General features: G+C 34.3%; 3 protein-coding genes, 2 long non-coding RNA genes and 1 pseudogene across 5 annotated transcripts; 1 reads left to right on the top strand and 5 right to left on the bottom strand.

Annotated features, from left to right (window-relative positions):
* Positions 1 to 4232: 4232 nt before the first annotated feature.
* LOC125420638 (uncharacterized) lies at positions 4233 to 8055 on the bottom strand. The gene is made up of 4 exons (XR_007238865.2): positions 7959 to 8055; positions 6899 to 6966; positions 4644 to 5484; positions 4233 to 4527 (listed from the first exon to the last, which is right to left on the bottom strand). It is a non-coding gene; the product is annotated as an uncharacterized LOC125420638 (long non-coding RNA).
* A 5187-nt stretch (positions 8056 to 13242) lies between these two features.
* Positions 13243 to 26780, bottom strand: LOC107414212 ((R)-mandelonitrile lyase-like). Its single transcript, XM_048467403.2, has 5 exons — positions 26591 to 26780; positions 25532 to 25819; positions 25224 to 25440; positions 13386 to 13607; positions 13243 to 13288 (listed from the first exon to the last, which is right to left on the bottom strand). Exons 1-5 carry the CDS (start codon positions 26778 to 26780, stop codon positions 13243 to 13245), a joined length of 963 nt encoding a protein of 320 aa, XP_048323360.2.
* Positions 26781 to 32787: 6007 nt separating this feature from the next.
* On the bottom strand, positions 32788 to 36145 carry LOC125418345 ((R)-mandelonitrile lyase 2). Its single transcript, XM_048467489.2, has 4 exons — positions 35950 to 36145; positions 34169 to 34831; positions 33177 to 34023; positions 32788 to 33072 (listed from the first exon to the last, which is right to left on the bottom strand). Exons 1-4 carry the CDS (start codon positions 36032 to 36034, stop codon positions 33027 to 33029), a joined length of 1641 nt encoding a protein of 546 aa, XP_048323446.2. The 5' UTR covers positions 36035 to 36145; the 3' UTR covers positions 32788 to 33026.
* A 3784-nt stretch (positions 36146 to 39929) lies between these two features.
* On the bottom strand, positions 39930 to 43452 carry LOC107414223 ((R)-mandelonitrile lyase 3). The gene is made up of 4 exons (XM_025066821.3): positions 43160 to 43452; positions 41357 to 42019; positions 40342 to 41188; positions 39930 to 40231 (listed from the first exon to the last, which is right to left on the bottom strand). The coding sequence occupies exons 1-4, from the start codon at positions 43242 to 43244 to the stop codon at positions 40186 to 40188; spliced, it is 1641 nt and encodes a 546-aa protein (XP_024922589.3). The 5' UTR covers positions 43245 to 43452; the 3' UTR covers positions 39930 to 40185.
* Positions 43453 to 47134: 3682 nt separating this feature from the next.
* On the top strand, positions 47135 to 48936 carry LOC112491627 (uncharacterized). Its single transcript, XR_009634969.1, has 3 exons — positions 47135 to 47549; positions 48215 to 48302; positions 48743 to 48936. It is a non-coding gene; the product is annotated as an uncharacterized LOC112491627 (long non-coding RNA).
* A 13636-nt stretch (positions 48937 to 62572) lies between these two features.
* LOC107414231 (pentatricopeptide repeat-containing protein At4g35850, mitochondrial-like) lies at positions 62573 to 66647 on the bottom strand (annotated as a pseudogene).
* Between the last annotated feature and the right edge of the window lie 5442 nt (positions 66648 to 72089).

Here is a 72089-nt window from a genome sequence, read left to right on the forward strand (position 1 = left end):
GTTCTTTACAAATATTTTCGGCCAAAAGTTTTCTTCAGGTGAGGTCAAAAATATTTTTATGGCCTAGATGGTGGATGAACTTCAAAATATAAAAGTTAGGCATAAAATATAAAAGAATGCTGTGCTAGGCCAAACAAATTTTTGTTTGAGAGAAACCAGATTGGAGTAGAAGAAATATTATGGCTTAGAGTTTTGGAAGATGACGATGTGAAAAAGTTCTAGTACTTCTGTTTAGATTGAAGATCAACAAAAGCTATATAAAAAGACGTCATAATCAAATTTCAGCTCTCTACACACCGATATACGCACATACTTTCTTAATAGAAATGAACATTTGAGCATTCAAGCTTTCATATTTTTTTATCATCAACTTGTGAGTCATTATTCTATTTCTATTTGAATTTTACTTTTAAAGTTCTGTTCCTTTTAAGGCAATAAATGTAAAATTGAGTCTTATTTATAACAAATTTCTTTTTGAATTGTTTGGTAACATATTGATTTTATATTTTTGTTTTTTACTTTTTCTATCTAATTATATGTAATTTGATTACTTCAAACGTTAATTAGGGGTAGTTACAGTTTATTAGACATCTTAAATTAAAATTAAAAAGTAAGAAGAAAAAAATTTTCTCCTTATCTTTATAGTTGGCTTAAATGCTTAACAAACTTTAATCATTACCAATTAATATTTACGGCAAGCAAATTTCACACATTTTTGCAGAAAAAGAAAAGAATAACAAAATTAAAAATCAACCATGTTTGTACAGCACCTTGCATTGTTTTCTCCCTATAGATTTTCAGCTCAGTTTTGTTCCAAATCCTCCATCGCTATAAAATCACTGCAAATTACATCCAATGCATTGCATATCTCTAAATTGGTAAAAAAATATACTAAAAATAATTTTACGGACCAAGGTATAACAAAAACTAAAATTTAAAGATCAAAGTGCCAAAAAAAAAGTTGAAGGATCAAAATGTAAATATAAGTATAGCTTTAGGATTAACAGTGCTAACAACAAATTATTTAATAAATAAATAATTAAACTCACTGAAGTTGGCTGCTATGTTCAGATCCTAACTGTAATATCGTGTTTGTAGGATCAATTGATCAAGTTCCAAGGACTTTCAAAAAAATGTTCCTAGTTAAAACAAAGACGTTGACATTTTTCATTCTTCTATACCTATTCTCCAAAATTCTCAAAGTTTTTCTCCTCTTTTATGTTGGTCAGTTTTAAAAATGAAATATGAATTCAGTTGCCTTATGAGGAAAATATATCTTTCGACGAAGAAAAAACAATATTTCATTGCTAGAAAAAGTTCTAACAATATTTAAGCTTGGGGATCTGAATCTTATTTATTCGAGAACATTATTTTATCTCCATACGAAAATCAAATTTGTTTTTGAGTTAAAAGTTTTGAAATTTATATTTTATTCTATTGTTTACTCCCTACAGATTTTCAGCTCTGATTTGTTTTAAATCCTCTATCTTTGTTTGAGAGATCCCTAGTTTATTTTTTGGTTCCGAATTCCCATCCATAATAATTTTCTTTTACTCCAATTGTATAGAGCCATCCATCAAAATCTCATTTCTTAACCAAGTAATGGACCAGATATGATTACATCCAAGTTCTTTTTGCATCAAAGAAATTTCAAATTCAAAGCAAAGAAATTTTGCTAATGATTTCTTGAAATTTCAACTTTAAGGGGCGTTGTGTATGAAGTTTGATTTTTACTCCAACTTAAATCTTTCCATTTATTTGGCCTAAAAATATTTGCATAGGTCTTTCTTTTTACACAACTTTTTTTGTTATTTTTTTGTTTTTTGGGTCTTTAGTCATTGTCCTATAAACAAATTTTCAAAATGACCCTGCTTCATTAAGTATTCGTTAAACTACAGCTAACTAATATTAAGCTGTTTGTTACTCCAGTTAAACAATAATAAGTTATGTATTACTTATCAACCAAACAATAATATGTTTAAGTAACAAAAATAAAACTTACTTTTGATATATATATATGTATATATATAGGGTGTGTTTATGATATGAACCGTTCGCAAAAGGATCCGCACCAAAGGCGAGGTTTTAAGAAAAAGCATCGTCTTTACTATTTTACAGACATAGCAAAGGCGACGTTTTTCCTAAAAACTTCACATACGGACGATCCGCACCGTAATCTCACCTTATATATATATATATATATATATAGTAAAAACATATAATTTTAAGTCATTTATGTTTAATATAATTTATAGATATGCATATTTAATTATTTTAAATATAATTTTATTTGACAAAGGAGAATTAAACATCCTCAATGCAACCTTAATCATATTTTCCTATAAATTTTTATTTTAATAGATACTTTTAAGGTTTGAATATTTTGTTAATTAAGTATTTTCTATCAAATATAATTATATTTAAAACAATTTAAAAAAATTTATGAATAAATTACTCTACTTGGATAGATTAAATATTTTTATTTCTGCTATAAAAAAAATAATTCAGTTTTAAATGGAAAAAAAAAAGTTTAGTTCTTTTTTCCTTTTCACTTTTACGTTTAGTTCTAGTTACTTAAACATATTCATATTATTTGGTTGTTATACACTTAATATTATTTAGCCAATGTTTAACAAACAACTTAATATTGTTTAGAATAGTTTAACGTTTAATGAATAAAAATATTATCGAAAATTTGTCTAAAAAGAAGTGGGAGATAAAAATTAAAAAAAAAAATGATGGTATAAAAAGAGCGGCCCTACTGTAGAAAACCCATTAAAAGTTTTCATAGCTCAAGGCCATACAAGGCAGAGTTCCAGTGAGTGTTTGTTATAATTTTCAAAATATATATATATATATATATTAAGTGTGTAAAATATATAGACCACAGACAACGAAAATATTTTAGCCAAAAAAACAAAAAGTAGGTGTAACAGCCAATAGCGGCAAAAAAACGTATTTCAGAAGGGCATCATCAAACCATATTTTATAACAAAAAAAATGTAACTAAATTGTTAAGAATTCCCTAGATAGATAATGTTTAGTAGCAATAGGCTTTTTGAAGGGTATCGGCCGCCACCCAATGTTATTCATAGATTGATAATATATACATCGGTAAAAAAGTTAAAGGGTTCCACTTCCACATTGTGAACTGAAGGGTAAACCATGATTCATGAAACTCTCATAGCAACTATTCTAGACATATCTATGGATATTCCATGGGAATATTCTTCAAGGCAATACATTTACGTATTGGACACGTGAGTGATACTAGACAAGATGTCCATAGAGCTTAACCCGTATCATAGATACAGAATAATTAATTTTTTTTTTATTAAACATATAAAATTAATTTTTATATTGATTTTACTTGAAGTATCTCTTCTTAGGTTTCTCAAATTTAAAAAGTATCTACAATACAAAGAGTAAAAATTAAAGCTTAAAAATAATATAGTAGTTACAAACTACAATAATGAAATTTTATGAAATAAAAAAATCTATAAAAAGGTATGTTGATTTTACCGATATTAACATTAATGCTATAATTAACTCTAAAATATTTACCGCATAAATTTCAATAATATAGTGCAGGCTGTTTATTGTATTGAATAAAAACTACAATCAAGCATAAAAAGAAAATTAAAAAAATAAAATTTGTAAAAAATGGAAAAAGGAATTTGTATTTTGAAAGGTGCACAAGTTAAATCGCTAGAGTAAAAATATAAATAACTGAACTATATATATATTTAAAAAATATTTGTCTCTTCAAATAGAATATAAAAAATATTTTAAAGGAGCACCTTGCTGTCAGCCATGATGGATTTACCTTAGCCCAAGGGCAAGAAAAGCTATTATGACAAACATTCATTTACCCAAATTCAAAAAAAATAAAAAAAAATAAAAAAACTATGAGAAATGTTCTTATCGATTAATCTATTCATGACATAATTAACTGGTCGCAAATCTGGTCTTGATTAAATACAGCAAACAAAAAATACTTATTGTAATCCATGATGGATTGTCCGTCAGCCATGACGGACATACCTTTAAACCTTGAGGCCCAAAAATGCAATTATGACAAAAGTTCACTAACCCAAAAGGGCCAAAAATAAATAAATAAAAAATAAAAAGCGCTATGATAAACATTATTTTCAATTAATCTATTTATGACATAACTAACTGGTCACAAGTAGGATCTCAAGTAAATGCAGCAAATAAAAAATGTCCTGAAATTTTATTGTACTACTATAATCAGAGTGATATTTCCATAGAGTAAACAAAAAGTATGAATCCTTTCTTCGGATATGAACCAAAAACAAAAATCAGGTCACTACACGCACAAAACATTACATATAATTGCATACGAGACCATAATGATATTGAGCATATTCCTCTTACACAATGGTCGCTTCGCAAATTTTAGTTCCCTGATTTATTAGTTTCTTTAATTTATATTATATATATGATAAACAATGCTCAGTCTATTTTGCTGCCTCCCTTTCCTGCAAAATCCTAAGCCCAATATACCTGTTCAAAGTTCGCAAAATGACAAGACCAAGTTAAAAATAAAATATTTCATCAAAAAAAAAGTTTAAAAATAAAAAAGAAAAAGGCATGTTGGTGAGTAAGATTAATATACTTACCAACCTTTCATCATGAGGATGGCATGAGGGTTGGTTCCGGGTGATGTATTGAATATGGATTCATCTACCGAAGTGAATTTGTACCACCACTCACAAATCGCCATCAACAACCTTTCCCACCAAGCATCCACCATGGTAATGCCAGAAGGTTGTCACTGTGCTTCGACAAAATGCCTCCATTGATGCATCATCTGACTGATTACTTGGCAAAGAAGGTCCTAAAATCTTGAAACCTTCAGCACCCTCTAAAGCTTCGAACTTGAGCCCTTCCATGGCATCGATCTTCAGCATACCACCTACCTACCTCATTCCTCTTACACAACGAGCAAGGTCCTCTGGTTCTTCAAAGTAGTTGAATCAAACAGTTGGGCTGACTTTGACATCGAAGGACGAAACCAGCAGTAGGGAGCCACTCGAAAGTGGTCCAGAGAACTTCTCAACAATGGTTGCCACACTCAATTCTAAAGGAGTGGTTCCATTTGGATAAAAGCTAAAAGGTTGTGGAAAAGAAAATGAGGTAACGGAAGAGAGTGACTCTATGTAATTGAAATCCCTGGTAATTCGTACAACTTGTCCAGTTGAAGGTTCCAATGCAAATGGGACTACTCTGTTGACGCTATTACAAGAATTATCCGCCGTGAAGTTTCTCACATCAGCGTGTTGGCTGACAACCGAAACTTATGTGAAGAAAGATGAGGAAGTGGACCAACTCCACTGAGAAGAAGAAGCTGAGGGCTCCCAATTGCCCCTGCACTCAATATCACCTCTCCTTCATCTTTTATCAATGCCTCATGAGTCCTCCCCTTCGAATCACTATATACGACTCCACTTGCTGATACACCTACAGTACAGAGCATTAATATTAAAAAAAAAAAAAAACAATATATATATATATATATATATGTTTGAGTCATTTCCTTCTAGAAATCTTCAAGATGATCATCTCATGATCAGAAGGATTTAATGAAGCTTTGATTGCTATATCACTGCGTTTAAACCTCACAAGATACTCTCCCAATATGAGGCTCTAATGAACAGTGAACCAAGAAGCAAAAAGACAAACTATTTAACTCATGGACTCAAAATACAGAAAAGCAAATTACAAAAATAGCCTGTAGAGAATGTGACAGATCTTGATTGATACTACTATCATTATATTTCCACCGTATGTAATATATGTTAGATTTTTGGGCCAAAAAAACCCAAATATGAATTATTTGGGCTTTAAAAGGTTTTTGGGCTTTAGTTTTGTTTCTTTACCTTTTTGGAAAAAACAATATTTTTCAAATAAAATAAAAGAAATATTTTCAAACGTGGGAAGTTGAGAGTTTTAAAGAAAAGAGTTTTGGTGTGTTGAAAGTTAGTGTGGCACATGTTCTTTTCGACGTTTTAGCAGTTTCTTTAGAAAATACAGAGAAAAAAGGATTTTTGAGTTTAACGGGAAAAATCAAAGAGAAAACAATGACAGTGGTAAAGTAAAGGTACACAGATAGTTTGAAGAGAAAAATTCCGGGGGTGCTAAATCTGAAAGCTTTTGGAGCCTTTGTATCTTGGGAGACGTTCGCCATAAAACTCCTGCACTGGTGGGCGTAAAACGTTTTAAGGACACTGTGGTATCACATAGATCTCGATCAACCTTCTAGAAAGCAGATCAATTCAAGAACATACAAGTTCTAAAATGCTTTAATTATTATTCTTTATTTAACTTTATTTTATTTAGTTTGTATTAAATTGTCCACATGTATTTACATATATTCATGGTATTTTTTTCCAACAACATATTTTTCAAATTATTGATTATACACCCCAACATTGAAGTTTCTCTTCAATGGACTCCCTTGACACTCAAAATCTCAATGCAAGTCCAAGACTTAAAGATCTTACAGAGCAAACTGATATTTGCATTTGTAGAATCAACTACCAAAAAAACTACAGTTTAACCACAGTTCAGGTATGATTATGAAGAAATAGATTTAACAATGCCAAAACCATGTGAAAAATGAAAACATTCCATATAACAAAATGCCAAAGGCAACTATGCTTGCTCTTTCCACAAAAACAATATCACATGACAGTAAATCAAAAATATCCACACAATGGAAACCAACTCAAATTTACAAGAAAGTTAACCAATCCTTCTTTGAACAAAAGATAGATACCAGTTATTGATTATTTGAATATGTAATAGCTGTTAAACTAAAAAGTAAAAGAGTCATTTAGAAAATACCAAGGCCTTAGATATCTAAGCATCTTACCCCTTTCAAACATTTTGGATTCAAGATCCATCTGTTTAGTGACGCTTTATAGGGTGCCTCAACTTCATCTATCATTTAAAGTTAGAAGAGAAAAGAAAATTTAAGCCGTCAGTAACCATATGTTGCACCAACTTAGCTTAATACAACCCAAAGCAATACATCTATCAATCACAAACACACAATCACGGTAGTGCTTAGCAACAAAATATATTACTAAAGCAAAACAAGATCAAATTAAGTAGCGAAGTATAATTAATATACAATAAATATATGCAAGATGCTAGGGATCCCAATTTTTAGGCTCCCCAAATCTTTTCCCAAATGAATCATGGTCTGTCGTCTCCGATATGAGGTCGAAACCAGACTTGGCACGTTATTTGAGAAAGATTTGGGAACCAAAATTGCAAGCTATTATTCTATTTTATTGGCTTGTTTACGGTTCACTATTTTTATTTTTATTTTTAACATTAATTGTGCAACCATTCACGTATTGCGACAGTAACAATCGGCGTATGAAAAGTGTTGGTACCCGTAGCAACGTTATTTCTTAAATGTATTTACACAAATTGGAGTCGCAATTCTCTTGTATAAATCATGGAGCATTTAGAGGTAAATTCTCAATGAATAAGAAAAATGACCTACAAAAAAACTCTAAAAGTATATATATATATATATATATATATATATAAATATATAAAAACTTATCTTTGTCAACAACAAGCACCATATTTTCATTATGGCAGTATGGATTAAGAACTTTAGCCTGTAAAACTATAGCTAGAATCCAATAAATCTACAAATATCAAACACATAGACTCTCAAGTGGAAGAATTATCATTAAAAAAAATAATAATAAATTAAAAAAAAAAAAAAACTAATATGGCGTAGCCAAAGCAAACAACTATAGCCAATGCCCCATGAAAAAAACTATGTGTGAGTCATCAATTTTTCCGGTAAAAAACAGGGGAGAATGTGAGATATCTCATCACAATCGATTCTCATGCGAAAGCGAATGCAGAGCCAAAACGAATATAAATTCGAGAAAGAGATAGTATATTACCTGCCGGTGATATTAACATTGTTGGAGATTGACCGAGGGTGATTGCAACTTGGGCTTGGCAGCCTGGGACTTAGGGAGTGAAAGCGTTGGAGGCTTAGAGGAAGGAAAGGAAACTATTCAGGACCTCGTGTGTGTATATATATATATATATATATATATTTTTTTTTTTTTTAAATTAAATCTCTCCGTAATTTCTTGAGGTTTCTTCTACCCGGTGTTGATGTATTATAGACACTTTTTAAAATTTTTTTCTGGAAAGGGAAAGTAAAATTTTAAAGAAAACATATTTGACATCAACTTCGATTGATATACTCCCATTCTCACGTGCTAAGATTTGATCTCCATCATTAACCATTAAGGGATTAAAAATGTCAAATTTATTGCATGATGGAAATTTATATTAACTCATTTCTTATGGTCGATTGAGAATTACAATCCCTTTTTATGTTTTTATCTTAACTTTTTATTTTAATGTTCTGAAAAGAGTGCGCTGAATAATTGTTCCCCTTTGAGTACGAAAAAGCCCATCCCAAAAAATGCTAATAAAATAGCCTTTTGTTTTAAATAAAAATATCCATTTGAAGGCCTTATAAGTTTGTTATTTTTATTTTTCTTTTAAATAGGATTTTGGATTTAGAGTTGGGATGAGAAAATTCCAATTTAGATTATTATATGATGAAATAATGATATTTACCGTTGAATTTCTTTGAGAGACTTATATAATTGCTTTTCTAATAACAGCAATAATAAACTTTATCAAAATCTATATTTATTTACCAAAATAGTTACCGTATAACATCCCACCATGGGAATGTGATAAAAATTAAACACCAAAAAAAGAAAAAAAAGAAAGGGGCATAAAAAAAATCTCTATAACTATTTAGCAGAGCAGATATTCTAGTTGCCAATGATGTTTGAATTTTGATGATACCCAGATGCTAATCGATCAGCCATATATCCCTCCTAATTTATTAAAAAAAAAATCATAAAATAAAAACAAAACTATTTACAAGTAGGGCTGTAAATACATTAAAAGAGCTTGTGATCAGTTCGAATTCGGTTCTATTTTAGTTCATTTAAACTCTATTTGTAAAGAAGACGAACAGAAATTGAACCCAAAAAAAAAAAAATCACAAATCAATTTTAAACAATCAATTAAACTCATGAGTAATTAATGAATAGCTTGGATTTTATCATTTATATGTATTTATATAAAATTATATTATAAATTTAAATATATTGAACAATATTTTTATATTTTAAATTTGTAAACCTTTTAAAGTTAAATTGTTTTTTTCATAAAACTAATAAAACAACTTAAATTTGTTAACTATTAATGTTAAATTTTTTATTTCAAAAAAATAAATATTCAACTTTTAAAACTTTTATAATTAACCAGCCAAGCTTAACTAAACTTGAATTTTTCATAAACGAATTGAATTCAACTTGAACAAGTAATTTTAAAGTTTTATCAATTTGAACCAAACTTAACCACTCTTAAATATTGTAAGCTGAATTTCAAAATGCTAATATTTGGCTCGACGAAGCACATTTACACCCTATATATAAATTATAGTTATGTATGTATGCATGCCTGGGGATCACGTGGCAACTTAGATTTGTATTTATGGGATTAAAATGGCAATAATGTTTCCCATTGTCCTTTTTGTGACATCCATATTGCATTTTGAGCTTGACCTAACATTTGTATTGCAATTTTTAAGAATGAAATTTCACAACTTCTTTTGCTAACCAGCGAAATTTCACATCATTTGTATCGATGTTGCTATCAAATATCTCAAGTCTTTAAACTATTTTGCCATTATTACAGTGTCAAATATGTTGAACAAAAATTGATCTATGTAAGTTGGAGATCATTTAGAAATAAATCTATTGAGCATATTGGAATTATCCCCAAAAAAAAAATATTAGCACGATTAATTCCTGAACTATGTTTACATTTGTACTTCAATTCTTAAACTTTTTCTTTGGCATTTTGGTTTTGATTTCAGTATTTGTTACATTTTTGTCTTTGAAATTATTTTTAATATAATTTTTAGCAATTTGAAAGTATATAGTGCACTTATTGCAGCATAAATACGACAAAATTGCATAATTTCACATCGCTGTAAAATCACTGTATCTTACATCCAATGAATTATATTTCTGAATTTGTAAAAATTATACTAAAAATAGTTTTAAGAATTAAAATATAACAAAAACTAATTTAAAGATCAAAGTGTCAAAAGAAAAAGTTCAAGGATCGAAATGTAAGTATAAGTATAGTTTAAAGACTAACAATGCTAACAACAAATTATTTCTTTTTTAAAAAAAAAAAAAAAGAAGAAAGAACCTCATTGAAGTTGGCGGCTATGTTCAGATCCTAACTGTATTATCGTGTTTGTAGGATCAATTGATCAAGTTCCAAGGACTTTTAAAAAAAAATGTTCATAGCTAAAACAAGCTAAAACAAAGGCACTGACATTTTTCATTCTTCTATATCTATTCTCCAAAATGTTCCTCCTCTTTCATGTTGGCCAGTTTTAAAAATGAAATATGAATTCGGCTTCCTTATGAGGAAAATATATCTTTTGATGAAGAAAAAAAAAAATTCACTTCTAGAAAAAAAATCCAACAATATTTAAGTTTGAGATTCAAATCTTATTTATTCTAGAACATTATTTTACAGTCATATAAAAGTGAAATTTGTTTTTGAGTTGAGAGTTTTGAAATTCATATTTTATTCTATTGTTTACTCCCTTCAAATTTTCATCTCTGTTTTGCTCCAAATCCTCCATATATGTTTGAGAGATCCCTAGTTTATTATTATTTTTTTTTGTTTGAATTCCCTCCATAATAATTTTCTTTTACTCTGATTGTATAAAGCCATCCATCATAATCTCATTTCTTAACCAAATAATGGATCAGATATGATTACATTCAAGTTCTTTTTGCATTAAAGAAATTTCAAATTCAAAGGAAGGGAATTTTGCTAATGATTTTTTGAAAGTTCAACTTTAACGGGCGTTGTGTAGGAAGTTTGATTTTTAGTGCAACTAAATCGTTCCATTTATGTGGCCTAAAACTATTTGCACAGGTCGTTCATTTTACCCGACCTTTTTCTTTCCCCATCTTTTGATCATTGCCTCACAAATAAATTTTCAAAATTATCCTGTTTCATTAAATTTTCATTAAACTACAGCCAAACAATATTAATCTGTTTGTTACTCCGGTTAAGCAATATTAGGTTATTCATTACCTATCAACCGAACAATATAGATATGTTTAACTAACAAGAATAAAACTTACTAGTAGAAACATATAATTTTATGCCATTTAAGTGTGATATAATTTATGGTTATGCATGTTTAATTATTTTAAATATAATTTTATTTGACAAAGGATATTTAAATATCCTCAAAGCAACCTTACTCATATTTTCCTATAAAATTTTATTTTAATAAATACTTTTAAGGTTTGAATATTAAAAGTACTTTTAAGGTTTGAATATTGTTACTCTGGTTAAACAATATTAAGTTATTCATTACCTATCAACCAAACAATATAGATATCTTTAAGTAACAAGAATAAAACTTACTTTTGATATATATATATATATATATAGTAGAAACATATATTTTTATGTCATTTATGTGTGATACAATTTATAGTTATGCATGTCTAATTATTTTAAATATAATTTTATTTGACAAAGGATATTTAAATATCCTCAAAGCAACCTTACTCATATTTTCCTATAAATTTTTATTTTAATAAATACTTTTAAGGTTTGAATAGTTTGTTAATTAATATTGTTTAGAGGAGTTTAACATTTAATGAATGAGAATATTTTTGAAGATTAATCTGAAAAGAATGGGAGATAAAAAATTTAAAAAAAAAATGGTGATATAAAACAAAGGCCCCAAACTTTAGAAAACCCATTAGAAGTTTTCATAGCTTGAGCCCATACCATGCAGAGTTCTTTTAGTTAGTGTATATTATAATTTTCGAAAAGAAAAAAAAGTAAGTGTAAATAATATTTGAACTAAGGGTAAACCATGAAACTCAAGGGTCAACAAGCAGTAAAATAGTTAAAAAGTGTTCCACTACCACAGTGTAAACTCAAGGGTAAACCATGAAACTCTAGCAAGTATTCTAGACTCATCTATGGATATTCCACGGGAATATTCTTCAAGGTAATACATTTATATAAGGCACACCAATACGAGACATTATATTTGACAAGAGTTTAGAGAGTAATTAATTTTTTATATTAAACATATAAAATCTATCTCATTAGTTTTTATATGGATTTTATATTGAAGTATCTTTTCATAGGTGTCTCAAATTTAAAAAATATCTACAATAAAAAATATATAGTGAAAACTAAAACTGAAAAATAATATAATAATTACAAAACTACAGTAATAAAATTTCATATAATAAAATCTATAAAAAGTTACGTTGATTTTACCAATATTAACATTAATGCTATAACTAACTCTAAAATATTTACCGCATAACTTTCAATAAATATAGTGCAGGCTATTGTATTGAATAAACACTACAGTCAAGCATAAAAGGAAAATAAAAAAATCAAAATTGAACAAATGGAAAAAGAGATTTGTATTTGAAAGGTGCACAACTTAAATTGCCAGAGTGAAAATATAAATAACTGAAATATATATAAATTTAAAAAATTATTTGTTTGTTCAAATAAAAAATAAAAAATATTTTGAAGGAGCACGTTCTGCTAGACGTTGATTGTCTGTCAGCCATGACAGGTTTATCTTTAAACCCCAAGGGCCAAAAAAAGTGTTTATAACAAAAGTTCACCAACCCAAAAAGGGGGGCCAAAAAAAAAAACAAAAGCTATGATAAACATTCTTTTCCATTAATTTATTTACGACATAACTACTGGTTTTCAAATAAATGCAGCAAACACAAAATGCTCTAAAAATTTATTGTATTATTGTAATTGGGTAATATTTACATAGAATAAAGAAAATTATGAATCCCCTTCTCAAATATGAAATAAAAACAAAAATCAAGTTATTTACCAAAAAAAAAAAAAAACAAATCAGGATGCTACATGTACAAAACATTACATGTGATTGCATAAGGACCACCATGATGTTGAGCATGCTCGTCCTACAAAATGGTCGTTTAGCAAAGGAATGGAATAGAGGGGCTACCGCTTTTACTATGCCCCCGAGGGGGACCTGATTTACTATTTTCTTTATTTTATGTTATATATATATATATATGATACACGATGCTCAGTCTATTTCGCTGCCCCTCTTTCCTGCAACATCCTAAGCCCAGTGTACCTATCCAAAGTTCACAAAATGACAATACCAAGTTAGAAATAAAATATTTCTTTAAAAAAAGAAAAAGGGATGTTGGTGAGTAAGAATAATATATTACCGGCCAATCATCATGAGGGTGGCCTGAGGGTTGGTTCCAGATGATGTATTGAATATGGATCCATCTACTACTCGAAGCGAATTTGTACCCACCACCCTCAAATCACCATCAACCACCTTTTCCACCACACATCCACCATGGTAATGCCAGATGGTAGTCACCGTGCTACTGCAAAAGGTCTCCATTGATGCATCATCAAAGAGGTTTCTTGGCAAAGAATGCCTTAAAAACATGAAACATTTCGTACCCTTTATGTAACAGCCCAATCCACCCGCATGCGATATTGTCCGTTTTGGGTCCAGTCCACACGATTTTGTCAAAATGCGTCGTAATGATTAGGGGGAATCCTCTTACAACCCCTACCTACCAGTTCCACTGGCACGGGCTTCCAGGCCCAATCACGATATTGTTCGCTTTGGAAGCTAGGTGGTGAGCCCAATCTTACCCCTCATGATTTTACTTTCCCTCATGAGAACGCGTCGTAAGGGAAATGTATCCACACCTTCTTTTAAGGCATGCTTCGTTCCCCTTTCCAACCGATGTGGGATCTCACAATCTTCCCCCCTTGGGGCCCAGCGTCCTCGCTGGCACACCGATCCGGGTACTGGCTCTGATACCATCTGTAACAGCCCAGTCCACCCGCATGCGATATTGTCCGCTTTGAGCCCAGCCCGCACGGTTTTGTCAAAACGCGTCGTAATGGTTAGGGGGAATTCTCTTACAACCCCTACTTACCAGTCCCACTGGCACGGGCTTCCAGGGCCAATCACGATATTGTCCGCTTTGGAAGCTAGATGGTGAGCCCAATCCTACCCCTCACGGTCTTACTTTCCCTCATAAGAACGCGTCATAAGGGAAAGGTGTCAGGACCCGTCCAGAATTCCTTCCCCGGAACCCTAGACAGCCCTGATCCCAGGGAAACCCTACCGAACCTTCCAACGGAAAATCCGGCAGAGCCTCCCCTAAGGGATTTACTTACCACAAAATTCCCTGCACTGAAAACACACTTCTAAAATTATCCCCTTATTCCTCCCACAGTACTACAAATCGATTCCACAAATTGCAGCACTTTTTTCGAGTGATGCTAATCACAGATCCGGTCTTAATTTTCGATGATCGTACCCGACGGGGTTTGAATTTCGTCGGGAAGCTTTCCGGGTTTCGGCTCCGCAATTCTCCCAAACCGTCGCGAATTGGCGGAAACGGAAGTCGGATTTGGGTTCAGGAGGTCGAACACTACGGACTGGAGCTGGCCGAAATTTTCGGGTACTCGCCGGAACAGTATTTTCCGGCGGGCCGCCACGGTCACCGGCAACGGTCACCGGAACAGTATGGCGCGTGTACTGTATATCGGTCGGAATAGTGCCGATTCGCAGTGGCCGGCGGTGGAGGGGGAAAAATCGCCGCCAAACTTCGGACGTCCGATCCGGGCGCGTCCGGCGGCCGTTCGCCGTGAAATTTGGAGGTTTTGCCGGAAATGAGGTGGGCAATCTAGCTGGCTGGCGCGTGTACAGTAACTATGTCAGGACCCGTCCAGAATTCCTCCTCCGGAACCCTAGACAGCCCTGATCCCAGGGAAACCCTACCGAACCCTCCAACGGAAAATCCGACAGAGCCTCCCCTAAGGGATTTACTTACCACAATTTACCTGCACTGAAAACACACTTCAAAAATATCCCCTTATTCCTCCCACAAACTACAAATTGGTTCCACAAATTCCAGCACTTCAAAATACAGTAATCCAGTGCAAAATAAATACAACAAGAATGAAAGAAATAGTACAACCGCAATAAAGAAGAACAGGGTACTTCACGAAGTAAAACAGCGAGGAAGATCAAGTCCGCTCCGAATGAACACCGACAACCTGGAACCTAGAGGAACGGAATTTAAGAGTGTGAGATGCTAATCATCTCAGTGAGCGACCCTACTACTATACCATATAATATCACAGTAATAAGTATAAATAATAATTATTTGGAAATAATATTTTCTCTCAAAACCCTTACAATTCTCTCAGTTGGAAAGGTTCCCCTTTTAAAACAATTTCACAAAACCCTTTATCCATATTCCCCGAAAACCAAGAAATCAATTAAATACCAGAAGCGGTAACAATTATATTTTTAATTCCAATTCAGTTTCCAAACATTTTATTTTTAAAACACAGTTCTGAAAATCATTTGATGCACCCACTATATACCAGTGGCGCCAACAGTACCCAGCGTCCCAAGGTACCGCCAGACAGGAGGTTATAGAAAGAAACCGGCATACGGTCGCGTGGCGTCCCACTGCGCCGCTGCTAACCTGGTGTCCCGGCCAAAGGGGGGTGGCCGCCCTCTCCGATGGCATCCACAGGACACCCTCATAATATCAACCGCGCGCTACTCACACCCACCTGCGCACTAATCACATCACCTGCGCGCTAATCACACCCACCTGCGCGCTAATCACAACCGTGTGCACACTAACCATATCACATATACCATATCACATAATCAGAACACCAGTACGTGCACGGTGCATCTAAAAATTATAAAATCCATAAATTTAAATCATAAAACAATTTTCACATTTTTCATAAGCATAGCGGGCATAATCCATCCGCTTGAACCGGGAAATTCTCCACAATTTCCTTATAATCTATACCATAAATTCCATGATTTTCAAATCCACCAACTCCCAAATCCATCAATTCAAATATCCACATTTTTTTTTTCCAAGCATAAATAATTTCTCGAAATATCATAATCAAATCCCATAATATTTTATGGGCATATTTCATAAAAATTGAAATCACCAACATAACCAAATATTTTCCTTGAAATATTTGAAAATCAAATCGTGCCCAATTTACCATTAAAACCACACCAATTTCAAAATCCTCAAAACCATAAAATAATTCCACACGGCATAAATTTGTAGAATTCGCATTTTCTTAAATCCAATAAATTCATAAATAATTCTACAATAAATCCAATAAATATTTGGCACATAGAAATTAAATTCCAAATATTTAATTCACACATAATATATTCATCAATTAAATTCCCCAAAATTTATTTGAAGGTGGGTCACTCACCTGGAGCACGCAATTAACCCATGATCCACTACGGGATCAATTCTACGACTCACCGGTGCTCCTAGAACAAAATTCACAGACAGTCAAATAAATTAATATTTTATTCGGGTAAATAATACCCGGTACCCGGGGGGTCAAAACACAAACGATAACTAAAATTTACGAATCATATACCGAATCGAAGCTCGAGTGATGCTAATCACAGATCCGGTCTTAATTTCCGATGATCGTACCCGACGGGGTTTGAATTTCGTCGGGAAGCTTTTCGGGTTTCGGCTCCGCAATTCTCCCAAACCGTCGCGAATTGGTGGAAACGGAAGTCGGATTTGGGTTCAGGAGGTCGAACACTGCGGACTGGAGCTGGCCGGAATTTTCGGGGTACTCGCCGGAACAGTAATTTCCGGCGGGCCGCCACGTCACCGGCAACCGTCGCCGGAACAGTAATTTCCGACGGTGGCCGTTTGCTGTGAAATTTTGCAGATTTGTAGATCGTGAGGAGAGCAATCCAACGGGACCGACGGTGAGCAAAACGGAGGTCGGACGGCGGAGAAATCACCGTTTGAAGATTTTCGACCCCTCGCCGGAAAACGCTCCGATCCCGGCGCGTCGGTGGTCCGATGGCCGTGATTTTTGGTGGGTAGGCCGGACTTGAGGAGAGGATGCTGGGTGTATGGCGCGTGTGCTGTATATCGGCCGGAATAGTGCCGATTCGCGGTGGCCGACGGTGGAGGGGAAAAATCGCCGCCAAACTTCGGACGTCCGATCCGGGCGCGTCCGGCGGCCGTTCGCCGTGAAATTTGGAGGTTTTGCCGGAAATGAGGTGGGCAAGCTTTCTGTCCGGCGCGTGTACAGTAACTCGGCCGGAACAGTGGCAAAATCCGGTGGCCGGCGGTGGCTCTCTCTCTCTCTCTTTCTCTCTCCTCTCTCTCTTTCTCTCTCTTCTCTCTCTTTCTCTCTCTTCCCCGAGAGTTTTTCAAAATTAAAACCCTGTGTGACACTGTTCATGCCACGTGGACCAATCAGAAACTGACACGTGGCGTTTCACTGTTCACCGACCCAAAAAAAATATTAAAATAATACGGTATCCGGTAAACTTCAAACGTCCATAACTTTTTAACCGGATGTCCGTTTTGAGCGTGCCGCTAGTCTGTGAACTCGTATCGACGAGCACTTCACAACCATGCATGAGTCAAAGCTCAATTCCCCATAAACAAAAAGTCAACTCCGGCACCCCTTGGACAGTTTGGACCGCAACTTGTTTCGTCCATAACTTTCAAACCGTAGCTCCGTTTTCGACGTGCTACCAGTCTACGAACTCGTGGCATCGTGCACTTCACCACGGTGCCCTAGTCATCTCGAAATTCTCACCGAGTCAAAAAGTCAACTTTTGACCCCCTTCGGTCAATGGTCAACGGTCAACCTCGGTCAACGTGCACGGATTCCGGTGCGATTTGGGACGGGGTGTTACAGCCTTCCCCCCTTACAAAAATTTCGTCCTCGAAATTTCCGCACGTCACTGGAACAAACAAGGGTTCTGATCACGCACCTGCGCTTCGGGCTCCCATGTCGCTTCCTCGACTAAGTAGTTCCTTGCCAACCAATCCACGCCCAACACTACTTCAAGTCCGGATAGATCCAATAGGATCAGGTCTTCTTCCATCACTTGATCTGTGAAATCGTCGGGCGTAGTCCTGGCTCCCTGCTGCGTCATAGCAAACACCCGGCCTTGACTTGTCTGCTGGGGTCTCCTTCCTCTACCTCGACTCGATCCTGCAGACGGCTGGACTGATCCCGAAGAAACTCCTACTGGCTGACTCCCCTGGGAACTCTGTCCTGGAAATATCCCCGTACGCTGTGTCCGTCGACCTGCTTCTAGCACACTGCTGCTACCATAAGGGCAATCCCTCCTTATGTGACCTGGCTGCCCACACCGAAAGCAGAACCCATCCATCTGACATTGCCCAGAATGATTCCCCCTACAAAGTGGACAAATCCGCGGAGAACTAATGCGTGACTGCTGATACAAGCTTGCATCCACACTGATCGAATGGCGAGCTGGCTGGGGCATGCGATAACTATCTCTCCTCTGGAATCTGCCTCGTGGGCTTAACCCATCACTGTCTGAGCCTGAGCTATGGCCTTTCTTAGCTGCCCCCTGTCGAGGTACTCCGCTATACGAACCTTCGAAAGATCTGCACCTTGAGGGTCTGTGTATCTCCTCCTGTCTCTCTAGCTCGAGCGCTGCATCCCTGGCGGACTGATAGGTGGGATGTACTGATCCAGAAAGGGTGTAACCGATGCTCTCTTTCAATCCGTCTATGAACCTCACCTTCTTCGTGTGATCGTCGGGAATCAGGTGCATGCAGAATCCTGATAGTTCTCGGAATCTCCTCTCGTACTCGGTCACTGTCATGTTCCCCTGTCGCAGTTCCTCGAACTCTCTCCTTCTCGCCTCACGGTACGCAGGAGGACAAAACTCTATCAATGGCAGTTGTTCATCCCAGCTACCACGAAACTGCATAATGCAAGACCTTAGCAGGTCTTCTAATGTCTGAATTGTGCACTCTGCTTGTCCATCAGATTGCGGGTGAAAAGCGGTGCTGTAGTTAAGTCTTGCTCCTAGTGCATCAGCCAATTTCCGCCATAGTCGTGAAGTAAAGCGCGGATCTCGATTGGAGACGATGGCTAACGGTACTCCATGAAGACTTACAATGCGTTGCACGAACAACTAAGCTAACTTCTCGGGTGAAAAATGTTCTCGTACCGGTAGGAAGTGTGCCGACTTGGTGAGACGATCAATGATTACCCAAATGCCGTCGTACCTTCTAGGTGTGGAAGGAAGCTTGAATACGAAGTCCATATTGAGTTCTTCCCACTTCCACACGGAAATCGGTAAAGGTTGGAGTAGTCCCGAAGGCTTCTATCTTTCTGCTTTCACTTGTTGACAAATCAAACACTTTAATACGAAGTCTGCCACTTCTCTCTTCATACCAATCCACCAATAATACTTAACAAGCGTCCGGTACATCTTGGTACTTCCCGGATGCATCGCATACATCGAGCTATGCGCCTCCTCTAAAATCTCCTTCTTGAGTCCTGGAATATCCGGAACACAAAGTCGTCCTTTATACACGAGGGCTCCATCCCTCCTTATGGAAAATTCCGGATCAAGACCTTCTTGTACCTTGCCCTTAATTGTCCTCAACTTAGGATCTTCCATTTGGGTCTCTACTATACGATCCACCAACACCGGTCGTACCTGGAAGCTACGAGAACACGATCTACAAGTCTTGGTCATAGTCGAACGCTAACCATAAGGTGCTTCTAAAGCATGCATCCTTAAACCAACAACCAACTCTCGTGACTCGATCAGCACTTTAAAAGGTTAGATTAGAACTTAAGTCTAATTTCCTCAAATACTGGTATCACCAAGTTAAGGTTGAGATTAATTCACTTATCTTCGATTACCCTCCTAGTACTTACAATTATAAAACCCTTGCTCCTCATTGATTAACCAATAGTCTTAACCTCGACAAACATCAATCTTTCTTTTAACTAAATTCATCAAGGTCATGAATAAAATTCTCAACATCCAAATATCATTCTTGAAAACCCTAAGTTTCCCCCATTTCAAATAAATTCCATGAATCCACACCTCAAGCAATAAGAAATTTAAATCTTAATTCTAGCATCACCACCAATACTATGAACAAATCACTAGATCCTTAACCCAATAAAGTATTCCACACTCCTTAAATTCTAACTCCGTCCCAAAAATCATACTCCTTATCATTGTAAATTATCACCAACAATATCAACCACCTTGAATCGATGAAGCACCATCAATACGAACCTTAAATCTCCAAGGAAATAAGATATCAAGATCTTAGCTTCTAGAATGAAAATAACCATGCTTAAACATCCAACCATGCATAAGGAATCATCCTCATCTCATTAACCTCATCAACCACCAAGTAGAACTTTAGTCGCTATCCGGATCTTGCTTGATTCTCTAAACGCTGTCGTACCTTCTCTTTGTGAGTGATAGTTTAAGCACGAAATCCATATTTACATCTCCCTACTTTTACTTATCGGTGACCTAAGTACCTTTATTCGGATCTTGCAACTTCCTTTATCGTGCCAAACCACCATGTCATCCAGTGAGCATTCCATACGTCTTGGTACCCTTGGGGTGTATCGCATACTTTGAATCACGTGCTTCCTTTAAGATCTCCTTTTTGAACTCAACGATACCCTGCTTTGGATTCTTAATTGGCGATACTTAACCTTAAGTCGCTTTTGGAAAAACCATAACAATAAACAAATAATAAAATATATTTTTCAAATATACCTAACTTGCATAGGCAATTGTTAAAACTCCACATTGAAATTCATATCTTAAAATCCATAGCATAAAATAAAATATGCACGCTTGTAATGGAGGTACGTACGACACCTTCTACATGTTACGTAATCCATGATTCCAACTGTCGCCGACACTCTGCTACCAATACAAACCAGGGTGGTTGCCTATATTGGCCGTCCAATTCCCCGGGCTCGTAGGCAACATGATCATGGGGCTAGCTCTACATGGACCACATTGGTTCGCCGCCTCCATATGGTGCAGTATAATATCAACAATGTAACATACAGATACATGTACGAGCACAAACCAAAAATACTTGAATAAAACACCTTTAATTTCAAATACCACTTTGAAAAGCATTTAAATTTTGATAATCGATCGGGAAAATATTTTGACGCCTTGAAATCGATCGATCGACACACATCCTTAGGCAATCATCTTTCTCCTCCATGAACGAAACGGATACCATTCACGATGATAAGCTTGACCTTCAAAAAGAAAAGGCATCCTCGACCATCGACTAGGCCATAGGAATTCCCCGTTAGGCTAGATGATCCTAATTGACACCCTCGAAGATTAGAGTTATTCAAACTCGGGCAACGAATTTACTTCGAGACAAACAGAAAGAACGCTTTCACACGGGTAAAACGAGAGATTAAACACGGATAGGATGCACAACAATGCACAGTCCCTTAGGAATACTAGAACCTAGAGCTCTGATACCAACTGTCAGGACCCGTCCAGAATTCCTCCTCCGGAACCCTAGACAGCCCTGATCCCAGGGAAACCCTACCGAACCCTCCAACGGAAAATCCGACAGAGCCTCCCCTAAGGGATTTACTTACCACAATTTACCTGCACTGAAAACACACTTCAAAAATATCCCCTTATTCCTCCCACAAACTACAAATTGGTTCCACAAATTCCAGCACTTCAAAATACAGTAATCCAGTGCAAAATAAATACAACAAGAATGAAAGAAATAGTACAACCGCAATAAAGAAGAACAGGGTACTTCACGAAGTAAAACAGCGAGGAAGATCAAGTCCGCTCCGAATGAACACCGACAACCTGGAACCTAGAGGAACGGAATTTAAGAGTGTGAGATGCTAATCATCTCAGTGAGCGACCCTACTACTATACCATATAATATCACAGTAATAAGTATAAATAATAATTATTTGGAAATAATATTTTCTCTCAAAACCCTTACAATTCTCTCAGTTGGAAAGGTTCCCCTTTTAAAACAATTTCACAAAACCCTTTATCCATATTCCCCGAAAACCAAGAAATCAATTAAATACCAGAAGCGGTAACAATTATATTTTTAATTCCAATTCAGTTTCCAAACATTTTATTTTTAAAACACAGTTCTGAAAATCATTTGATGCACCCACTATATACCAGTGGCGCCAACAGTACCCAGCGTCCCAAGGTACCGCCAGACAGGAGGTTATAGAAAGAAACCGGCATACGGTCGCGTGGCGTCCACCTGCGCCGCTGCTAACCTGGTGTCCCGGCCAAAGGGGGGTGGCCGCCCTCTCCGATGGCATCCACAGGACACCCTCATAATATCAACCGCGCGCTACTCACACCCACCTGCGCACTAATCACATCACCTGCGCGCTAATCACACCCACCTGCGCGCTAATCACAACCGTGTGCACACTAACCATATCACATATACCATATCACATAATCAGAACACCAGTACGTGCACGGTGCATCTAAAAATTATAAAATCCATAAATTTAAATCATAAAACAATTTTCACATTTTTCATAAGCATAGCGGGCATAATCCATCCGCTTGAACCGGGAAATTCTCCACAATTTCCTTATAATCTATACCATAAATTCCATGATTTTCAAATCCACCAACTCCCAAATCCATCAATTCAAATATCCACATTTTTTTTTTCCAAGCATAAATAATTTCTCGAAATATCATAATCAAATCCCATAATATTTTATGGGCATATTTCATAAAAATTGAAATCACCAACATAACCAAATATTTTCCTTGAAATATTTGAAAATCAAATCGTGCCCAATTTACCATTAAAACCACACCAATTTCAAAATCCTCAAAACCATAAAATAATTCCACACGGCATAAATTTGTAGAATTCGCATTTTCTTAAATCCAATAAATTCATAAATAATTCTACAATAAATCCAATAAATATTTGGCACATAGAAATTAAATTCCAAATATTTAATTCACACATAATATATTCATCAATTAAATTCCCCAAAATTTATTTGAAGGTGGGTCACTCACCTGGAGCACGCAATTAACCCATGATCCACTACGGGATCAATTCTACGACTCACCGGTGCTCCTAGAACAAAATTCACAGACAGTCAAATAAATTAATATTTTATTCGGGTAAATAATACCCGGTACCCGGGGGGTCAAAACACAAACGATAACTAAAATTTACGAATCATATACCGAATCGAAGCTCGAGTGATGCTAATCACAGATCCGGTCTTAATTTCCGATGATCGTACCCGACGGGGTTTGAATTTCGTCGGGAAGCTTTTCGGGTTTCGGCTCCGCAATTCTCCCAAACCGTCGCGAATTGGTGGAAACGGAAGTCGGATTTGGGTTCAGGAGGTCGAACACTGCGGACTGGAGCTGGCCGGAATTTTCGGGGTACTCGCCGGAACAGTAATTTCCGGCGGGCCGCCACGTCACCGGCAACCGTCGCCGGAACAGTAATTTCCGACGGTGGCCGTTTGCTGTGAAATTTTGCAGATTTGTAGATCGTGAGGAGAGCAATCCAACGGGACCGACGGTGAGCAAAACGGAGGTCGGACGGCGGAGAAATCACCGTTTGAAGATTTTCGACCCCTCGCCGGAAAACGCTCCGATCCCGGCGCGTCGGTGGTCCGATGGCCGTGATTTTTGGTGGGTAGGCCGGACTTGAGGAGAGGATGCTGGGTGTATGGCGCGTGTGCTGTATATCGGCCGGAATAGTGCCGATTCGCGGTGGCCGGCGGTGGAGGGGAAAAATCGCCGCCAAACTTCGGACGTCCGATCCGGGCGCGTCCGGCGGCCGTTCGCCGTGAAATTTGGAGGTTTTGCCGGAAATGAGGTGGGCAAGCTTTCTGTCCGGCGCATGTACAGTAACTCGGCCGGAACAGTGGCAAAATCCGGTGGCCGGCGGTGGCTCTCTCTCTCTCTCTTTCTCTCTCCTCTCTCTCTTTCTCTCTCTTCTCTCTCTTTCTCTCTCTTCCCCGAGAGTTTTTCAAAATTAAAACCCTGTGTGACACTGTTCATGCCACGTGGACCAATCAGAAACTGACACGTGGCGTTTCACTGTTCACCGACCCAAAAAAAATATTAAAATAATACGGTATCCGGTAAACTTCAAACGTCCATAACTTTTTAACCGGATGTCCGTTTTGAGCGTGCCGCTAGTCTGTGAACTCGTATCGACGAGCACTTCACAACCATGCATGAGTCAAAGCTCAATTCCCCATAAACAAAAAGTCAACTCCGGCACCCCTTGGACAGTTTGGACCGCAACTTGTTTCGTCCATAACTTTCAAACCGTAGCTCCGTTTTCGACGTGCTACCAGTCTACGAACTCGTGGCATCGTGCACTTCACCACGGTGCCCTAGTCATCTCGAAATTCTCACCGAGTCAAAAAGTCAACTTTTGACCCCCTTCGGTCAATGGTCAACGGTCAACCTCGGTCAACGTGCACGGATTCCGGTGCGATTTGGGACGGGGTGTTACAAACTAGGCCGGAAAACGTGAAAATGGCCGGCGGCCGGTGACTCTCTCTCTCTCTCTCTCTCCTCTCTTTTTCTCTCTCCTCTCTCTCTTTCTCTCTCTTCTCTCTCTTTCTCTCTCTTCCCCGAGTGTTTTAACAAATAAAAACCCTGCATGATACTGTTCATGCCACGTGGACCAATCAGAAGCTGACACGTGGCATTTCACTGTTCACCGACCCAAAAACATTAGAATAATACGGTATCCGGTAAACTTCAAACGTCCATAACTTTTTAACCGGATGTCCGTTTTGAGCGTGCCGCTAGTCTGTGAACTCGTATCGACGAGCACTTCACAACCATGCATGAGTCAAAGCTCAATTCCCCATAAACAAAAAGTCAACTCCGGCACCCCTTGGACAGTTTGGACCGCAACTTGTTTCGTCCATAACTTTCAAACCGTAGCTCCGTTTTCGACGTGCTACCAGTCTACGAACTCGTGGCAACGTGCACTTCGCCACGGTACCCCCTTCGGTCAACGGTCAACGGTCAACCTCGGTCAACGTGCACGGATTCAGGTGCGATTTGGGACGGGGTGTTACAAAAGGTATCCACACCTTTTTTTATGGCATGCTTCGTTCCCCTTTCCAACCGATGTGGGATCTCATACTTTAAATCTCCGAACTTGAGCCCTTCCATGGCATCAGTCTTGAGCATATCACCAACCAACCTCATTCCTCTCACACAACGAGCAAGGTCCTCTGGATCTTCAAAGTAGTTGAATCGAACAGTTGGGCTGACTTTCACATCAATAAACGAAACCAACCGAAGGGAGCTACTCGACAGAGGTCCGGAGAACTTCTCAACAATAGTTGCCACACTCAACTCTAAAGGAGTAGTTCCATTTGGATAAAAGCTAAAAGGTTGAGGAAAATAAAATTGGTAACGGAAGAGCCTGTTCTATGTAAAAGAAATCACTTGTAATTCCTACAACATATCCAACTGAAGGGTCAAATGCAAATGGGACTACAATGTTGATGCTATTACAAGGATTATCTGCCATAAATTTTCCCACATCGAGGTTTTCGCTGACTACCGAAACTTTATGTGACGAAAGATGAGGAAGTGGACCAACTCCATTGAGAAAAAGAAGCGGAGGGCTCCCAATTGCCCCTGCACTCAACATCACCTCTCCTTCATCTCTTATCAAAGCCTCATGAGTCCTTTCCTTCGAATCACTATATACGATTCCACTTGTTGATACACCTGCAGTTCAGAACATAAATATTAAAAAAAATCAATGTATATATATAATCCCTTTCTATTGGACGTCAACACCTAGTGTGTGAAGTCCCACATCGGTTGGAAAATGGAACGAAACATTCCTTATAAGTGGGTATGGATACCTTTCCTTTACGAGACCTTTTAAAACCTTGATGGCTGAGTTGTAAAAGGATTCCCTAGGCCCAAAGAGGACAATATCGCATGCGGATGTTCTGGGCTGTTACAGTTGGTATCAAAGTTAGTACCCGGATTGGTGTGCTAGTAAGGACTTTGGGCCCCAAGGAGAGAGGATTGCGAAGTCTCACATTGGTTGGAAAGGGAAACGAAACACTCCTTATAAGGTGGTGTGGATACCTTTCCCTTGAGAGGCCTTTTAAAACTTTAAGGGCTGGGTTATAAGAGGATTCCCCAGGCCTAAAAAGGACAATATCGCATGCGGGTGGTTTAGGCTGTTACAGTTGATATCAGAGCCAGTACCAGATCGATGTGCCAGCGAGGACGCTGGACCCCAAGGGGGAAGGATTGTAAAGTCCCACATCGGTTGGAAAGGGGAACAAAACATTCCTTATTAGTGCGTGTGGATATTTTTCCTTTGTGAGATTTTTTAAAACCTTGAGGGCTGGGTTGTAAGAGGATTCTCCAGGCCCAAAAAGGATAATATCGCATACGGATAGTCTGAGCTGTTACATAGTAGATAGTAGAACAATATTATATATAGAAACATTAAATAGATCATATGCTGGTGTTGCTCACCTGATGCTTTGGAAAAGAAGATGATTCTTTCCACATAGGACGCAAATGCAACTTTCAAGTTCTTCAGTTCACCTTTGTTAAGAAGTTCCACAGCTTCATGTCTCTTTCCCTCATTATCGAAGATTGAACTGGAAGTTTTGGTTCCCATCAAGTGTTGCAAACTGAATTCATTATCAATGTGAAGTCCCATATCGGTTGGAAAGGAGAACGAAATACTCCATAGAAGTGGGTGTGGATACCTTTTCCTTGCGAGGCCTTTTAAAACCTTGAGGGCTGGGTTGTAAGAGGATTCCTCAGGCCCAAAGAGGACAATATCGCATACGGGTGGTCTGGACTGTCACAGATGGTACAGAGCCGGACCCGGATCGAGGAGGATTGTAAAGTCCCACATCGGTTGGAAAGGAGAACGAAACACTCCATATAAGTGGGTGTGGATACCTTTCCTTTGCGAGACTTTTTAAAACTTTGAGGGTTGGGTTGTAAGAGGATTCTCTAGGCCCAAAGAGGACAATATCGCATGCGGGTGGTCTGGGCTATCACAATCAAGACCAACTCTTGCTTCCAATAAAGCTTCTCTAACAATAGATGGCCAAACCAAAAGATTTGGTTGGAAAACAATAATGTCTTCAACCTACTGATATGCCTCCTCGACCACATCCATGTCCCAGTGAATGCCAAACTCATTATAGAATTGGTAATCAGCTCTGGAGTAGAATCCCCCATTGATCATGCTGCTCCCACCAAGGACTCTTCCTCTAACAATCGCAACACCATCTTCTAAAGTGAACCTGTGATAATGTGTTTTACCATCGTCTTCTTGCACCATTTTACCATCGTCTTCCTGCACCCTATCTATGGTCAAGAGCAGTTGTGGGTGTGGGTATGAAGGAGGAGCACTGCCCCTTTCAAGGACAAGAACCGAGTAGTTCGCTAATAAAGTTGCAGCCAAAGGACAGCCTGTTATGCCACCTCCCACTATTATATAGTCATACTCTTCTTTTAATGGAAGATCAGTGGCATTGTATATAGATTTCATGTAGCTAAAATCTGTAAATTACATAAAGAGAAGGGTGAGCACTGCCCCTTTCAAGGACAAGAACCGAGTAGTTCGCTAATAAAGTTGCAGCCAAAGGACAGCCTGTTATGCCACCTCCCACTATTATATAGTCATACTCTTCTTTTAATGGAAGATCAGTGGCATTGTATATAGATTTCATGTAGCTAAAATCTGTAAATTACATAAAGAGAAGGGTGAAAATGTGAATAGAGTTTATATATATATATATATATATATATGTAATATTATTATTGACGATAAGTTTTTCAAAACCTATCATCTATAGGCATATTTCATTTTTTTAAAAATACAGATGCCCACATCAAAAAAGAGACTTATATTTATATATAACATCAAGAAATCTAGCAATTATGTTATAGTGCAAACTTGAATGATAGCTTTCTGGAAGTTGACGACTTGCATAAAGCTGAAAAGCAGCAATATTAGTTGCTTAAAGTACTATTTTTTTTGAACTTTTTCCCCATCATTGGTGGAATTGAATCCAAGACAAATCACAAATATTTTAGAGTGAATTAACAAAATAAAAATGGAGGGATTCTTTTGGCACTACAAATTTTTGTTTTTTTTTTTTGTTCACTTCCAACAACTTTTAATGTAAATGTCCAAAAATATATCCTTAGTCAATTACAAAATATTTAGTTTTATATTATAATCATTCGTGATAATCTCCATATTTGAAGTTCAAAATCTGGTAGTAAAATATTATAAAAAAATGTTGTTTAAATGTTGAGAATGCTTCAACTAAACAATACTGACATGTAAAGTGCATATTAGCGCAACAACATGGCTATGTTCAACAAAGGAAAACAGAGCATAGTTTTGAAATCAAAAGTTGGAAAAGATAAAAAAAAAAAATATGGCAGAAAAATAGAATTTTAATTAATCATTAATATATTTCACTTAATTGCTTTAAACATAATTATATTTGATTGATCATAATGTTTAATCAACAAAATATTTCAACCTGGAAAAATAGTTATTAAAAAATTAAAATATATGGATTGACTTGAATAGTTCTTTATAATTGTTATTGTTGTTGACGATGTTGTTATTATTATTATTATTATTATTATGTTGGCTCAATCAAAGAGTTTTGTTTTGTTTTTTTTTTTTTTTTTTTTTTTTGCTGATGAGATTCGAACCAAGCTCATAGGCTGGGATGTTGGTGCGTCTGACTATCAGGACTACCACATGGCCTCCTCATGAGTGTCGAGAAGCATATCAACTGAACCTATCACAAATATATTTTTTTTTGAATGAAAGACATTATAATTTGTTTTTTGAAAAAAAATTGGCTGTGTATAGGTTAGATATGTGATTAATTGATACAACAAAATTTTCTCCTCTCTGTCATGAATTATCTCAACCGTTAGACTAGTTGGCATTTAAGACTCGTATACGAAAAGTTAATTATCACTGGAAGCTTTGAAAGTTTTTGGCAAAGGACGAAGTTAAAATTTCAAAGTCAAAATTATAACGCACAATAATTTTACTTGAGTTTCATTACTGACGTTAGCAATGATATAATCACCCGTTTGACGCTATAGACGATATGTTGCAACAAATCCTGTTTTGCCACCAAAAGGTTTAAAGAGAGTTTTTATTTTTTATATTACTATATTTTCCTTCTAATTTTTATATTTCAAATTCATAATCTCCTAATCATAAATATAAATAATTTAATAACTCAGCTAACATGTCATGCATTTTCACTTTGATTTGTTTGACTAAATTAAAATATCATTACGATGACAACAATGTTTTTGCTGAAAGCGATGGCCACAATTTACTAGTAAACCAAATGTATTAACCAATAACCGCCCGTAGTTTTGGAGAAAAACTAAGGTATAAAGGTCATACTACGATGTAAGCCAGTGTGACCGTTGAATCTAAAAATGAAACCGGCTCGATTTTATTTCAAAATTACATTTTCTTTACTTCTTTCCTCAGGAGTCTTCTTCGACCCACCAAAACGCCACGTGGTATATTGGGCAGAAATTTATATTTTATTAGTTCTTTTGCTATTTTATTGGCATTTTAACTTATCCGTATCACTGTTTTAGCCCATGGTTTCTTCAAGGTAACTGATAGTTTCCAAATTTTCTCTAAAAATTTTCTCTCAGGAATCTCAGTTTTTCCCTCCACTATTAAATATCCTCAAAGCAACCTTCATCATATTTTCCTATAAATTTTTATTTTAATAAATATTTTTAACGTTTGAATATTTTGTTAATTATATATTTTCCATCAAATATAATTATATTAACAACGATTTGATGAAGTTTAAAAATTACTCTAATTGGATAGATTAAATATTTTTATTTCTATTATAAAAAAATTGTTCAGCTTTTAATATAAAAAAATGTTTAGTTCAAGTTTTTTTATTTTATTTTTATTTTTGTTCTCTTTTACATTTAGTTTTAGTTACTTAAACATATATTGTTTGACCGTTATATACTGAGTAACTTAAAATTATTTAGCCGAAGTTTAACGCACAACTTAATATTGTTTAGGGGACTATTGTTTAGAGGAGTTTAACACTTCATGAATAAGAATATTTTTGAAAATTTATCTAATAAGGAGTGGGAGATAAAAAATAAAAAAAATAATAGTGGTATAAAAAGAACGGCCCTAAATTTTAAAAAACCCATTAAAAGTTTTCATAGCTCAAGCCCATACGGGGCAGAGTTCTTTTAGTATGTGTATATTATAATTTTCAATATATATATATATATATATATGACTGTATATATGTACCATAGATAACCAGAAATATTTTAGCCAAAAAATCAGAAAGTAGCTGTAACAACCAATAGCGGAGCCAAAAAAATATTTCAGAAGGGCACCATTAAACCATATTTTTATAACAAAAGAATGTGATTAGGTTGTTAAAACTTCCCAAGAGAGATAATGTTTATCAGTAATGGGCTTTTTGAATAGCATCAGCCGCCACTCAGCATGATAATGTATACATCAGTCAAAAAGTTAAAGGGTTCCACTTCCACCATATGAACTCAAGGGTAAATCATGAAACTCGAGCTACTGTTCTAGACTCACCTTTGAATATTTCAGAGGAATATTCTTCAAGGCAATACATTTATATAATGGACACCTATACCAGACATTATATTGGACTATAGCGCTTTACCCTTATCATAGATACTGAAAGTAAAGGGCAAAATACAAGCTAGTATTTTTTATTTTTATGGTTTTTTCAGTTTGGAATCTATAAAAAAAAATTTCATATTTAATATTTTTTATTATTCAAATGGTTAAAACTAAACTATTTCTGTTAAAAAATTAATCACGTGACAAATAAATCAATTTTTTTAATAATTTTTTTTTTTAAATTTATGAAAAAAAAATATTTTAAAAATTGAAAATACAAAACTTACCCTTTCGTCGCAAACCTCACATACTTTTCCAGTTGATCTGGCTCGTTATTTGATTTGATTTTAATAAATCAATGGCCCTGAAATTTGATCACTAGAAGATGACGAGGTGAGATTAGAGAGAGCAGAGTGATTTGATAACAACATGGGAATCCTAATTTTTGTGTAGAGCGATTTGAGGCTCTCTGATTGCAGCAAAGGAATTGGGTAAGATGAACTGGGCAAGAATGGAACCCAAAGAAAACAATCAATTGCTTCATAATTAATCTTTCCGTTCTCAATTTTAATCAATGGTTTTGGGAAATTTCAATTGCTGGTTGCTGTTGTAATGGGTTGCCTTCAAGAAGAGCTGAAAAGGATTAATGAGCAGAAACAACATCTCACTTGGAAAAAAGATAATACACATTTCCCTCACCTCGAAAGCCTACAAAAACCCATTTCTTATTCAAGCTTTTGCTTCTTCTTCGTCCCTACCACCACAATCCCAAACCAATTTCCCCTCCAAACCCATCACCACAGTTTCAGGTGGGTTTGACCTTTGCCTCGCATCCCCTTCTTCTTTATCATAATCATCATCTTCTTTTTCTTGTTAATTTGTTTCCTTCTCTTCTTCTTCTTTATCCTCCTTATCATCTTCTTTTTCTTTCTCCTTCTGTTATCCACAAAGCGGCGGCCGCCATCGCCACTGCCACGTCCGATGACGTTCCTTTTCACCAAAACCCCCATGACCCTTCTTCACAATTGGGTTAAAAGGCTAGGGATTTAGTTTATGTTGTAAAATGCACCTTTTAGAATTTTAGGGTTTTTTAATTAATTATCCTGCTTATTAATTCAAAAAAATTGAAATAAAAATTAAAAATCAATTTAGAAGTCATGTGAGTAGCACATGATCCAACAGATTTGGCAATACAGGGTATTAAATGTTAATTTTTTTTTTTACAGAACCCCAACTAAAACAGGCTAAAACAGGCTAAAAATAAAAGATGCTAAAATGCATTTTGCCCATAATTCTTTTTTCATTAAACATATAAAATCATCTGAATTATTTTTTATGTCGATTTTACTTAAAAGTATTTTTTTATAGGTATTTCAAATTTAAAAAATATCAACAATAAAAATTATATAGTAAAAACTAGGACTTGAAAACAAGGTATATACTAGTTACAAACTATAAAAATGAAATTTTATAAATTAAAAAATCTATAAAGAAGTTATGTTCATTTTACCAATTTTAACATCAATGGTATAATTAACTCTAAAATATTTATCGCATAACTTTCACAAGATATAGTGCAGGCTATTGTATTGAATAAACACAACAATCAAGCATAAAAAGAAAAAAAAAAATCAAAATTGAACAAATGGAAAAAGAAATTTGTATTTTGAAAGGTGCACAACTTAAGTTGCTAGAGTAAAAATATAAATAATTGAAATACATATAAATTTAAAAAATATTTGTTTCAACAAATAAAAAATAAAAAATATTTTAAAGGAGCAAGTGCTGCAAGGCCTTGCTTGTTTGTCGACCATGACCGATTTACCTTAGACTCCGGGACAAGAAAAGCGATTATGACCAACATTCATTTACCCAAAAAAAAAAAAAAAAAAAAAAAAAAGAAGGAAAAAAAAAAAAAGGGCTATGATAAACATTCTTTTTGATTAATCTATTTATGACATAACTAACTGGTCACAAGTTTGGCCTTCAAATAAATGCAGCAAACAAAAAATGCTTTAAAATTTTAATGTATTATTGTAATCGGGTGACATTTCGACAGAATAAACAAAAGTACGAATGAAATAAAACAAAAATCAGGTTGCTAGACTCACAAAACATTACATATAATTGCATACGGACCACAATGATATTGAGCATACTAGTTTTACAAAATGGTCGTTTAGCAAATTTATCTCCCTGATTCACTATTTTATTTATTTTATATTATGTATATGATAAATGATGCCTAATCTATTTCGCTGCCTCTCTTTCTTGCAACATCCTAAGCCCAATGTACCTGTCCAAATTTCATAAAATGACAAAACCAAGTTAAAAATAAAATATTTCATAAAAAATAAAAAAGGAAAAGGCATGCGGGGTGAGTAAGAATAATATACATACCGGCCTATCATCATGAGGGTGGCCTGAGGGTTGGTTCCGGGTGATGCGTTGAATATGGATCCATCTACCACTCGAAGTGAATTTGTACCGACCACTCGCAAATCGCCATCGACAACCTTTCCCACCAAGCATCCACCATGGTAATGCCACATGGTTGTCACTGTGCTTCGACAAAATGCCTCCATTGATGCATCATCGGAGAGGTTTCTTGGCAAAGAAGGTTCTAAAAACTTAAAACCTTCAGCACCCTTTAAATCCTGGAACTTGAGCCTTTCCATGGCATCGGTCTTAAGCATATCACCAACCAACCTCATTCCTTTTACACAACGAGCAAGGTCCTTTGGATCTTTAAAGTAATTGAATCGGACGGTTGGGCCGACTTTAACATCGGCTGACGAAACCAGTCGGAGGGAGCCACTTGAAAGTGGTCCGGAGAACTTCTCTTCAATGGTTGCCACGCTCAATTCCAAAGGACCGGTACCATTTGGGTAAAAGCCAAAAGGTTGAGGAAAAGAAAATGAGGTAACAGAAGAGACTGGCTCTATGTAATTGAAATCTCTAGTAATTCCTACAACCTGTCCAACTGAAGGGCCCAATGCAAATGGGACTACAATGTTGATGTTATTACGAGGATTATCCGCCATAAAATTTCCCACATCGGGATTTTCGCTGACTACCGGAACTTTATGTGATGAAAGATGAGGAGATGGACCAACTCCACTGAGAAGAAGAAGCTGAGGGCTCCCAATTGCCCCTGCACTCAATATCACCTCTCCTTTGTCTCTTATCAATGCCTCATGAGCCCTCCCCTTTGAATCTCTATATACGACTCCACTTGCAGATACATCTGCAGTACAGAACATTAATATAAAAAAAAAAAAAAGAAAGAACAATATATATAGTCCCTTTCTACTGGATGTCAACACTTAGTGAATAGGAGAACAATATTATATATAGAAACGTTAAATAGATCATATGCTGGTGCTGCTCACCTGATGCTTTGGAAGAGAAGATTATTCTTTCCGCATAGGCCTCAATTGCAACTTTCAAGTTCTTCAGTTTACCTTTGTTAAGAAGTTCCACAGCTCCATGTCTCTTTCCCTCATTATCGAAGATTGAACCAGAAGTTTTGGTTCCCACCAAGTGTTGCAGACTGAATCCATTGTCAGGATCAACTCCTGCTTCCAATAAGGCTTCTCTAACAATAGATGGCCAAACCAAAAGATTTGGTTGGAAAACAATAGTGTCTTCCACCCATTGATATGCCTCCTCGACCGCATCCATGTCCCAATGAATGCCAGATTCATTATAGAATTGGTCATCAGCTCTAGAGTAAAATCCCCCATTGATCATGCTGCTCCCACCAAGGACTCTTCCTCTAACAATTGCAACACCATCTTCTGAAGTGAACCTCTGAGCAGGTGTTTTACCATCGTCTTCCTGCAAGAGAACACCTAATACCCCGTCTGTGGTCAAGACTAGCTGTGGGTATGAAGGAGGAGCACTACCCCTTTCAAGAACAAGAACCGAATAGTTCGCTGATAAAGTTGCAGCCAAAGGACAGCCTCCTGTGCCACCTCCAACTATTATATAGTCATACTCTTCTTTTAATGGAAGATCAGTGGCATTGTATACAGATTTCATGTAGCTAAAATCTGCAAATTACATAAGAGAAGGATGAAGATGTGAACAAAGTTTATATATATAAATATATATATAAAATATTATTATGAACGATAATTTTTTCAAAATCTATCATCTATAGCCATATATCATTTTTTTAAAATACATATACCCACATCAAAAAGGGACTTATATTTGTATATAACATCAAGAAATCTAGCAATTATGTTGTAGCGCTAACTTGAATGATAGCTTTCTGGAAGCTGTCGACTTGCACAAAATTGAAAGGCAGCAATATTAGTTGCTTAAAGTAATAAGCCGCTTAAAGTACTAATATTTTTGAACTTTTTTCCCTTGATTGGGGAATTGAACCCGAGACAAATCACAAATATTTTATAGAGTGAATTAACAAAATAAAAATAGAGGGATTCTTTTGGCACTGCAATATATATATATATATATATATATATATATATATTTTTTTTTTTTTCGCTTCCAACAACTTTTAATGTAAATTTCCAAAAATATAACCTTAGTCAGTTACAAAATTTTAGTTTTATATTATAAATCATTAGTGATGCCTCCATATTTGAAGTTCAAAACCTAGTAGTAAAATCTTATTAAAAATTGTTGCCAAATGTTGAGAATGCTTCAACTAAACAATACTGACATGTGAAATGCATATTAGCGCAGCAATGTAGCTATGTTCAACAAAGGAAAACAAAACATAGTTTCGAAGTCAAAAGTTGGAAAAAATAAAAGAATATTAATCAATTCAGACATAATGCAATTCATTAATATATTTCACTTAATTGCTTTAAACATAATTATATTTGATTGATCACAATGTGTAGTCAACAAAATATTTCAACTTGGAAAAATATTTATTAAAAAAATTATAGAAATTAAAATATTTGTTTATCAAATACATACATTTAAAACAAATAAAATAAAATATATGGATTGACTTAAATAATTCTTTATTATTATTTTGGCTCAATCAAAGAGTTCTTTTGCAGTGGCCAAGGTGCTGAAAGTTCAAGGCAGATTGGTCAGTATACAACATTGAGATTATATGACTACCATAATTTAGCATACAGATAAGAAATAGAAATATTGGAGATTAATAATGAAGGCTATGAAAGTGTACCATAATCAGATGAAGTAGCCAACGCAAGAACCTCCAATTGATGATGAAAAAAATATGAAAGCACAACCAAGAACAAAGGACCCATAATAAGTAAATAATTATTAGCGTGTAGCTTTAAGATTTTAGCAACGCTATGCTTAAAAGGTTATAAAAATACAATTGCCTTGTCTTGGCTATAAGCAACACTATGCTTGTCTATATATATATATAGATATAGATATAGATATAGATATAGATATAAGCAACTATGTGAAAAGTATATATATAGATATAGATATAAGCAACTATGTGAAAAGTTCAACACTTGCACGTTGGCTCAATAATGTTTCCGAGCAAACTATTTGCCTTATCTTTAGTTATTATTATAATTATCATTTAGGTTGCCGCCAAAGTAGAAATATTGTCTTAATCTGTCAAGCCCACGTCACTGTCTCTTCCAGACTTATACAAAGGAAAAAATAATAACAACAAGAACTTACCCTATCATTAACACCAAATGAGGGGAAGATATACTTAACAAATATTTATATAAAAATATATTTTTTATCTTTTACAACAATTCCTCTCCTTATACATGTCTTTTGAACCTATTATCTCTTATACACGAGTGTCGAGAAACATATCAACTGAACCTATCACACATTTTTTTTTTTTTAATGAAAGAAAGACATTATAATTTATTTTTTGAAAAAAAATTTGGCTGTGTATATGTTATATATATGCTTAATTGATATAACAAAATTTTCTCTACTCTATTATGAATTATCTACCGTTGGACTAGTTGGCTTTAAAGACTCGTATACGAAAAGTTAATTATCACTGGAAGCTTTGAAAGTTTTGGCAAAGGACGAAGTTAAAATTTCAAAGTCAAATTTACAACGTACAAGATTTTTACTTGAATTTCATTATATTGCAACGAATCCTGTTTTGCCACCAAAAGGTTCAAAGAGAGTTTTTATTTTTATTTTTTATATTACTATATTTTTCTTCTAAGTTTTTATATTTCAAATTCGTAATCCCAATCACAAATATAAATAATTTAATAACTGAGCCAGCATGTCATGCATTTTCACTTTGATTTGTTTGTCTAAATTAAAATATCATTAGCGATGACAACAACGTTTTTGCTGAAAGCGATGGCCACAATTTACTAGTAAACCAAATGTATTAACCAATAACCGCCTGTAGTTTTGGAGAAAAACTAAGGTATAAAGGTCATACTACGATGTAAGCCAGTGTGACCGTTGAATCTCAAAATGAAACCGGCTCGATTTTATTTCAAAATTACATTTTCTTTACGTCTTTACGTATATTGGGCAGAAATTTATATTTTATCAGTTCTTTTGCAATTTTATTGGGATTTTAACTTATCCGTATCACTGTTTTAGCCAGTGGTTTCTTCAAGATTACTGGTGGTTTCCAAATTTTCTCCCAAGAATCTCAGTTTTTCCCTCCACTATTAAATATCCTCAAAGCAACCTTTATCATATTTTCCTGTAAATTTTTATTTTAATAAATACTTTTAACGTTTGAATATTTTGTTAATTAAATATTTTCCATCAAATATAATTATATTTACAACAATTTGATGAAGTTTAAAAATAAATTACTCTACTTGGATAGGTTAAATATTTTTATTGCTACTACAAAAAAATAATTCAGATTTTAATATAAAAAATATGTTTAGTTCTATTTTTTTTTTGTCCCTTTTAAATTTAGTTCTATTACTTAAACATATATTGTTTGGTTGTTATATACTGAGTCACTTAAAATTGTTTAGCCGAAGTTTAACAAACAACTTAATATTATTTAGAGGAGTTTAACATTTAATGATAAAAATATTTTTGAAAATTTATCTAAAAAAATGGTGGTATAAAAAGAACACCCTAAAATTTAAAAAACCCATTAAAAGTTTGGAATAATATCATACTAGATCTCTAAATTATATGTGTTATTTCCCTTAAGTCCCTAAACTTTGTTTTGTGACAATCAAATCTCTCAACTTGATAGAATTGTGCAATATAAGGGTAAAATCAAATTTTCTATCAAAATGGTTAACAGTATATGAAAGTCATGTGTGGTTTGATAAGGCTATTGAAAGTCCTTTAAATTTATGTATTTATTTTTAAATAAATTTTACATTTAAATGAAAAAAAAAAAAAAAAGAAATCCACCAGGGCGCTTTTAGCCAAGAGCTAGCATTGGTTTGCTCTGCTACAAGACTGGAAAACAAAGAGTTTTTTATTTTTTATTTTTTATTTATTTAAAGAACTGGAAAATAAACCCAAAAAAAAAAAAATTATTTTCTTTCAAAAACTACTTGGTTATAATGTCTGCACTCTTATTAGTTTCTCTATATATCCATGCCAGAGATCAAGTAGAAGAAAATTGTTACCTCACTATTATGGGCTCATTAGAAGACTCCCAAATACACGGTCTGCATTCTTTACTCCTTTCCATCAACCCTACAATGGAAACCCAATGTTTTTACCCAATTTTTCTCTCTATTATTCAAACATATCTTCATTTTGTTTTGAGAGTTTCAGTTGAAATGACCTTCAATGTCTCTATCAAATGATCATGTGACTTTCTTACATTTTCTGTTAGACATTTGGATGGAAAATTGATTTTGTCCTTACAATGCACAATTTTACAAAGATTAGGGATTCAATTGTCATAAAATAAAGTTTAGGGATTTAAATGATACATCCCATATAGTTTAGAGATTTGATGTGATATTATCTCTAAAAGTTTTCATAGCTCAAGCCCATACGAGGCAGAGCTCTTTTAGGACATGTGTATATAATATATCGACCATAGATAACCAAAAATATTTCAGCCAAAAAAACAGAAAGTAGCTGTAACAACCAACAGCGGAGCCAAAAAAATATTTCAGAAGGTCACAATTAAACCATTGTTAAAAATTCCCTAGATAGATAATGTTTATTAGTAATGGGCTTTTTGAATAGTATCAGCTGCCACCCAATGTTATTCACAGCATGATAATATACACCAGTAAAAAAGTTAAAGGGTTCCACTTCCATCATATGAACTCAAGGGTAAACCATGAAACTCCAGCAACTATTCAAGACTCACCTTTGGATATTTCATAGGAATATTCTTCAAGGCAATACATTTATATATTGTACACCTACACCAGACATTATATTTGACAATCGAGAGATACTAGACAAAATGTCTATAGAGCTTTACCCTTCTCATAGGTACAGAGAGTAAATAATTTTTTTTTTCATTAAACATATAAAATCGTTTTGATCAATTTTTAAATCGATTTAACTTATTAAAAGTATCTTTTCATATGAATCTCAAATTTAAAAGATATCTATAATAAAAAATATATAATAAAAACTAAAACTTAAAAATAAAGTATATAATAGTTACAAACTATAATAATGAAATTTAATAAAATAAAAAATCTATAAAGAAGTTATGTTCAATTTACCAAAATTAACATTAATGCTATAACTAACTCTAAAATATTTACCGCATAACTTTCAAAAGATATAGTGAAGGCTATTGTATTGAATAAACACTTCAATCAAGCATAAAAAGAAAATTTTTAAAAAAAAATCAAAATTGAACAAACGGAAAAAGAAATTTGCATTTAGAAAGGTGCACAACTTAAATTGGTAGAGTAAAAATTAAATAACTGAAATACATATAAATTTAAAAAATATTTGTTTCAACAAATAAAAAATAAAAAATATTTCAAGGTAGCAAGTACTGCAAGAACTTTCTTGTCCGTTGACCATGACCGACTTACCTTAGACTCCGGGGCAAGAAAAGCGATTATGACCAACCTTCATTTACCCCCCCCCCCCCCCCCCCCCCCCCCAAAAAAAAAAAAAAAGGAAAAAACAAAGGGGGAAAAAAAAAGAAAGGGGGCTATGATAAACATTCTTTTCGATTAATCTATTTATAACATAACTAACTACTCACAAGTTTGATCTCCGAGTAAATGCATCAAACAAAAAATGCTTTAAAATTTTATTGAATTATTGTAATCGGGTGATATTTCGACAGAATAAACAAAAGTATGAATGAAATAAAAACAAAAATCAAGTTGCTAAACGCATACAACATTACATATAATTGCATATGGACCATAATGATATTGAGCATACTCATCCTACAAAATGGTCGTTTAGCAAATTTATTTCCCTGATTTCCTATTTTATTTCTTTTATATTTCGTATATGATAAACGATGCTCAATCTATTTCGCTGCCTCTCTTTCTTGCAACATCCTAAGCCCCATGTACCTGCCCAAATTTCACAAAATGACAAAACCAAGTTAGAAATAAAATATTTCATTAAAAAAAAAAAAAAAGAAAGAAAAAGGCATATTGGTGAGTAAGATTAATATACATACCGGCCTATCATCATGAGGGTGGCTTGAGGGTTGGTTCCGGGTGATGTATTGAATATGGATCCATCTACCACTCGAAGTGAATTTGTACCCACCACTCGTAAATAGCCATCAACAACCTTTCCCACCAAGCATCCACCATGGTAATGCCAGAACGTCGTCACTGTGCTTCGACAAAACGCCTCCATTGATGCATCATCGGAGAGGTTTCTTGGCAAAGAAGGTCCTAAAAACTTGAAACCTTCGGCACCCTCTAAATCTTCGAACTTGAGCCCTTCCATGGCATCGGTCTTGAGCATATCACCGACCAACCTCATTCCTCTTACACAACGAGAAAGGTCCTTCGGATCTCCAAAGTAGTTGAATTGGATGGTTGGGCTAACTTTCACATCAGCCGACGAAACAAGCTGGAGGGAGCCACTCGAAAGTGGTCCGGAGAACTTCTCAACAATGGTTGCCACACTCAACTCTAAAGGAGTGGTTCCGTTTGGATAAAAGCTAAAAGGTTGAGGAAAAGAAAATGAGGTAACGGAAGAGCCCGACTCTATGTAATTGAAGTCATTAGTAATTCCTACAACCTGTACAATTGAAGGGTCCAACGCAAATGGGACTACAATGGTGATGCTATTACGAGGATTATCCGCCATAAAGTTTCCCACATCGGGGTTTTGGCTAACTACCGGAACTTTATGTGATGAAAGATGAGGAAGTGGACCAATTCCACTGAGAAGGAGAAGCTGAGGGCTCCCAATTGCCCCTGCACTCAATATCACCTCTCCTTCATCTCTTATCAACGCCTCATGAGTCCTCCCCTTCGAATCACTATATACGACTCCAGTTGCTGATACACCTATTGTACAGAGCATTTATATATAAGGAAAAAAAAAAAAATATATATATATATATATATATATATATATATATATAATCCCTTTCTACTGGACGTCAACACCTAATGGCTAATAGAATAAAATTATATATAGAAATGTTAAATACATCATATACTTGTGCTGCTCACCTGATGCTTTGGAAGAGAAGATAATTCTCTCGGCATAGGCCTCAACTGCAACTTTCAAGTTCTTCAGTTCGCCTTTGTTAAGAAGCTCCACAGCTCCATGTCTCTTTCCCTCGTTATCGAAGATTGAACCAGAACTTTTGGTTCCCACTAAATGTTGCAAACTGAATCCATTGTCAGGACCAACTCCTGCTTTCAATAAAGCTTCTTTGACAATAGATGGCCAAGTCGAAAGATTTGGTTGGAAAACAATGGTGTCTTCAACCCACTGGTATGCCTCCTCGACCGCATTCATGTCCCAGTGAATGCCAGATTCATTATAGAATTGGTCATCAGCTTTGGAGAAGAATCCCCCATTGATCATGCTGGTCCCACCAAGGACTCTTCCTCTAACATTCGCAACACCATCTTCTGAAGTGAACCTCTGAGCAGGTGTTTTACCATCGTCTTCCTGCAAGAGAACACCTCCTGATCCATCTGCGGTCAAGACCAGCTGTGGGTATGAAGGAGGAGCACTGCCCCTTTCAAGGACAAGAACCGAGTAGTTTGCTGATAAAGTTGCAGCCAAAGGACAGCCTGCTGTACCACCTCCCACTATTATATAGTCATACTCTTCTTTTAATGGAAGATCAGTGGCATTGTATACAGATTTCATGTAGCTAAAATCTGCAAATTACATAAAGAGAAGGGTGAAGATGTGAACAAAGTTTATATATATATATATATATATAATATTATTATTGGTGATAATTTTTTCAAAATCTATCATCTATAGCCATATTTCATTTTTAAAAATTACATATGGCCACATAATGCAGGGACTTATATTTATATATAAGCTCGAAAAAGCTAGCAATTATGTTGCGGTGCTAACTTGAATGATAGTTTTCTGGAGGCTGACGGTTTGCATAAAGTTGAAAAGCAGTAATATTAGATGCTTAAAGTACTAATTGTTTTTTTAAAACCTTTTCCCCATCATTGGGGGAATTGACTCCAAGACAAATCGTAAATATTTTAAAAAGTGAATTAACAATATAAAAATAAAGGGATTCTTTTGTCACTACAATTTTTTTTTTTTTTTTTTGGGCTTGTTACAACTTTTAATGTAAATTTCCAAAAATATACCCTTAATCAATCACATGTAATGATTAGTGATAACCTTCATATTTTAAGTTCAAGATTTGATGTTAAAATATTATCAAAAAAGTATTGTTTAAATGTTGAGAATGCTTCAACTAAACAACATTGACATGTAAAAAGCATATTCTTGCAACAATATAGCTTGTTCAAAAAAGGGAAACAGAATATGGTTTTGAAATCAAAAATTGGTAAAAACAAAAGAATATGGCAGAAAGATAGAGTTTTAATTATTCAATTCGGACATAATGCAATTCATTAATATATTTCACTTAATTGCTTTAAAAACATAATTATATTTGATTGATCAGAATGTTTAATCAACAAAATATTTCAACTACTTGGAAAAATATTTATTAAAAAATTATAGAAATTAAAATATTTGCTTATCAAATACATATTTAAGACAAATTAAATAAAATATATGGATCGACTTAAATAATTCTTTATTATTATTGTTGTTGTTTCATTGTTTTTATTTTTATTTTTATTTATTTATTTTTTTGGCTCGATCAAAGAGTTCTTTTACAGTGGCCTTGGTGCCGAAAGTTCAAGGCAGACAGCGCATTGGCCAGTATGCAATATTGAGGTTATATAACTACCATAATTCAGCATATAGATAAGAAATAGAAATATTGGAGATCAAAAATGGAGGTTGTGAGAGTGTACCAAGATCAGATGAAGTAGCCAGCGCAAGAACCTCCAATTGATGATGAAAAAAATATGAAAGCACAATCAATAACAAAGCACCCATAATAAGTAAATAATTATTCGCGTGTGGCTTTAAGATTTTAGCAACACTATGCTTAAAAGATTATATAAATACAATCGCCGTTTCTCGGCTATAAGCAACACTATGCTTATCTCCATATGTATATATATCTAGAGAGAGAGAGAGAGAGAGAGAGAGAGAGAGATAGATATAAGCAACTGTGTGAAAAGTTCAACACCTGCACATTGGCTCAATAATGTTTCCACGCAAACAATTTGCCTTATCTTGAATTATTTTTATAATTATCCTTTAGGCTGCCGCCAAAGAAGAAATTTTGCATCTGTTAAGCCCACGTCACTCTCTTCTAGACTTATATAAAGGAAAATAATATTGCAGCTTCGCAAGATTATTTGACCAATAAAAATAATAACAACAACGACTTACCCTACCAGTAACACCAAATGAGGGGAAGATATATTTAACAAATATTTATATAAATATATATATTTTTTATCTTTTATAACAATTCATCTTTTTTATCCTTTGTCTATTGTCTCCTATACGTGAGTTCGAGAGGCATATCAACTGAACCTATCACAAATATTGTTTTTTTTTCAAAAGAAAGACATTATAATATATTTTTTGTGAAAAGGTTGGCTGTGTATATGTTATATATATATGATTAATTGATATAACAAAATTTTCTTCACTCTATTATGAATTATGTCAGCCGTTAGACTAGTTGGTATTTAAGATTCGTCTACGAAAAGTTAATTATCACTAGAAGCTTTGAAAGTTTTGGCAGAGGACGAAGTTAAAATTTCAAAGTCAAAAATATAAGGTACAAGAATTTACTTAGATTTCATTAAGGACGTTAGAAATGATATTATCACATTTTGACGCTATAGACGATATATTGCGACAAATCCTGGTTTGCCACCAAAAGGTTCAAAAAGGCGTTTCTATTTTTTTATTTTATTTTATTTTTATCATTATTATAATTTTTTTCTAATTTCCATATTTCAAATTCATAATCTCCCAATTATAAATATGAATAGTTTAATAAAAGTTAACATTTCATGCATTTTTACTTTGATTTATTTGTCTAAATTAAAATATCATTAGCGATGACAACAATGTTTTTGCTAAAAGCGATGGTCACAATTTACTAGTAAAACAAATGTGTTGACCAATAACCACATGTAGTTTTGGAGAAAACTTAGGTATAAAGGTCATACTAAGGTTCAAAAAATCGATATCGATAAAAATATCGAGAGTTTAAAATACGAAAATTTCTATAAAAATATCGAATATCGATAAAAAGTTATAAAAATTAATGAAAATTTGTTTTAAAAAATAGAAAATTTTAGGAGAATTTGGCTCAATGCCCTCATAGGAATAAGCTTAATGATTTTTACCCCTTCATTTGGTATCTTTTTTTTTTTCTACCCTTTCAATTTTTAATAATCCCAAAATATCTTTATATCCAAATTAAATATTTTTACTTTTTTTTTTCTTTTCTTTACCAGACTTTTCTCTTCTCCTTCATCACCCTTCCCCCAAAGGTGGCTCATCTCTTCTCATTCATCAATCTTTCTTCACCTAGTTGCCCTTTTGCCAAACAACCCCGTTTCATCTCTCCAGTCACCAAGTATTCAAGGTCTAAAATGTACCACAAGAGAGGACTTTGGGCTATCAAGGCCAAAAAAGGTGGCATTTTCCCTCGCAAAGATCCGAAGCTTGCCGCAGAGAACCCACCTCAGAAACCTCCCAAGTTCTACCCCGCCGATGACGTCAAGAAGCTGCTTGTCAACAAGCGCAAGCACAAGCCCACCAAGCTCAGGTTCAATTCCGAAAAGTTTTTTTTTTTTTTTTGAATAATGTATTTAATGCATTTTGGCTACATGTTATTTGGCTTTTGTTGTTTTGTTAATTGGGTCTGTGAACTTTTCAGGATGAGTATTACATTGGGGACGGTGTTGATTGTGTTGGTTGGGAGATTTAAAGGGAAGAGAGTTGTATTCCTGAAACAACTTTCATTTGGCTTGCTTCTGGTGAGTAAGACTTTTTTTTTTTTTAGGCTTCCAATAAATTGCCAAATGTTCTTGCTTTTGTTTTTGTTTTTGTTTTTTTGTGTTTATTTTCCCCTGACTGGAAATGAGTATTTGATTGCTATAAATAGGAATTAAATTATGTGTCTTTAGTTTTTATTTTTTATTTTTATTTTTTTTTATATATTTGTTCATTTCGACTATTCTTAACAGTTCGGTTCAAAATTTTCTTTCCTAGATAGTGGAATGTGCATTTTTGAATTGAAATTACCATATGCAAGTCCTCTCTTTAATAGACATTTTGTTGATCTATTACATTTGCTATTATATGTAACAGCCCAGACTACCCACATGATATATTCTCCGCTTTAGGTTCTGCCCGCACGGTTTTGTCAAAACGCGTCTCAAGGAAAAGGTATCCATAGCCCCTTATAAGGCATGCTTCATTCCTCTTTCCAACCTATGTGGGACTTCACAATCCATCCCCCTTGGGACCTAGCGTCCTCGCTAGCACATCGATCCGAGTACTGGCTCTAGTAACATCTGTAACAGCCCAGACCACCCGCTTGAGATATTGTCATCTTTGGGCAAAATGGGAGGATTGTGAAGTTCCACATCGGTTGGAAAGGGGAACGAACCATGCCATATAAGTGGGTGTGGATACCTTTTCCGTACGACGCGTTTTGACAAAACCTTGAGGCTTGGGTTGTAAGAGGATTCCCCAGGCCCAAAGAGGACAATATCGAACGCGGGTGGTCTGGGCTGTCACAGATGGTATCAGAGCCAGACCCGGATCGGTGTGCCAGTGAGGATGCTGGGCCCCAAGGGGGGAGGATTTTGAAGTCCCACATCGGTTGGAAAGGGGAACGAAGCATTCCTTATAAGGTGGTGTGGATACCTTTCCCGTATGATGCGTTTTGACAAAATCTTGAGGACTGGGTTGTAAGAGGATTTTTCAGGCCCAAAGAGGACAATATCGGACGCGGGTGGTTTGGGCTGTCATAGATGGTATCAAAGCCGGACCCAGATCGGTGTGCTAGCGAGGATGCTGGGCCCTAAGAGGGGTGGATTATGAAGTCCCACATCTGTTGGAAAGGGGAACGAAACACTCCATATAAGTGGATATGGATACCTTTCCCTTGCGAGACCTTTTAAAACCTTTAGGGCTGGGTTGTAAGAGGATTCCCCAGGCCCAAAGAGGACAATATCGCATGCGTGTGGTTTGCGTTGTCACAGATTGTGAAGTCCCACATCAGTTGGAAAGGGGAAGGAAGCATGCCTTATAAGGGGCTGTGGATACCTTTCCCTTGAGACGCGTTTTGATAAAACCTTGTGGGCAGGACTCAAAGTGGACAATATCTCATGTGGGTGGTCTGGGCTGTTATATTATATGTCTTGCAAAATTATGGAAATGCTAATTTGCAAGAATGAAGGTTCTTTTTTAACCATTTTGTGGGATCATATTGTTTTTCTCTTTCCAATGAGGATAATGGACAACATTTGCATCTATTTCTTTTTCCTTTTTATGCTTCCACCCTGCGTTTAGGAGATGAAAACTGAAAACCATTTCATATTTTTTCTTCTATGGTAACAGCTATATGTTTTTATCTAGATGTATTTCACAAGATAATTCCATTATGCTTTATGTATTAGTGAAATTTAGCTGCTTTTAGTCATTGATATGTTTGCTCCTTTTAGATTTTTAGTTGATTTGTGGTTTGTTCGAAATTTTGTATCATATTATTCTTGACTAGATTGCATTGATATCTATGTACATATCTGGTTAATATTCACCCAAATATCTCTTGTTGGTTCCTTTTGAAGTTTTAGTTTTGAACTTTCTTTCCAGGCAAAACTGACCCATACGTTATTTTAAGCCGAGGGGACCAAGTCATACGCAGCAAAAAGAACAGCGATACCACAATCATTGGACCTCCTGGTGAACCAATTTGGAATCAGGTAAAGGTCCTTGTAATTCTGCTTCGACGTCTGTGTTTAAATGAAGTTGTAAAAGTTTTTCTAAATGATCATATATGTTTATATATATATATATATATATATGTGCTTGCTGGTAGGATACAAGCAACTATAGAAAATTGTCTGGTTATATGCATCTTCTATCAAGTCATATAAGATATTTGGTGATGCAATGGTGTTTGATACCACTCATTGCTTGACTGCATTTGATATGCCACTTGGGATATGGGTTGGAATGAATAATTATGGTATGCCTTGCTTCTTTGGTTGCTTGCTTCAACGAGAAGAAAATCTGAGGTCTTTTTGATGGGCATTTAAGGTAATAGAACGAAAATAGAATACAATACAAATATATTTTATTAGTCATTTTGTGTAGAAAGGAAGTGGGTTTATTGGTGGTTTTGTGTAGAAATTATGATAATACAAATTTTTGGTAATTATGATAATATAAATTTTTTTGTTAGTCAAACCATCTATTGTATGGTTTGTGGGTGTAATTGCTGAAGTAGCAGGTGTAATTGCTGCTTTGAAGGATAAGACGTAAGGTTGGTCATGCTCATGACTAAATTTTATATTTATTACTCATATAACTTTATGGAACTAGGTTAATTAATCTTTAGACAAGCATGTATCCTATCAAACTGTTCTAATAGTATCATCATCACTTGCTTATTCCCTTTCTACTTCTATTACGAAGAGAAAACTAATATGTCATTTAATTTTATTTTTCTAAAGCCTAGTTGACAAATAATTTGTTTTGCTATTTGTGAAAATATTAATCATCTTTGTAAAAGTCATAAACTTCATATTTAATTTGATTATTGTTACGTTTTACACTTTGATATGTTATTTTGCAGTTGGGCTAGACATTATTATTAATATTTATCATTCTCTTGTTTCATTTTGATATGTTATTTTGCAGTTGGGTTAAACATTATTGATTAATATTTATCATTTTCTTGTTTTTCATTAGATATATTTTAGTGTTGACGAGTTAAGGAAGCTTTTGTCTGACAAGGATGCATACCATCAATTTTTACTTTCGCTCGATCAAGTTAAAATTCAAAATAATGTACATACTTAAGTGCATAAAGTGCATGCATCAACCCCTTTTTAAAACGCTTGTTAGTGAATATTGGGTATTGTGCTAATACAATGACTTTTGTGCTTGATTTATATAGTTTATTAATAAGCATGGTGGTTTATGCCTTCCCAATATATAGTAGTTTTGCTATTGTGATACTTGAGTCTATGTTCTGATTATTTTTCCTAGATATTTTTTGGCAACTTGACAATTATCAGCTTAGAGATGAAATTCGCAAAGAAAGACTGCAGCTAGCGAGTTATTCTTTTCTTGTTATCTACTAGGTTTTGCTATATTAGTCATGTACAATTGGATATGCATGGAGATATCTACTAGATTTTTTTTAATTATATATATATATATATATCAGTTGAGCACAATTGAATTATGCATGGAGAAACAGATCCTGAATTTATGTAAACTCACAGGGAGAACTTGGAAAAGGAACCGCGGATTATGGAGCTCAGAAATCAGGTAATATTTATCTTGCTTTCTTTAGGTGGTGTCGAAATTATTGTATTGATTGTGAAACATTTTCTCCTGTTTGTATGGTACACGGTGTAGAATTATGAGAACAATAGAGTTGGCTGCTATAGAGGAGAAGCTACATGAGCTTGAGAGACAAAAGGAAGAAATGTTGAGGTTCGGTTCCGCTGCTTCCCTTGATACAAACCTAGGACGACCTGCTCCTAAACCCGTATTATATTAGCCCGGATCTTTAATTAAGTTCAAGTTCTAATGGAATGGACCTCAACCCCTAACCAACCTGTGGTTAGAAACCTTGGTATAATGTAGACGCCACAATAGGGGATGGAAAATCTATTGATAAGTCAAGCTAAAACAACCAATTCTCTAATGGTGTTTTAGGTGTTCTCAAAGAACAAAGAGATAATTAATCTCACAAGTATTTTCTTAATCAAATCAAAATTTTATTCTTATTTAAAAATAAGCCTTTAAATATGCTACAAAGCCACGAAATAAAACCCTAAAAATAAAGAAAAATCAGCCACCACACATAAAGAAACCTAGTTGGCTGAAACTATACTTCCTTTCCTAATCTAAGTTTGATTAATTAATTCCTTTATATTAAATTAGGAATTAATTAATTTACAATGGAAAGAATAAAATAAAAACCTTCTTAAAGTTATTTTTCCAGAAAATAAATAAATAAAAGCCAAAAAGTAATGGTAGTTTCCTAAAACAAAAAGTAAAAACAAATTAGGAAACTAAAAATGCTAGCCTTTTTTATCAAGTTGACTTTGATCAATCTTTGACCTCTTTGAGCTTCAAATCAGCTTCTAGATTCTTTTTAGGATTCCAAATAAGCTGAATATGAAATCCCACACGTTGCCCATGCTTGGAAAAATAAGAAAAGGCTAATATAATAAAATACAGTAAAGCCAGCAAGCAATACAGCAAATTCGGCCAAATTGTTGATGCTGTCCGTACAAGCCCTTTTTGATTGCATTTGAGGCTGCTTTAACTTGATTCCATGACCTCTTAGGCATATGTATTAAACCCATAAAGCATTGGAACCATTTCATGCTTCCCGGACTCCAAAAATGTACCAAAACCATCACCCGAGTCCGTATCGGCTTCCACCACTTGGATGCTTAGAATAGGCTTTGTATCTTCAAGTATGGACAAGCTTTGTTGAGATTGATTACTCCCTGTATAAATACTCCTAGGTTGTCCTTAAATCTCTTAATTTGAGCTCTTGTGATTGGCCTAGTCTTCATCCGTGTCGAGTCAGCACCCCAGCAGGTTATCGGTGGAGCGGGCTCGGGCGGAATCACATCATCCCTTCTCCAAAGGCTTCAAGGTATAGAATATGATAATTTATAGTTGGAAATCTGAATTGCACAGTTTCTTTGTGCTCAAGCTCAAGTTTCTTTCTGTTGTTTTGTACATAGTGGCTGTGCTTAAACATGAAAGAATTAATGTAGAGAAGCCAAATTTGATAATAAGGTACTTTATCTTAATTACCTTTAACCTTTATTTTAGTGGTGTTTGTATGCAGATGCAATGAATATGACAGATGAGGAATCTGAAAATCTACACAAGCAGCTTTTTGTGCAGATATACAAGAAGCTTCGCACCACTTAGGCGAACACTCATTCATCTTGCAGCTAAAACAAATTCACTCAGTTGAATTGGTATTATAGAAAGATATATACTTGGAACACATTGAAATCTTACTTTTAGTTTCAATGCATTGGCTAGATAAACGTGATTGTCTATGTATTATTTGGTTAAATATTTTCTCTTTGCTAGTGTATCAGTTTTGACAGCACTTGTTCATGTACATTCAACATTCATCGTGGTATGGTATTATATAGTTACAATTTTATCAGTTTTTGCCATAATTACATTTACATTTATGATTTTTAACTTGGAAAAACTGATGGATGCAGTCTATGCTTTTTAGGCTTTATCTGAAACTAAAACTAGCCTTTCATTATGATGCACTGCTTCTACTTGTTTTGTCTTTGATTGGATAGTAATCTCATATTGGCTAATCTGATTATGAATCGACATAAATGTGAGTATAACTTCAAATGTAAAAAGCTCAAAGTAGTTCCATGTTTAAGGAATAATACCACTTTAAACAATTAACCATCGATTTGATACCAACACAGCCTTTTGTAGGAGCTATAATATTCTCTAGTTTTTATTCATAAAACACTTGTACATTTTTCGCTTGCTAATTCAAATTTAGTTTTTAGTTTTTCTACATGATTCTCATGTCAAGATGAAGTGTAAGGACCCAATTTCATTATTAAATTCTCCATATTGTTTGAGAAGTGGAAAAGCAAGAAATAAGAAGGATGAGAATTTAAATGGTTGGTAATTGAGTTCTCAAATATTGGCTTTCTAGTTTGAGACGATTTGAACTTGTTTGAATGGTATGCATTGAAATTTAGTTAGTTTTAGATTGGATACTATTCCCAACTTGAAAGCTTCTTCCAATCTCTTTTAAAATGCGGCTTCATGGCAGTATGTCCACAAGAGAGTAATCAGGAGGGAATTAATTGTGCAGTTGTGGAAAATATTTAAATAAATGGATATGAAAGTGTCAAATAAATGGAACCATCTCCCATTTCTCATATGCCCTCATTTCTCATTAACTATCAAATAAAGTGGAAACTATTTAAACAAATTGTTTTACCATCTCCCATTTCTCATCTACCCTCATTAACTTCTATCCCTCTCTCTTCCTCTCCCTGCTACCACATTCAATGAATCCTGTGTGTCTTCCTCTCTCTCTCTCTTTTGTTGGTTATGTACCTTTCAGCCTTTCTTCACACTAACCAACCATTGCAGAAAACACAATACCACCTTCAGTGCAGTTCAGTCTCCTTGCATACCCCCAACCTTTTGTGATAACAAAAAGACTGAAAATCTTCATTGTGAAGCCCATAGACTTAAAAAATGTGTAATTAAAGTGTACGTTCATGCGCAGCAGAGTTAAAGATTTTTGGTATGTACATATATATATATATATATATATATATATTCCTTTATATTGGATTCATTGTTTGTCACGTTTTGACATGATATAAAAGTGCAAGTTATATGTTGGTTTGATTTTATGAACAACAATCTATAAATGGTTTGGAAATTTCCATTTGAAAATTACAACCTTTTTCATTACATATGGTTCATCAATAATTACAAAACACTTGCTTGTTGGAAAATTTAACGGCGGTTCCATCGGTAATTATCGACATTCCTTCGGTATATTTAATTTTTCCATTTTTTGAAAGCAAACCACCTCAATCGAATTTGACAACTTTGATAATGTTATTGTATACGAAGGACATGCTAAATGTAACTATATTTGTGATCATGAGCAAAATAATCCACAAATCACCACAATGTCAACATTGCATCCATTCAAGCTAATGTTATGTTATGATTTAGCACATGTGTCACAAACCATCTTATTCTACTTGATCCACTATGTCTATCAGGAGTTATGTGGGATGAACTTTGTTCTCTTTAGGGTGAAAGGAACTGGTGGAAGATTATTCACTCAATTGTATTTATGTTGTCAGCATATTATGATATGATGAAGCTCTTTCACTTTATGTTTCTATTCAAAATTTTAAGGACCACAAGGACCACAACTGTTGTGGTTTGGATTATTGGTAGGTCCATGGTAGGAACCGCATCTGATGATTATTATCTTCTTGGGGACATATTAAATGTTTTATATGAGAAGTCTACTTGCTGTTGATGTTTTGTGATATCTAAATATCCACAGTTATAGTCTTTAGTTAATTTCTAATGCTTTTATTATGTGATTACTGTGTTTAATATTATATTGGTTTTGTTATAATTTAGCAGTTTTTTTCCTTGCGTTAGAAGGCATGGTCTGCTATAATTAGGAAGAGCAACACTAGAGTTTATAATGTTTTTGAGCTGTTTTGTTTACAGACATGATTGAAGAATTAATCAACAAGGGGTATGAATGTTGAAATAACGCAGCTGAAATGCAAACTCCTGTTACTAATTGGTTGGAAAACATCATGCAAGAGCGCTCAAATAATGGCAGAGGCTTACGTGTTATTCCATTGAACTTATACAAGTTTCATATTGTTGGCTATGGCGTGTTCATTGGAGTAGTCAACTTAGAAAATAAGACGGGCTCATGCAAGGAATTTGACATTGATGGATTTCCTTGTGTCCATGTAATTGCAGCATGTAAGCATTGATATATTTCTCCATATATTCTTTGCTAGGCGCATTACTCAATTGACTCACTCTGTGACGCATATTCAGAAATCATATATCGATTTGGAGATAAATGTCAGTGGCATGCTCAAGATGATGTCATAAACCAGCTTGTACTTCCACATAAGATTGGCAAACAGTTAGGAAGACCAAGAAAAAAGAGGATTCAATCTTAAGGAGAGGAGCGTCTTCAATATAGACGCGGGAGACGCAAACAGATTAGTCACAGCAGCCAATCATGCTCGGCCGACATACCTCTTGATAGCACTACCAACCAACAACACCATTCAACCAAAGCACCATAAATTGCTCTATGCTATATTAAGACAATGGGGGCATGTTATGGGGTATGCGTGTGTTATGCAATGTGGTAAGGAATGCAATTAGTAGCTCAACCTCTAACATGTGTTTTAGCATAATAGACGTTGGTTTTATGTGTTGTTTTGTTGGCAAAGTCATCTGTTGTATTGTGTTTTTAAAATATCATTCTGTGTTCAGTTTTTTGTAGGTTTCTTACTGTTTCACGGATGCTATTACTACCCAATGATAATTACCGATGCATCCTCGGTAATTGACATTTGTCCACCGTCATAAAAGAATCACCACAATTCCATTCGACAACTTCAATCGTGTGTGTTTCCACCGACAACATGCTAAATCTAGCTTTATTAATGATAACTGTTGACAAAGTAAGAGAAAAAATGACATTAATAAGTGAAAGCATTCAATTTGTAGTTGTTGGAAAAATTACCATAAGTTTCATCGGTAATTACCGAAACCCCTATGGTAATCACATTTTACCAATTTTTTGCCCCCCACAAGTCCCCTAATGTGTGTTAAATGCAAAAACATGCACAATATACATTTTTCAATGATCCTAAAGAGAAAAAACCCCAAAAGTTATGAAAAAGTTCTTAAATTGGCACAAAAATTTGATTACCTTAGGGCTGTCGATAATTAGTGATGAAACCTACGATAATCAATTTATAGTTGCTGGAAACATTACCATAGGTTTCATCGGTAATTACCGAAACCTCTATGGTTATCACTTTTTACCAATTTTTTGGCCCCCACAAGTCCCTAATGTGTGTTAAATGCAACAACATGCAAAATATACATTCTTCAATGATCCTAAGGAGAAAACACCCCAAAATTTCTAAAAAAATTCTCAAATTGGCATAAAAATTTGATTACCATAGGGTCTTCGGTAATTACTGATGAAACCTATAGTAATCAATTTGTCCTTACTTGAAAAATTACCGTAAGTTTCATCGGTAATTATCGAAACCCCTATGATAATCATATTTTATCAATATTTTGGCCCTCACAAGTCCCCTAATATGTGTTAAATGAAAAAACATGCAAAATATACATTCTTTAATGATCCTAAAGAGAAAAAACCCCAAAATTTCTCAAATTGACACAAAAATTTGATTACTGTAGGGCCTTCGATAATTACCGATGAAACTTACGGTAATTTAATTTGTAGTTACTGGAAAAATTACCGTAAGTTTTATCGGCAATTACTGAAACCCTATGATAATCACATTTTACCAATTTTTGGCCCCCACAAGTCCCCTAGCATGTGTTAAATGCAAAAACATGCAAATTATACATTTTTAAATGATCCTAAAGAGAAAAAACCCCAAAAGTTTTGAAAAAATTCTCAAATTGGCACAAAAATTTGATTATCGTAGGGCCTTTGATAATTACTAATGAAACCTATGGTAATCAATTTGTAGTTGCTGGAAAAATTACTGTAGGTTTCATCGGTAATTACCGAAACCCCTATGGTTATCACATTTTACCAATTTTTTGGCCCCCACAAGTCCTCTAATGTGTGTTAAATGCAACAACATGCAAAATATACATTCTTCAATGATCTTAAGGAAAAAAAACCCCCAAAGTTCTAAAAAAGTTTTAAAATTGGCACAAAAATTTGATTACCGTAGGGCCTTCGGTAATTAAAGATGAAACCTATTGTAATCAATTTGTAGTTGCTGGAAAAATTATCGTAGGTTTCATCGGTAATTACAGAAACCCCTATGGTTATCACATTGTATCAATGTTTTGGCCCCCACAAGTCCGTTAATGTGTGTTAAATGCAACAACATGCAAAATATACATTCTTCAATGATCCTAAGAAGAAAAAACCCCAAAAGTTCTGGAAAAGTTCTCAAATTGGCACAAAAAGTGGCCTAACATTGTTTGATCTAATGAGACACAAAGAGATATATATCTTGTATAGAGTGTTGAGCCTCTGCTCAAGCCCACTTGCCCAGACTCAATTGAGATTTCAATATAAAATTAATTGGTTTTGGATTGAAACCTTTCTTGGACCAAGATAAGTGTGCTTGGGCAAAGGCTGTAAACTCTCCACAAATGGTATTGTCTGGTGGATGGACTAATGAATTGAATGGTGGTAGGCCATATGGTGATCTGGATGGAGGAAAATTCTACGATTGATTGTCAAAACTTGATGATAGAAATTTGTGCAAATGTGGAGACTCCTTAATAAACCATGTGCAACTTCTCCCTCTCTAACCAATGTCCCACCTCCCACACTTCAAATCCAATTTTCCTCTTTCTTTTACCAGTAACCCTTTAGTTTAACGGCTTTGCCCCAATTATTTTCAGCTATCAGCTTTGTAAAAACAGAGGCTCGCATGGTGAAGAACAAGAAGAAGACGAGATATTGGAAGTTTCCAGAACTCCTGGGTTAATATAGGCAAGTGCGACACATGCTTCCTTATCCCATGCGACTCTACTCTATACACACTCTTCTTTTGCTCTTCCTTCTACAAGAGTTGTCAAACTTGCTATTGGCTTTGCTTCGTCATTTTCTCTCTGTTTATCTCTGAGATTCTTCAATGGTGTCCACTTTCGTCTCACTTCCAAGACCTTTAATATGCTAACCCAACTCTCCTTCTTTCTCTAACCAGTGATTATTATTTGGTAATAAGCACTTGAAAATTATTGCCCTCGAATTTTTGGTTTACTTATCATTTATGTTTGACTGGCTTGTTTGCTGTGGATAGGCTCGAAAAGAAACTCATTGAGAATCACTGCAATTTCTAAGAAATGGGAACTCGCTAAGGTATCTTTCTTTTTTGTTTAGTGGAATACAGGACGCACAGGGAAGTAAAATAAGGATATGGAAGTCATTTATAATTTTTTTAAGGTGAGAATGGGTATTAAAGGTTAAAATAAAAAAGATCCAGAAAGTATGGATAAATATCCTTAACCACCTTTAAAAAGGGGTATTGGGCCAAATTCCCCTCATCAATATAAATCGAAATTGCCCCCATATATATATATAGGGGAATTTGGCCCTTTGCCCTCCTTGGCAGGGCATTAACAAAATATACCCCTACCTCTTTCATTTTTTTTTTTACCCTTTAATATCAATTATAGCCTTAAAACAATTTCAAAAGACATCCATATCCTTTTACATTAATATTCAATCTATTTCCACGAAAAACCCCTATTTCACCCCACCCCACACCATACCCCACACCACATCCCACACCACAAAAAACTCTTTTAACTTTTCAACTAAAAAACAAAAATCCACTTTTTTTCTATTTTTTCATCCACTTATAAAGCATCATCGGTCAATTTTTTTATTTATTTATTACCGTGTGTATGTATATATATTGTGGATTTCATATTTACATCACATACTTGGAATTTTGAGAATATATAACATGTCTTAAGTACAATGTGATATGTTTAGGAGTGTGAATCGCTTTATTGATGTTTGAAACCGGTTAAAAATTTAAAATTTATGTTAGATTAAGGTTTTTGTATGGAAGTTATTAAAATCTAAGTTTTAGGATAGATTGACACTGGGTATCAATCCGAAATGAAGAGATGAAAAAAAGGGACCGATTTCGCCTGAAACGGTGGCCGGAGGTGGGAGAAAAGGCCGGGTCGGAATTCAGGTACGAGACCCGGTTCGGGCGGGTTCGGGTCGACCAGCTAGAGGTTGAAGGAGAATCGAACAACATGTCGCCTGGGACGAACGACATGTCGTTTGGTCGGCTAATGAGAAACGACGTGTCGTTCTTGCCGTTTTGCTGACATCATCGATGAAGTTAGCTTTTTTTTCTTTTCTTTTTTTTAAGAGTTTTGGGGTTCAAAAGGAGAAAAAAAATATGGAGTTGATTAGGGTTTATAGTTTGGCACAAGCTTAAAAATTAAAACCGATATAAATTAATTTTGGAAGTGATAAAAAAGGTGGAATTGGTTGGATAAATAAATGTGTTTGATCAAATTTTATGTTATTTTAAGTTGTTTATACATAGTTATACATATATATACACTTTAAATGTAGATGAAAATGAGTAGCATTAGCAATTTAAATTGAAATGGTTATTTTGTATTGTTTAGAATTATATAAATTTTGTATTCGTAATTTAGGATTATAGTTATTTATATATGCATACATAGTTGACTATGTGGCAAAAGGTAGATAAAAAGTTATTGATGTTGTCAAGTTACATTTATAGGTTGTATTTTATAATAGCACCAAAAAGGAATTTGTGATCTCAATCGAAGAAGGGAGTTAAGAAGGTGCAAACTAAGAGATGCGATGGCAGCATATCAGCACCCGACTCTAAGCGTCGACGAACTACTAGGCCGTAATCCAAAGCTGAGTACAAAACCACCAAACATCCAAGGCACGTTCCACTATCCTCTTCCCCATCTGAGATGGTAAGTTTTATATTCATTTATGTAGTTTGGTGCGGTAAATGATAATACATCTGTCGGTATTTGTTCATGAATGTGAATACTTGAGAAAAACTTCACCCGATGGCCATCGGTAATTGTCAATAAGCCATCGAGATTTTTTTTAGTTCATTGTAGGTTGATTACCGATGGTTTCATCGGTAATTACCACTAGTGCAAAAATGTGAACCCATATGTCTTAACCTTTGGTTGAAAATTATTATTATCAAAGTAGGGTGGAAAAATACGGTATGATTAAATGGTTGACTTCCGTTCCATTTATGTAATTCATTTTGCAGGCCAACGACACTCTAAAGGAACGGATCTTTTAGAATGATGATATATTTAAAGTTAGGGCACATTGATTCGAGAATCCAATAGAAGCGAACGAAGTAATTACAAGTGTCCTCACAAGTGAACAGCTAGAAAAGTATAGACAAACATGTTTTGGACACTTACTTGACATGAAGAACCTCAAGTTCTCTGGTCAGCTAGTGCATCACCTGCTTTGCAGACGAGTTGTGTCGAACGATCCAGAAGTACTGGAGTTTAACTTTGGCGGATCTGGAGTGCGGTTTATGAAGTGGGAATTTGCACTAATTAGTGGCTTAAAGTTTTGTAGGTGCCCTTCCATGTATGATATGCTAAATCCAAAAGGAAATGTGCTACGCACTAGGTTGCTAGAAGACAAGACTGACTTGAAACCGCCTGAACTAGCTCGAATATTCAAGGGTACACATTTTACGGATGATTGGGATGCTGTAAGAATTGCGTTACTATATTTCTTAGTTCATGGTGTACTCGGAATGGATCCGAAGGTTCAAATAAATAGAAAATTCGTTGATTTGGTTGCTGATATCGAGGTATTTAATTCCTACTCTTGGGGCTTTTTGAGCTACAAGGAGACGATTGACTCATTGCATAATGCATTCCACCATAGAGGACGTGCAGTAAACAATAAATCACAGTCATATGACCTAAAATGTTTTCCATTGGTGTTTCGGGTACGGTAATATATTTAATACATGTAGTGTTTACTTAAAAATTATATTTAGTAACCTATAATTTATATTTTGTAGGTGTGGGGGTTTGAAGCAATCCCTGATTTTGGTAACCATTTTGGCGAGCGGTGGGAAACCCGTTGTTCGTGGATCTTTGGATGGCATGCTACAAGTCTACTGAGCCATTTTGCTGTCCATTATTGGTTCACCTCAAATGGCAAGGTGAGGCAATTTATTTAGACTACATGGTACGACTACATTCAAGTTACATTACCAATGTCCAGTTTCCAAACTTACTTTTTTTTTTCCTTTTTTCATTTCATGTAGTATGTTACGCATTGGAGGTTAGACGCTACCGATGAGGAGAAGACTATGGATTACTGGCGAACAATAGCAGTGAACATACATAAAGTTCACTATATAACACCACCACTTGTAGCATCGATAGCCACCGTTGATGCTACAGATGCGTCCAAAGCTGAGGAGCATTCAAGTGCCCCTCTAGATGCTAATATTAGGGTATGCAATTGTTAAAATTTCCATTTCATATGTTGTACTAATATATATTGACTTATGTTTTGGATATTGATATTGATTAGCTTGCTTGCTTGGAGGCAAAATTTGATGAAGTAAAGAAATTTGTGGATGATTGTCATCACGAAGTGAAGCAAGAGATGGCATCGTTAAGGAAGATGCTTAGTTCTGTTATTGACCAACTAAAGCATCGGGTGTCATTTAGACAACATAGTATACTTTAGGGTTTCAATATTATTAAATTATATATTGTAATTCAATAATTACTTGTTGTTAGTTTTTGGGAACTGCAAAATAACCATTGTGTTTTGCAGGCTGAACATCATATGCACACCCATTCACCATCATCTTTGGTGCGACCATCATCCCCTCTGGCACCATCATTTGGAGAGCAAGCCAAAGAATTTGATGCACCCATAGACGGTTCCAATGGTAGGAAGGAGGATGAGGATTGTACAACACCATTCGAGCCTATCGTACCTAGAGGAGCCTATGTGGAGGATTCCTGGGCTTTGGTGCCATATCGGCCTTTGCATTTGGGGTGGGATATCAGTGCTTCAGCTGACAGTCCACATCATGACCAATCAGCTGAGAGTGAGGTGGAGGCTTGGATGAGCCAATTCGGCAGAGTTTACCACCAGTCACATCAATTCATCTCTCCTTACACCAACCCATGTAAGAAGAAGGTCAAATTTAATCTTAATCGACATATTGATGCATCGAAGGAAAGGGCGTTCAATGAGTGGTATAGGGTGGCACCGAACAGAGCGACTGTGTGTACATCTTATACGACGGTGGGGAAGAAATTTTTTGCTGAGCTACTTACCCCTGCAGGATGGTTGAGTTCTGATGTAAGTTATATATTTTACTTTCATGTAAATTCATTGTGTTCGTACGTTTGGAATGATGTTTTATTTATCACCTCACACTTGTTTTTTATTTCCTTTAATGTTTTTTGCAGCATATTGACACTATTTTGTATTTCATACGAAAATGGCGGCTTGAGAATGAGAAGATGTTCACCCACAACTGTGCCATATTAGACATGTTATTTTGGGTAAGACGATGGGATGTTACTGCATTGCTTAATGTTATATTGATGACATTTTATATTGTATCTATTTAATTATTTGGCAGTCATCCATCAAAAGGCGTTGTCCCATATGCGAGGCATCTTGAAGTACATATTCATGTGATTCGACACTTCATAGCTATGTGCATGGGAAGTCACCCAAACTTAGCGTGCCGTGGTGGAGATGTGATTAAGTAAGTCTATACATATATTTAAAAAAATTATGACTAAGTTTCCCAATTTGTGGATAATGAGGTTATGTTCTAATTTCCAGTGTACATCCCTGTCAACAATGGAAGTGCCCATTGGTTGGCAGCATATGTGGACTTGAAGGCTTAACATATTGATTTATACAATCCAAATATAGGAAATAAATATGTCCAGAATAAAGAGTTGAATAATGCGGAATGCCTTAAGTATAAGCTGCCTTACCTATTGAGGGATGGGGGATATTACAAGAACAATCTGGACATGCTTCCCACTTTAGAGCCATTCACGATGACCATGATCAAATATGCACCCCGCCAATATAATGGGTATGAATATGTTGTCATTACCAGCCACTTCTATTGCTGCTGTTTATTTGTGCTTACGGTAGAAATTCATGTGGTTGGTTTTCATTAATGCTATTCTGCAGGGGTGATTGTGGCGTCTTCGCTTTGAAATTTATTAAATACAAAAGCAGTGAGGAGAACCTTTTATTTGGCTCGGAAGACATTAGCTTGTTTAGAAAAAAATATGCTGTTGACTTGTACTTTAATAAATTTTCAATGTAGATCGTATGTTTAATGTTATGACACCCTATATTAATGTTATCTTAATATGCTGAATCTAGCTTTAGTAATTATAACCGTTGACAAAATAAGAGAAAAGAAGACCCTTGGTAGTGATAAAAATTCAAACAAAGATGATTACCGTAGAGCCTTAGGTAATTACCGATGAAACCTACGGTAATAGATTTATACTTGCTGGAAATATTACCGATGGTTTCATCGATAATTACCGAAGGCCCTACAATAATCAAATTTTTGTGCCAATATGAGAATTTTTTCAGAACTTTTGGAGTTTCTTCTCTTTAGGATCACTGAAGAAAGTATGTGTTGCTTGTTGTTGCATTTAACACACATTAGGAGACTTGTGGGGGCCAAAAAAGCATGTCCTTCATATACAATAACATTATCAAAGTTGTCAAATTCGATTGAGGTGGTTTGCTTTCAAAAAATGGAAAAAATAAATATAACGACAAAATGTCGGTAATTATCAATGGAACCGCCATTAAATTTTCCAGCAAGCAAGTGTTTCGTAATTACCGATGGACCGTATGTAACGAACAAAGGTTGTAATTTTCAAATGGAAATTTCTGAACCATTTATGGATTGTTTTACATAAAATAAAACCAACATATAACTTGCTCTTTTATATCATGTCAAAACGTGACAAACAATAAATCCAATATAAGGGGAAAATATATACATATATGTACATATATATATATATATACATATACAAAAAATCTTTAACTCTGCTCTGCACATACGTACACTTTAATTACACATTTTTGAAGTTTTTGGACGCTAGAATGAAGATTTTCAGTCTTTTTGTTATCACAAAAGGTTGGGGGTATGCAGGGAGACTGAACTGAACTGAAGGTGGTATTGTGTTTTCTACAATGGTTGGTCAGTGTGAAGAAAGGCTGAAAGGTACATAACCAACAAAAGAGAAAGAGAGAGGGAGACACACAAGATTCATTCAATGTGGTAGCAAGGAGAGGAAGAGAGAGGGATAGAAGTTAATGAGGATAGATGAGAAATGGGAGATGGTAAAACAATTTGTTTAAATATTTTCCACTTTATTCGACAGTTAATGAGAAATGAGGGTAGATGAGAAATGGGAGATGGTTCCATTTATTCGACACTTTCATATCCATTTATTTAAATATTTTCCACAACTGCACAATTAATTCCCTCTTGGGAATAGTCAAAAAATCTAAAACTAACTAAATTTCAATGCATACCATTCAAACAAGTTCAAATGGTCCCAAACTAGAGAGCCAATATTTGAGAACTCAATTACCATTTAAATCCTCATCCTTCTTATTTCTTGCTTTTCCACTTCTTAAAAAAATGGAGAATTTAATAATGAAATTGGGTCCTTAAACTTCCTCTTGAAATGAAAATCATATAGAAAAACTAAAAACTAAATCTGAATTAGTAAGAGAAAAATATACAAGTGTTTTATGAATACAAACCTATTTTTATTGAGTCAATGAAAATTATAAAATTTTGCACTTTCTTTCTTGGGGCAAGTTGTTCACTTTGATAATTCTAATCCATATCTAATCCCTATGATAATTCCAATTTTTTTATTAATTCTAAGTTCTAAATATTAAACCTCGCTTAATAGCCAACAAAAGACAAAGTTGACACCTAATAGGGTCGGCCAGGTCCTGTTCCAAATCTGGTCCGAAGGCTGCCATAAGTCCGTGAAACTTGTAGGAGCCGTGGATCATCTTCTGGGATCTCGCATCCCTGCAATTTCATAAACAAAAAAAAGTTCAGAAAATTTGTCAAAAAAAGATGGAAAATTAGAAAAGAAGAAGAAATTGAGTCACGTGGATGCGTATATATATATATATATATATATACACTTTAAATTAAAGTGAAACAATAAATATCTCTAGCGAAGCAAGAGACTAACTTTTAAGCCATTGTAATATGCTTCCACAGCAGGAAGTGCAGGAGTAATCTTCCGACCTTGCATCAAGCCCCAAATATAGTTAGCAGTAGTATATCCACCAGTCTGCAAATATCAAAAGGAGTTCTTGAATGAGAATATTTCCTCAAACGCAAAAACATAAAATTATCCATGAGGAAGCATAAAAGACAAAGTACAATCACCCTTCTCATCCCTAAGCTAATAAAACGGGATCAAATGAAGCTATTACAGCACCTTTTCGCCAGAGGCTATAAGGAGAAGGCCACTTCCCATTTTTGGGCTCAAGAAAAAGTCCCTCTCAGTTATTTTTACCTATGGTGGAGAATGAAATCACTTTAGACCAAGTCCTTGATTTATGTTTTAACTCAGATAAGAAACTGCAATTACTCAACCTACCAGTGTATCTTGTGCAAGTTGCATTCCCTTGGGGGTATGCCCAATCATTGCTCCCTCTATAAGTGTCTGGAGACATATATTATACAAAATTAATGTCTAGCTATTAGAATAATCCTTCGAACATTTCAGAGAGAACAACACAAATAATATACTTTCTTGAGTCTTAAATGGAAACTGTGCCAAACATGAAGGTGTATAATATAATAGAATAAATAGCAACATTTATATTACCAAGCAACACACAACTAGCCAACCATAAATGCTATGGAAAGAGTTTATGCATGGCAAAAGGAAAAAGAAAATATTAGTTTTTCTGGTAAAAAAAAATCATAACATATCAGATGTCTGGATGGACCATGTGGATACCTATGAAAGGGAAAGTGTTGTTGTATTTCCTGAATACGTGTAGAGTTCAAAGAAGGCAGATTATTGCACAACATAATCTGACATCAAGTACTATCCAAAAATGATTTCGCTGATCAGAAATTCAATCATCCAAAAATCAGGTTCAATGTAAATTCTTACTAATTTCAAAAGGAAGCAGAAACTATGAAATAGCATTCAAATATAGAGAACGAATATGCTTTGACATAATGCCAAAGATTTTTTGCCACCAAACTTACTACATATAGTTCTGGCGCTGCAGGCTTTTTTGCATTCATGTGGTCTTCGAAATTTTTAAAAGCATTATCAATGTCCCTTGTACGTAGATAGCACCTGAATCAAAGCACCAGTGACATAGACCAGTTTCTTACGGTGAGCTAATCAACTAACAAGATATTTTACCAAGAAAATTAACAGAATAAATAGGACATAACAGAAAAAAGCGTCTTCCAGGGAATAGAACATAGCAAGCAAAACAGAACCAATTTAGAATCTCCAAAAGAATTTTTTCCCATCCAATGAAGATAATATTATTAAAAAAATCACTTACCTCATAATTTGCATTACAATGAAGATATCTGGATATTTGTCATCCTTTGAGTTTCCATCAACTGACATAATAAACAGAGATTAAATAAACAAAGCTAAGATAGCATTAAATTATTCATAGAATATATATAAGCCACAGGTATACTAATATAAAGGTATATTACTAATATCAAGAAATAACAGATAACAGAAAAACATAAAGTAGATAACAAAATAACAATAGAATAACAGACCCACAATTGCCTATACACAAAGAAGATAATAGAGATTTGCTTGTTGAGTGATGTTAAGCCGAAATATTAGAGATGCAAAGAAGTACCTCTACATTTCCCAGGTCGGCACAAGCGTGAAATGCAACATGATATACAGTTAGTTGCCTATTCAAAAATCCACCACGCCTATGAACATATTCAGCAGTTGGAAGATTATATAATTCCTCCTTAGCGACACCCATCATCAGATTTTCAGCTGAGGCACCGGATGCTTCTACTGATGTCCACTCTTTTGACCGCTCAACGAACTTAATGATCTTTCAGCAAAGGGAATATCACAGAAAACATCAAAAGCTAATGATATGAAAGCCTAATTTAAGAAGAGAGATCCCATAGTAATTACTTTAGTGGCAAAATCTTCTGGAACAGGCGATTTGTTCTTAAGTGCAGTAATAAGCCCTGCATAGCAGAACTTGTTCAACCCAAGACCAGCTGCAGTCATATCACGAATGATCGCATATCTGTAGATTAGAATGAAAGTTTAGTTTGTTATATGCCGAAATTAACCAAAAGTAGATCATAAAGCATATAGAACAACTTATAAATTAATTTGCAGAGCAGGCATTTAAATGTAAAATTTTGGAATGAATTCATGTAAAATCATCCACTAAGGTAAAATAAAGCCAATTTAATCACTGGTATAGCACTATCAAGTTTCCAGGCTAAGGTTTATGACCATAATTATTGCAATTTGCAACTAGGTAAAACAAGACAACTAAAAGAGTGGCATACTCTCTATCTATACGGCCAGCAGCAGCACATGCATTGAGTAGGCACACATAGGTTTGCTCCATCGGCTTCACTCTTCATCTCATCCAAAATCTTCAATCATGTTGAAAGTAAACAGATCAAAATTTACTCCAAAATCCGACATAAGTTTATGGATTCTAAAAAAAATTTGAAGACTTACAAAACATCTAAGAAACATACCCGAATTGCCTGGTCAGAGTACTTGCATTTCCCACACAATGAAACTAAAATGTTGTATAAAGTAACCTATAACACAAAGCAATACATTGTAACAGCTAGGGAAAAAAAAAAGAAAAAAAAAAAACACAAAGTAACTTTATACAAAATTTCCAATCTTGAAAAAATCTAATAGTCAGCAGATAAGAATTAATGCAGATCCATGTGAAAGAAAACAAAAATGAAAAAAAAGAAAAAAAGAAGCATATATATACAAATACATACATCAGGGACCAAACCCATGGATTTCATTTGGTCAGAAAAGGAGAAAGCATCCTGCAAGCGAGAGCCTTTCATGGTTCCAACGATTAGAGAATGGAATGTATCCCTAGTTGGCTGTACTCCATCCATCATCATATCATCATACACGTCTCTCAGCAAGAAATTCCTACTACCACTGTTATTAAAAAAAAAAAAAAAAAAAACACAACTTTCACAATTTCTCCAAAAAAAAATCTCAAAACCACAAAAAGAAAATCAAAATCAAAATCTACCTTTTCTGCGCAAAGAGAGAACCGATAACAGTGTTATACTCAAAGACATTGCTTGCGTAGTTCCTCCTTGCGTATTCCTCTGTTGAAGCCGCAGCGAGGCATCGCCATCCCACCTCTCGAAACAGTGAATTACGCTCCCCTGAATTATAACAATATAAAATATATTATTTATTTTTAAAAAAAAACCATTTCATTATTAGCGAAATAAGTAAGAAAATGTCTGGGGAAAAGCTTAAGAATTTGAAAATGGAGAGGAGAAGATTACCAGTGATTGATCGAATGAGCCTCATGCTTTCCTACTTCGCTGTTGCCTGCCTGTTGCTTCTACTCCGAGGGCTCTCTAAAACCCTGCAGTTTTCTCTCTGAGTCGCCTCTTCACCATTTCCTTCAAAACGCACAGTCTCCAAGCTTACAATCCAGCCGATGCAAAAGGAAACAGATGGCTCCTAATGGGCTGGATATTGATTATAAGGAGAAGAGAAAAGTCCGATGAAGAAAAGAAAGAAAAAACAAAAAAAATAATAAATAAAAAAAAGTAAAAATATTTAATTTGGATATAAGGGTATTTTGGGATTATCAAAAATTGAAAGGGTAGAAAGAAAAAAATTATCAAATGTAGGGGTAAAAATTGTTAAGCTCATTCCTACGAGGGCATTGGGCCAAATTCCCCAAATTTTTATTGAAATTTTAGAATTAGCTTATTTAATCCATCATTTATCAAATTGATTATAAAACTTGCTAAAATATTGAATGGATGTTATATTCTTCTTAGTGAATTGATTTATAATAAGCATTAATGACTATAGATGAATTGTTATTAATAAAAATATATCAAAACATATATATATGATAAAATTATTTATTAACTAAAATATATAAAACAATTATTATAATTACGTTATAGTTCATAAATGTCATCTTAATATCACATAAAACTTCTAGATGGTTGAAAATCATCGGTTTCCTCCTCATTTTGATTTTGAGATGTGAAATTTGAGAAGTAGTTATGAAAAGATATATTTTCCTGATAATTTTGCATATAATTATTAATATGCCAACCATATGGATATTGCATTATTGGTTGACTATGTGTATAACTATTACTCTCTGATGGTTGAGTTTGATATGGTAGCCATGAGTTGCCACTTGATGACATTCCATAAATTTCCATTGAATAAGGGTTATGAAAATGACTTTCAACTCTCATAGATCTAAAATTCATAGAAATCGAATCTTCTTCTTGTTGTGACATCTTCATTATATATTTCTCTTTATGTATATATTTTTTTCCAACAGTACCGAATCCTTGACTTGCATCTTTACCCCCATGATCTTCATCTTGTGTTGCATGTGTGTAATATTGTTCACCAGTAAATGGTTTTAATCCATCTTCTTAATTTGATGATTTCCTTTTACCACTACCTCTTCTAACTTCTAATTCAGATAATTTATTAAAGTTGTGACTATTAAGAGTCTCAAATTATAAATGTGTACCACCTGATGGAGTTGAAGCACTAGTAATTCTAGTTTGCTCTCTCATAAGCCTTTGAAATAAATCACCATTACTAGAATTTACTTCTTTAGCAATCACTTTTTGAACATTTATTTCCTCTTTTTCAACTTGTTGAACAATTTTTGGATTAGGATTTATTTTATGATAATCTAAATGAACATCTCTAATCCATTGGTACATTTGGTTGTCCTCTTCATCATCATCTTCCATTATAGTTTCAAATATTATTGTTGGATCCAAGTCTTGATGATTTTCTTCTTCAGCTTCCGTATCCCTCAACTTGAGTTTCATATTATAATAACAATAGACTAGTTTTGCTTATATCACAAAATGTCTAAAAAGTAATTAAAGGATAAACAAATTATCAATGAAGTTTATTTTGATAAAAATTTTTACTAAATATCAATAATATTTATGATTTTTTTTTTAAAAAAGTAAAAATTTCCATGGATATTTTTGAAATTTCAATGGAAATTTCTTAGAAATTTCAAAAATTTCCATGGAAATTATAAATGTTTTAACCAAATCGTTAAGGATTTGATATAAATATTTTACGAAAATTTCAATGGAAATTTTGATAAAATTTCGATGGATATTATGGAAATTTTATCCATTTTTATTTCAAATTTAAATTTCATTTCGACCCCTTCAAAAAATGAAAATATCGAATATTTTAAACCTTAGATCATACTACGTTGTAAGCCAGTATGATTGTTCAATCTCAAAATGAAATCAGCTCGATTTTGTAGCTGATTTTATTAAAAACTTACATTTTCTTTACTTCTTTCTTTAGCAGTCTTCTTTGACCCACTAAAACGCCTCATGGTATATTGGGCTGAAATTTATTATAAGTTCTTTTACAATTTTATTGGGATTTTAAATTATCCATATCACTGTTTTAGCCCATGGTTTTTTCGAGATAACAGATGATTTCTAATTTTCTATAATAATTTTCTCTCAAAAATCTCAATTTCTCCCTCGACTATTAATCTTTGCTTTATTCTCCTCCACCGCTACTAGTTTACACGAAAGTATACTAAATATTTTCAAATATAGAAAAAACGAAATCTATAGAATAAATATTCTATTCCTATATTTATTTTATTAATCAAATATGCCCTTAGAAAGATGTATAAATGTGAAAATATTATTCTACAATATTCTGAAAATTATTTTTTATCTTCACCTCTTATCGATTTTGCCCCAAAAAAAAAAAAAGGGAAAATTAAAATTAAAAAAACGATATTCTGATTGTGGGCTGCTGCTTGTTGAGATGGGGAAGGAAGACACTGAAAACAAAGAGCTCGGGAAAAGATAGGGATATATATATATATATTCAAAATAAATGAAAAGTAGAAATAGAGAGAAACCCACAAAAAGGATTGAAGAACAAAAAAGGCTGGATAAAATAAATGTGTAGAAAAACCCGGGAGATGAACCATGGATTAAAGAAAAAGGCTCAAAAGAAAAGAAATAAAATAATAATAATAATAATAAAATCAGAGACTGATGTGATTTTGAGATTAGATGGTCGTACTGGCAGACGTGGTGCGACCCCTCTATCTAATTATTTTTTTTTTTTTTTTTTTTTTTGCTTTTTGTCTTTGCTTCCAAACTGTCTATCCAAGTTTTTTTTCCTGATGTCACTTTTGACATTCTTTATATATTTTTGTTTTATGATTTAGAGGCTAAATGCACTTTACCTTTTAGTTTAATCAAATTTTTTTTTTTTTAAAAATACTCTTTAAATTTGAAAAGTTATTCATTAGGGACGAAAACATAAAATGCTGACTGGACTCAAATGGTTTATCCATTTTTAACTCTAAATTATATTGTTTTCTGTTTATTTTTAAATAAATGGTAAGTTTTTAGATTATAATTTTATTATAATCTATGGTTTATTGTTAGTTGTTTTAAGTTTAAACATAGTTAAGAGCAAAACTTTTCATGCCATACATGGAAACGATTTATAGACCATTGACGTTTGATAGAATTTTTTTTTTTTTTTTTTTTGGGACTCTAACCTTGATAGATTTATTTGATTGATCAGTAATAGATTAAATTCTATTTGTTTTAATGACATATTGAATTCGTTTCTCAGCATCACATTGTCCCTTGTCATTTATATTACCTACATATCAAATAGGTTGAATGACCTATAATCATGTGGAATGAAACACAATAAAAAAATAAAACATATAAATTATTCCTATAAAATATTTATTATATGTTTGTATATGAATATATAGATTGTTGCTTCACATAATTTGTATGACGGTTGGATTTAAATTCTTAGTAAAAGTTACGTACAACTTCCAACTTTATGTAATTAATTTAAAGCTACAAGAAACTCACAAGAACTTGAGAAAAGGTTTACGACTCTTTTTAGCAACGAAGTGCTTTTTTTTTTTTTTTCCCCGCTATGGGAATTCAAACTTAAATAATATAGCCTTACAGGGTTATACCTAATATAGAACAAAACAAAGTCAAATTTGAACGGTAACATAGTTTTTTTCTCCTTTAGAGAAAAAAAAAAAAAAAAAGGTATCCTTTTTATTTTTATTTTTGAAAATAATAAGGAATACATGGCAAAAGACATATTGTAATTTTTAATATAGTATCTATTTGGCAGAGCTTTTTTTGATACCAAAAGCTTTATTTTTATTTTTGAAAATAATAAAGAATACATGGCAAAAGACATTGTAATTTTTAATTTAGTGTCTGTTTGGCAGAACTTTTTTTTGGGTCAAAAGCTCTATTTGAAGGCTAAAAGCTCTTTTGTTAAAAAATAAAAATGTTTGGCAAAAGTTAACAAGTATCTATTGACCCAAAAAAAAAAAAAAACAGCTTTTTTTAAGCTGTTTTAGATAAGTCCAAATTTTGTGTTTCTCTAAAAAAGCTCTTCTTTTTAACTTATATAGAAACTCAATAAGTATTTAATATAACGCTTTTAGTTTATATGGAAACTCATTAAGCATTTAATGCAGCCTTTTTATTTACATCCAAATCTTTTTAATAAAAGTTTTTTTTCAAAAAGATCTATTATATAAAGCTTTACAGACTAAAATTCTACTTTCATCGGTTATACTAAACGGACCTTAATCTATTTAGGTGCATGTGGCTGATGATGTTCCTAATCCTATTGTTGGTACATGCCTGTTGCATATAAATGTTGTCAAAACGTTCAGAAAAAGAAAAAGAATTTATATTTACAAGACTAATATTTTCCATCTAATTAAACCGGCTAGGACATGCAGATGCAAATGCAATATTGTTTCATCCATGTGTAAGGGAAAATTTCAATCGGATCATCAAAGTTTTATCAATTATAATTAAATTTTATATTTTTTAAAAATTATCATTTAGACTTCATATATCAATTTTATGAACAGTTAAAACTCATAATTGTAATTTTACAGGATTATAAAATATCGATTTTTATTATTTTTATAGCATTTAATTATAAAAATTAATTGAAAAAGTTGATAAATGAATTTTTTTTTTATAAATATAAACGAATTTATTTTTGAAAAATATAAACAATTAAAGAAAGATTAATAATAATTTTTTAAAATATAAATATAATTATGATAAAACTAAAAGGTCCAAATGAAATATATATTCATGTTTAGTTAATGTTTACAAAGAAACTTTAGGTATATTGTGGGCCTAGTTCTTCATGAAAGCATTTCTTGGCCTAAGAAGAATAGTCTTGTTTAAATGTGAGGACTCTCCGTCAGCAAGGGAATTTTAAGTCTAGGAATGAAGTTTTGGGACAAGATTTTAGGCCTAGCTCTTTATAAATATTTTTGGCCTAAAGTTTTCTTCAGATGAGGTCAAAAATATTTTGTGGCCTAGATGGTGGATGAACTTCAAAATAGAAAAGTTAGGCATAAAATATAAAAGAATGCTGTGTTAGGCCAAACAAATTTTTGTTTGAGAGAAACCAGATTGGAGTAGAAGAAATATTATGGCTTAGAGTTTTGGAAGATGACGATGTGAAAAAGTTCTAGTATTTCTGTTTAGATTGAAGATCAACAAAAGCTATATAAAAAGAGGTCATAATCAAATTTCAGCTCTCTACACACCCATATACGCACATACTCTCTTGTGAGCATTCAAGTTTTCATAGTTTTCAACTTGTTAGTCATTATTTTATTTTATTTAAATTTTACTTGCAGAGCTCTTTTCCTTCTAAGGTAATAAAAGTAAAATTGAGTCTTATATATAACAAATTTCTTATTGAATTGTTTGGTAACATATTGATTTTATATTTTTGTTTTTTTTTTATCTAATTAGATGTAATTTGATTATGTAAAACGTTAATTAGTTGTAGTTACAGTTTATTAGACATCTTATATAAATATAAAATCAAAAAGAAAGAAGAAAAAAAAAATTCTCCTTAACTTTA

Source organism: Ziziphus jujuba, chromosome 1, assembly GCF_031755915.1.
Source record: "Ziziphus jujuba cultivar Dongzao chromosome 1, ASM3175591v1".
Lineage (NCBI taxonomy): Eukaryota > Viridiplantae > Streptophyta > Magnoliopsida > Rosales > Rhamnaceae > Ziziphus > Ziziphus jujuba.

What these genes read in the sequence shown, in the direction of transcription:
- LOC125418345 (XM_048467489.2), bottom strand. Translation starts at nt 36,034, where the DNA reads ATGGGTCCTTTGTTCTTGGTTGTGCTTTCATATTTTTTTCATCATCAA. An exon ending in GGCTACTTCATCTGATTATG is followed by an intron (nt 34,832 to 35,949) that starts GTACACTTTCAT and finishes TGTAATTTGCAG; the next exon opens with ATTTTAGCTACATGAAATCT. An exon ending in CTTCTCTTCCAAAGCATCAG is followed by an intron (nt 34,024 to 34,168) that starts GTGAGCAGCACC and finishes TCTGTACTGCAG; the next exon opens with ATGTATCTGCAAGTGGAGTC.
- LOC107414212 (XM_048467403.2), bottom strand. Translation starts at nt 26,780, where the DNA reads ATGGGACTTCACATTGATAATGAATTCAGTTTGCAACACTTGATGGGA. An exon ending in CTTCTTTTCCAAAGCATCAG is followed by an intron (nt 25,820 to 26,590) that starts GTGAGCAACACC and finishes TCTGAACTGCAG; the next exon opens with GTGTATCAACAAGTGGAATC. An exon ending in ACCCTCATGATGATTGGCCG is followed by an intron (nt 13,289 to 13,385) that starts GTAATATATTAT and finishes AACTTTGGATAG; the next exon opens with GTACACTGGGCTTAGGATGT.
- LOC107414223 (XM_025066821.3), bottom strand. Translation starts at nt 43,244, where the DNA reads ATGGGTGCTTTGTTATTGATTGTGCTTTCATATTTTTTTCATCATCAA. An exon ending in CTTCTCTTCCAAAGCATCAG is followed by an intron (nt 41,189 to 41,356) that starts GTGAGCAGCACA and finishes TCTGTACAATAG; the next exon opens with GTGTATCAGCAACTGGAGTC. An exon ending in ACCCTCATGATGATAGGCCG is followed by an intron (nt 40,232 to 40,341) that starts GTATGTATATTA and finishes AAATTTGGGCAG; the next exon opens with GTACATGGGGCTTAGGATGT.